Genomic DNA, 72,089 nt, shown 5'->3' on the forward strand with positions numbered 1-72,089 from the left:
CCTTCATTTCACAGAACAAGAATAGACTGACGAGTTTCAGAAGAGACTTCTTTGTTTCTGGCCATTTTGAGCCTGTAATCGAACCCACAAATGCCGATGATCCAGATACTCAACTAGTCTAAAGACGGCCAGTTTGTCACGTTCTGACCTTAGTTATTTTGTTATGTCTTTGTTTTAGTATGGTCGCGAGTTGGGCGCGAGTTGGGTGGGTTGTCTATGTTCGTTTTTCTATGATTTGCTATTTCTGCCAGAGTCTCCCTCCAGTCCGGATCTGCCAGAGTCTCCCTCCAGTCCGGATCTGCCAGAGTCTCCCTCCAGTCCGGATCTGCCAGAGTCTCCCTCCAGTCCGGATCTGCCAGAGTCTCCCTCCAGTCCGGATCTGCCAGAGTCTCCCTCCAGTCCGGATCTGCCAGAGTCTCCCTCCAGTCCGGATCTGCCAGAGTCTCCCTCCAGTCCAGATCTGCCAGAGTCTCCCTCCAGTCCGGATCTGCCAGAGTCTCCCTCCAGTCCGGATCTGCCAGAGTCTCCCTCCAGTCCTGAGCTGCCAGAGCCGCCCGTCTGTCCTGAGCTGCCAGAGCCGCCCGTCTGTCCTGAGCTGCCAGAGCAGCCCGTCTGTCCTGAGCTGCCAGAGCAGCCCGTCTGTCAGGAGCTGCCAGAGCCGCCCGTCAGTCAGGAGCTGCCAGAACCGTCCGTCAGTCAGGAGCTGCCAGAACCGTCCGTCAGTCAGGAGCTGCCAGAGTCGCCCGTCAGTCAGGAGCTGCCAGAGTCGCCCGTCAGTCAGGAGCTGCCAGAGTCGCCCGTCAGTCAGGAGCTGCCAGAGTCGCCCGTCAGTCAGGAGCTGCCAGAGTCGCCCGTCAGTCAGGAGCTGCCAGAGTCGCCCGTCAGTCAGGAGCTGCCAGAGCCGCCCGTCAGTCAGGAGCTGCCAGAGCCGTCCGTCAGCCAGGAGCTGCCAGAGCCGTCCGTCAGCCAGGAGCTGCCGGAATCGCCCTTCTCTCCGGAGCTGCCGGAGTCTCCCGCCTGTCCGGTGCTGCCGGAGTCTCCCGTCCATTCGGGACCAGTGGCAAGGGTCCCCAGTCCGAGGTCGGCGGCGAGGGTCGCCGCTCTTCAGAGGCCACGGAGCCGGGCTAAGAGGCGGACAAGGACTATGGTGGAGTGGGGTCCACGTCCCGCACCAGAGCCGCCACCGCGGACAGACACCCACCCAGACCCTCCCCTATAGGTTCAGGTTTTACGGCCGGAGTCCGCACCTTTGGGAGGGGGGGGGGGGGGGGGGGGGTACTGTCACGTTCCGACCTTAGTTCTTTTGTTATGTCTTTGTTTTAGCATGGTCAGGGCGTAAGTTGGGAGGGCTGTCTGTTAGTTTTTCTATGATTTGCTATTTCTGGGTTTGGCCTGGTATGGTTCTCAATCAGAGGCAGCTGTTCTCTGTACGCCTATGTAGATATTGCAATAAAAATCTTCTGTTTCCAGGTCTAATAGTCATTTAGAACATTAGCAATGTCTACACTGTATTTCTGATCAATTTTATGTTATTTTAATGTACCAAAAATGTGCTTCTCTTTCAAAATCAAGGACATTTCTAAGTGACCCAACTTTTGATCGGACACTAATCCATCAAATTTTCTCACAAATTTGCTTGTTTACGTCTCTGTCTCCTACCCTGTTCCCGTAAACTCTGCTCCTGTTCTCCAGGACCTAGTGGTTCTGCCCAACACCCAGATGTGGATCCACCAGATGTCCTCCATACCAACCATCTTTTCATTACATCATCTACAGCTACTGTTATTGTCATGTTGTCATTATCTGCTAAGAAACTTCTTGCTCTGTCATACTGGGCACGTAATATGTGAGATACACAAATGAACTAAAAACACTAGCACTGCAAACACTCAGAACAAAGAGAGCAGCAGTGCGTGGACCTTGCAGTCTCCCTCTTCAGGTCCACCTTCTGAGACTGGCTGCCTGTTGAGAACAAATGACAGGTAGAACCTCCCACCCACACAGCAACCACCTCCACAATATTCCACACAACACAATTCAGTATTTTACTCTATGATTGGCATGTGAGTGTACAAAAAAATCTGAAAATATATTAATGACAAAACTCTACCAAAAATATCAAAGTTTATGTATTAAAATTTTAAATATTGCCAGGTTGGTTTTCACAGCTGTTTCACAAGGTGTTCATTATTGTAAGTTGTAAGGTACCCTTTGAATGGTATTTATTTGTTCCACATGATTCATTGTTGTATCCTAGGACCGACAAAAGACACATATATATATTCCACCACAAGGGGGTGCTAATGAATCATAATAGAGGACACGGGAAGGTCAGGTTAAAATGGAAACATGACAGCCAGACAAGCCAGTGTATGAATCAAATGGATTTGCATATGAACGGAGTGGGAATTAGCTGACTTCGTGATCTGTAAGGTAAATCACTTTAATTAATGTGTCAAGCAGATTACACGTTTTCTTTGCCGTTTCCGAAACATAGCAACGTTTAAGACATGGATTTAATGTTGTAATGTTAACAAGGTACCCAAAAGTAGTTTGAAGTCATATTTTTATTTTATTAGCTTAACAAAAATTGTCACGGAAATCAGCCTTGTTTGCATAGCAATTATGAAAATAACGTAATTTAGGCTGTAATGATCTCCAAAATTTGAATCATTAGGTCATCACACTGTTGATATAGCAACGGACGCTAATAGTTTATCGAATCCCATTGTGACACAGAGTGAGACACTTTTTGGCCGGGGGACATAATTTGACAGGCAGGAAGGGTGCAGGTGCCCTGCGTGCCTGTTCGGTAATCCGGCCCTGAGTACAAAACATTGCATGTCCGGTCCCATACCAACACCCTCAGTAGGTACCAGGACTATACTCAACTAAATCACCTATTGGGAATTGAATTATCATGACTGAGCTTTAAAACAATGTTGTTTTATCCACGAAGCCATCAAATCAAACCAAACAAGAAGCTCCAGTCCAGTTAAACTATGCAGATGGACACACACAACTATACCCCATGGCATTTCCACTACACTCATTGGGCCAGGGTGCGTGATGTGCTGGTTGTGTCCCGGCCCTCTAATGGCTGAGGCTGGTTGGCTGCCGTTGTCTCCTCCAGCACATGAAGAGTAACGCAAACCGACAGGCCTGTCTCCACTGTCCACTGTGGTTAACACACACACACACTCCACTCTCTCCGCTGTGCATTGGGCTTGTGTGTGTGATGTATAGTGGAGCAGTGAGTGAGTGTAGAACAAGCAGTGTGGTGGCAGGCTTCTACTGAGGTACTAGGGGAACAACTGTGAGATGTTAACCCCCCCTGGAAGATGTAAATGTGATCATTATATTGTTAGCGCTGTCTTCTCAATATAGGATGCCATCTACCCTCTAAGACAGGTGGGAAACTTTGATTGGGGTTTGGGGCCACAAAAAATCTGAACTCATCATGAGGGGACACAGTGGCTCACCGGTCTGCTTACCCACATCCAGACCTACACATACAGTCAGAGCTGGCCCTAGCCTTTTGGGGCCCTTGCCCCCCCACATTTAAGTTTGAGTTCATTTCTGCAATTCAACACATTTTGTCATGGGGTATAAAGAAAATGTTTAAGTTTTAAAGCAAGGTTTCCGCAGTTCTGCTCATTTTGCCTTGGGACGGAGAGAAAAATGAGCGGTTTCACAGCTAATTTCCTGCAATTCTACATGTTGCCAAAGGGTGTAGAGAAATATTTGCCATTTTAAATATGATTTTGGAGTGAGAGTGACTAACAAAAACCCTAGTCGGTAATTTGACCATGATTACTACAGCTTTAGACAGCTGGCTAACCTTACTTACCAATCTAAAAATCTTAGCTGACTTGGGCTAATTGAGGACTGTCAGTGACTGACATAACAAGAGAAAAAATGCTGATGCACAACCAAATGTCTAAATTGCACCTTGCGTTGTCTACTATTCTAACTCTCAACAGTAAGATGAGATCTCAACTGAGTAATTTTTTGTTGTTAAAGAAATTGATCTGCTGGCCCATCCCTGCTCTGAAACATAAAAAACATATATCGGCATCTTATATAGAGAAAAAGAAAATTATGACATTTTAGAGAGGTCTACGCCCTATGAAACATTATAAAAGTGTTAGCTGTCCTATCATTGCCAATGCATTTCTTAGCTCACTGTTCAGCTCATCCACTGGTAGTTCTATATAAGCAATGTTCTGTGTTGTCAGCTTCATGGCTTCACAAGCGTTGAATGGCTCCTTGGATGGGAGCTCCATCACAACAACACGGGTGCACACACACACACACACACACACACACACACACACACTCAAGGGGGAAATTGTCTGAAGAGATTTGGCACTGAACTGAACAGCCTGGAGACGCGAGAGGAGAAGCTCTCTGAAGTAAGATGGATGTTTGCTTTTGGGGAACCTTACAGGAGACTGGTGCTGTGACTTACAGGTCATTTCCTGCTTGTCAGGGAAAACATGATGTAAAGCATTGCTTTTCTGTTGTCCTTGCCTCCCCGTCTGTGTCTGGCTGGCACGGGCCAAATTGAAAAGAACCTGTGGACTGTAATGAAAAAGGAGAGCATCTCTTGGTGTAACCGTTTCTGCGGGGGACATGTATTGCCTACACACACAGGCACTGGCAGGCATACATACATACAAATGGATGCACGTACACACCCACACACCTACCCATGCATGCATGCACACTTAAACTAATGAGCTAAAAGTGCACTTTAGAAAAGTTGAATAATGGTATGTGCACATATCAATCAAATCATAACCATTACAACCAACACATACTAATCAAGATGACATATGAACACATTTACCCTAACCTTGAGATGAGTACGATACATACTTCAACACTGACAGGCACTCAGACAGGTATGAGAAGAGAGAAGAGAGAGAGAAGAGAGAAGAGAGAGAGAAGAGAGAAGAGAGAAAGAAAGAGAGAGAGAGAGAGAGAGAGAGAGAGAGGAGAGAGAGAAAGAAAGAGAGAGGGTGGGGGTGGTGTGTGAGAGAGAGAGAGAGAGAGAGAGAGAGAGAGAGAGAGAGAGAGAGAGAGAGAGAGAGCAATATGGTTGAAACGGAGAGAGGGAGAGAGTAGGCCTATCTCACAGATGAGGGAGGACGGAAAGCCATAAGGCTTGCTTTTAATGAAATAGTAATTAAAAAGTCTTAATTACAAACATTGTGTTAACATTCCGTACACTTGCTTCTCTGTCACCCAAGGACTTGATAATACGGCTAGCTATATGCGGCTGACTGGGTTTTTTAGATTTCTGCGCTGTGTGCTGTGACCCTCCCTGACATCAAATTGTTAATTGGCATTAATGTAAGCTTCCTGGGCACATCTACACAAAGTGGTAGAGACAGTAAAATAGCACCCCCAGCTGGTCAACACATTATAAAATTGGTCCACTTTTCAATGAGGAAGGATGACATGTATCGCGTTATTAGGAAAAGCAAACATTATATTTTCTAAATTTCCTGTTGAGAGTGAAAATAGGCTATGGTTAAAAAATATTGTAACCAAGGAAGGAAACTCAATGCTTGTGAAACAGAATCGTTTTGAATTGTAATTACATGATCCATGAAGTGAACACTAATGCACACTCTCTTCATTATGGGTTACGTTTTAGAATATTGTCTGTAGACAACAATGGAGGGTGAGACACACTAAGCCTCCTCTAAAGCTGTGGAACTTATTAGAGTGAAAATGAAAAATGGGAGAGTAGGGCTATAAATAAATGATGTGAATCACATTGCTATAAATCAAGCAGTCCATTGAATTATGTATTTCAAATGTAGGTCTTAAACAGTCAAAGTAAAAAGCTTGTTTTATTTTTTTTCAGCTGTGAATTTGAGGTCAGGGGGTCATGGACAAGAGTGTAAGAGCTTTTAAAACAATGTGGCCACTCTCTGCCTGGCAAAGTTATCATTCTAATTCATCCACATGCACAACACTGATTTGCACTGATAAGCCTAACAGCACTTTTCTGTAATCTTCAGTGTTAGAAAGTTATGCTATTTGTGATGCACACTGGAGAGTTCATGACATTTCACTAGGCCTACATTGCATTTCCTCTTTTGGCTACAATTGCAAAATATAATGTTTGCTAATATTGATTTATGTGGCTAGCAATTCCTACAAAATGTCCATATTATTATAAAAGATCACATGCCAGAAGAAATTGTAACATTGTTTTTAAGAGTTTAAAGTTACATTGTATCGCCAACGTGTAGGCGTATTCACCACCGCTGACTTTTAGCGAACTGATGGAGATAGCGCAGTTCGCAAACGATTCGTTCTCTTTGAACAACTCTTTTAACTGACTCGAGAGTCATGATTCGTTTTTCTGAGTGACTCGTTCATTGGACCTGCTGGCCGCAATGAGTCCTACAGCACGATTTATACACGCTTGTCCGGCTCAGTGACTCAGAGACATGCTCCGGCCAACTTTCTGAACTTACAGTACCAGTCGAAAGTTTGGACACACCTACTCTTTTCAACGGTTTTTCTTTATTTTTCACTATTTTTACTATTTTTTATGAAATAACACATATGGAATCAAAAAAGTGTTAAACCAATCAAAATATATTTTATAATTTACATTCTTCAAAGTAGCACCCTTTGCCTTGATGACAGCTTTTCACACTCTTGGCATTTTCTCAACCAGCTTCATGAGGTAGTCACCTGGAATGAATTTCAATTAAAGTTAATTTGTGGAATTTCTTTCCTTCTTAATGCATTTGAGCCAATGCAAATCTCAACATCAACTGTTCAGAGGAGACTGCGTGAATCAGGCCTTCATGGTCGGATTGCTGCGAAGAAGGCACAAATAAAGGACACCGATAATAAGAAGAGACTTGCTTGGGCCAAGAAATACAAGCAATGGACATTAGACCGGTGAAAATCTGTCCTTTGGTCTGATGAGTATTTGTGAGACGCAGAGTAGCTGAACTGATGGTCTCTGTATCTGTAGGTCCCACCATGATGCATGGAGGAGGTGTGATGTGTGGGGGTGCTTTGCTGGTGACACTGTGATTTATTTAGAATTCAAGGCACACTTAACCAGCAATGCTACCACAGCATTCTGCAGCGACATGCCATCCCATCTTGTTTGCGCTTAGTGGGACTATCATTTGTATTTCAACAGGACAATGACCCAACACACCTCCAAGCTGTGTAGGGGCAATTTGACCTAGACGGGCTGTGATGGAGTGCTGCATCAGATGGCCTTGTCTCCACAATCACCTGACCTCAACCCAATTGAGATGGGATATGTGGGAACTCAGTGCTCAGCATATGCGGGAACTCCTTCAAGACTGTTGGAAAAGCATTCCAGGTGAAGCTGGTTGAGAGAATGCCAAGAGTATGCAATGCTGTCATCAAGGCAAGGGTGGCTACTTTGAAGAATCTCAAATATAAAATATATTATAAAATAGATTTTGATTTCTTGAACACTTGTTTTGTTATTACATGATTCCATATGTGTTATTTCATAGTTTTGATGTCTTCACTATTATTCTACAATGTAGAAAATAGTAAAAATAAAGAAAAACCCTTGAATAAGTAAGCGTGTCAAAACTTTTGACTGGTACTGTATATTCGCGCAGGAAAAACGATTATGGTGCAGGCAGCATAGAGGAGGAAGATACATGTTCAGAACTGATAATCGATCGCATGCTGCAATAATTAATTAAATTAATAGATTATTGAATGTTATGATGGACACAGCTTTATAGAACCGCAACATACAAAGTCTCTTCTCAACAAACTCGAACTCTAGAACGAACCGGTTTTGGGGGGCTGCCGTTCGCAAACGATATTGTGCTGATCAACCACATGGCAGTCCAGAAATGCATTCCGCCATGAGCCGTTCCCAATCTACTCCCGTTGCGGCCACAACTTGACCTTGTTTCAATATATCAAGAAATAGTCTTATGTGTATGCCTAGCAATCAACGAAATACATTGTCTAAAGCACACATTTTACAAGTCTTGGTCCAAATCTCCAATCAGCCTCTTATGGTGAACGAAAGGGCTTAAAGAAACACGACTCTTCGAGTTTTCAGTTCGCCGGTAGGGGGTCCTGCGTGCTCTGGGCATTACTGACTCAAATGAACGAAATGACTCGAAGGATTCGTTATTTTGACTGAACAAGTCAGTAACTTCATATCAGTGTACAAATCATTAATTTGAAATTATTTATACTTTACTCTAACTTTTGATACTAATGTATTTTAGAAACCAAATATTTTTTTGCATTTTACTCACATAATATTTCACTGGGTGAGTCACTTTTACTTGTAATTTTCTATTTAAGCAATAAGGCCCGAGGGGTGTGGTATATGGCCAATATAACACAAACCCTCTAGGTGCTTTAATGCTATTAAAAACTGTTTACCAACGGAATTAGAGCAGTAAAAATAAGTGTTTTGTCATACCGGTGGAATACGGTTTGAAATACCGGCAGGCAGCCAATCAGCATTCAGGGCTCAAACCACCCAGTTTATAATAAGGTTTATTTACTTTTACTCAAGTATTACAATTGGGTACTTTTTCCACCACTGAAACCAGTGTTACAATTTCAGAAATGTAATTTATTCTCGCGTGTGACCTTTTATATAATAATGTGGGACATGTTTAGCAGTATGAATGCGCATGAAATCAGCAGCCAAATAAATATCAACATTGGTAAACATTTGCAATCTTTGTTAGGCACCAAATCAGGAAATGCAATGGGTGAGTTCGTTTTGCATGACCCAGTTTTGCATGGCCCGGGATTTTGCACATTTTAGACCATTCCATTGGGCCTTCAGTGCATCTCCACCCACCCAGGCCATGCAAAAGGAACTCGCTCATTATGTCCAAGAAAAGTTCAGCACTTTTTACTGACTCTGATCTTTTCGACTCGTTCAGTCAAAATAACGAATCTTTCGACTCATTTCATTCATTTGAGTCGGTAATGCCCAGGGCATACAAGACCCAATACCAGCGAACGATTCACTGAAAACTCAAGAGTCATTTTCTACAAGCCTCTCATTCAAATGATCTCGTTCACCATAGGGGGTTTATTGGAGCTGTCATTTCCGACTAAGACTTTTAGTGTGCTTTAAACAATGTAGCATAGATTTGTTTATTGCTAGGCATACAAATAAGATTATTTATTGATAATCTACATTTAGGGATGAACGTATATTTTCTTACCGCTACGAGACACCCAAACTCGCTCACACTTAATTTGTAAAGAAAGAAAGAAAAAAAAATGTTATAGCCTAGGCATAATCCAAGAAAAACATATGCCTTATTAATTTCAAATATGATATCTGTGGCCCTAGTAGCCTAGTTCGAGTAAAGATTTGTCATATCACTTTTAACATGCAATACATTTGAACATAGGCGGCGGGTGGGTTTCAAGTTTGGGTCATCTATGTGATTTTCACCATACAAATACACCTTTACAATAAAGCATTCCATGCATCCTTTGCAGATTTATGTAAAATAACCTACTATTTCTAATGTGATTATTAACTTGGATAGTCATAATTTTGCCTGATAATATAAATAAATCACTGCTAGCAAAAAGAGTGCTCTATGCAGAACGTAGTGGTGTAGAGTAGGCATAGGCTATATCAAATACATTTCATCTCCTGCTGGCCTTTTATAAACACATTTCATGCAATTCTACTATGCATTATATGACTGGATTTTTTTTTCTTCTGCGATTGTATTTTTAAATATTGCGATTTGCCTGGCTGGGTCTCTGCTTTTCACTGACAGTCGCAACTCAACAATCTTCCATTTGGTGTTTGCCTTGCTCGCTGCCCCAACGGCGGACCCTTCCGACTAAAGTCTATGTTATTTAAACAATCCACAGCTTTTTTTTGTTTTTAAGAAGCTAATGATCCTGTAGCCAAATCATGCTTTCTAGTGTAGTATTTTGAATGTTTTTTATTTATGTATGTATTGGCAGGAGTAAACTATTTTAATTTTGGCAATTTAATTATATTTACACATTAGGAAAAGCTTCGCTTCTCCTAGCCTTATGGACACGCCGCCTATGCAATTTAATGTGGCGTAAACACAACCAGTCATGAAGATGTTTTCATCCGATTGTCAAACAATTACGTTAAATAGGCGCTCCTGTATGCCACCCGCCCACGGTTCCTGCACTCACAAAAGAACACATGTTGGGATATATGTTTTGATTTGTAATACATTGTAAGGCTGCATGATAAGACTAATGATGATGAGACACTAATGATTTGAAAAAAGTCGCTTGAAAAGCATGAGCTCTGCTTTTGTTTTTGCGCAGGCTGTACACACTCCAATAGTCTCTCATTCCCAAATTGACAAGCACTTGATAATGCCTCGAATTTCCCGTGGCATCCCCTTTGTGGCCGTAATGCACCCTAAAAAAATCCATGCCTTTTGCGGGCTGCGTTGTGCCCTACTTTCTCCCTGATGTGCTGCGCAATCTGAAGCGTCTCCCACTCGCTCTGCTCTCTGTCACGTGATCCGGTCTTTCTCACAGGCCACAAGTTAAGACAGACATATCCGGGACGCAACTGCAGGTGCCTTATCCAATTCCGAGGTGCATATTACTTTTTGTCAGCCAACAAGATGAGTGGGTCTAACGAACAGCAAAGCACTAGCCTATGTCAATCTACTATCCCCCATAGTACAAAAGTTGACCTATTAGGTTCTGTTGTTGGATGCAATAGATCTCAAATGAACACAACCACTAGCATCAAAAACATTTTTTTTATGCAATGTGGCTGACGCAACAGATCAGAACATTTAGTTTAAAATGTTGATAAACTATTTGCTATTTCTTCACATAAGTGCAGCAATGCGCACATGGTAGTAGGCTATAAACCCGAATGTTCCATTAAGAAAACACAATTATCAAAAGTAACTGCAAATGCATTATGCATGTAATGCTTTTATTATAAAAGTGCATTTCTATGGAGAAAATTATCCTCCCCAAACTTGAAACTCACTGGCTTCTTATAGAGCCAGTTAGGCTCTACACCCCTTGTAATGGATTAATGTGCTTCATTTTAAGAAGTTATTTGGCCACTTTAGTTTTGATTACAACCCTGATCAAAACATGTAGGCTAGGCTACATGAGGTGTGGGCTAGGCTACATGAGGTGTGGGCTAGGCTACATAAGGTGTGCAACTATGATTTGAACAAGTCGCAAAATTATTATTTCTTAAAATGGGCATCATTCACAAATTATAATATATAATTCACAAGTGATAGGCTAATACTGTCACCCATCAGACTATTCTTGATTTAATCTTGTCTTTACATATACTACATTGGTTTTGAGTCATGCCCCTGAATCGAAACGAAAATACGAAAATCGAAATCGAAAATATGACTGGTGTCAGTAAAAGTAGACAAAAAAAGTAATTGTTAGTCAAGAACGCTCTAGTTAACATGTAAATTGCCTAACCAGCTCTGCTACGGCTAGCAAAATGATCAGAGTGAGGTATTCTCTTTTTGTGTCTGGAAATAACTAGCTTGCAAGCAAGCTAACTTTAGTCAGTTAGCTTGGGTGCTTGGTTGGGACAAGCATGCAGGCTACAATTCCCCATCGTGGAGGCTGCAATTCCCCTTCTCTCCCCGTAGATTTTTTGGTGACGTTGTGTCCCCATAAGTGACATAACACTAAGCCAATCACAGCGCAACTAGAGATCCTTAGCAAGCTCTACGCTACATATTTTCCGCTGGCTGCCCCACCACCACAGACAGCACTGAGTTAGGCTGAAAAACCTGCATGTTGGAGCTGCCTTACTCAAGAAAGCAAAAAATACGACTTTATTAACTCCAATATTTTATTATTGTACATTGTTTGACAACGGATATGTATTAATGCCAAAATAACATTCAAAACAGCCAACAAAAACATGGTGGGATCAAAACAGGTGGGGATCTGCCCTACCTGTCCTGAATGACGGGTTGCCACTGCACTACACAGATGAAAGGGAAAACCTTTAACATTTGGTTGCACTTCAGAGTTAAGAAATCTATCCCAGACACTGAAACTGTAACACAGCGGGCGCCATTTTGGCTCAGGAAACAACTGCAGGAGGATGTGCTCTCACTAACGAGTCCCTACCGCACGCAGTTTCCTTCATCTTTCACGTCATTCGTCGGCTTGTGATACACAGCAATGGCCACTTCTTTGGTTGTGCAGAGGTTAGCAGGAGTGTCGGGGGCGCTCGCTGTCGCAGCGGGGGCATACGGAGCGCATGGTAAGAATCCACATTTGATCATTGCGCGCTGCATGACAAACAGATTGCATGTTTGTGTTGTTAATGTTAAAAGCAGTCTGCTGTTTTGTAAACGCTGCAGGATAGGCTATCGCTGCTTCATGTCACTCATTTGGCCATGGGGATGGGATAGTCCTGTCCAGACAGCATGGTGTAGAAATGCATAATAACAATGTATCTGCTTTCCGGCTGTAGTTTACTACTGTAAATGAAACCGAGCCTAATAAAAACTGCGCTCTGAAGGATATGTAGGCTGTAGGCTAAACACTTTATGATCAAGTGACACACACATAGGATACAATACACTGTATTTTATGTGGCCCTACCCTTACTGTTCAGCTGCCATGACCCATTACACTACCTCCTATTTGTTTTATTCAGGTTTCAAAAACAAAGATCCAGAAGACTACTCGAGACTGGTAAGTGTTATTGTTTTCGTATGGTATGACTAGAGTATTGGCCCAAAGTTGGAGAGTGGGCTGGTATTTCATTTGTTAATAAGTGCATTATTTATATTATAAATTGCGCCCACTACCAATACACTAATACACTGTTTTGATACAATTTAATTAATATATGGGACAGTTATACCACCTCCTTCCTTCTTGTCAACTTCAAAATCAAATCAAATACAACTTTATTAGTCACATGCGCCATATATGACAGGTGAAATGCTTACTTACGAGCCCCCTAACCAACAATGCAGTTAAAAAAAATATGAAAAAGAATAAGAGATAAAGAGTAACAAGTAATTAAAGAGCAGCAGCAGTCCAGATGGCCATTTGATTAATTTAGTTTTTCAGCAGTCTTATGGCTTGGGGGTAGAAGCTGTTTAGATGCCTCTTGGACCTAGACTTGGCCCTCCTGTACCGCTTGCCGTGCAGTAGCAGAGAGAACAGTCTATGACTAGGGTGGCTGGAGTCTTTGACAATTTTTAGGGCCTTCCTCTGACACCGCCTGGTATAGAGGTCCTGGATGGCAGGAAGCTTGGCCCCAGTGATGTACCTGGCCGTACGCACTACCCTCTGCAGTGCCTTGCGATCAGTGGCTGAGCAGTTGCCATACCAGGCAGTGATGCAACCAGTCAGGATGCTCTCAATGGTGCAGCTGTTAAACCTTTTGAGGATCTGAGGACCCATGCCAAATCTTTTCAGTCTCCTGAGGGGGAATAGGTTTTGTCGTGCCCTCTTCACAACTGCCTTGGTGTGCTTGGACCATGTTAGTTTGTTGGTGATGTGGACACCAAGGAACTTGAAGCTCTCAACCTGCTCCACTACAGCTCCTTCGATGAGAATGGGAGCATGCTCGGTCCTCTTTTTCCTGTAGTCCACAATCATCTCCTTTGTCTTGATCACGTTGAGGGAGAGGTTGTTGTCTTGGCACAACACAGCCAGGCCTATGACATCCTCCTTATAGGCTGTCTTGTTGTTGTCGGTGATCAGGCCAACCAATGTTGTGTCATCTGCAAACTTAATGATAGTGTTGGAGTCGTGCCTGGCCATGCAGCCATGAGTAAATAGGGAGTATAGGAGGGTACTGAGCATGCACCCCTGAGGGACCTCTGTCTTGAGGATTAGCGGATGTGTTGTTATCTACCCTTACCACCTGTGGGGCGGCTCGTCAGGAAGTCCAGGATCCAGTTGCAGAGGGAGGTGTTTAGTCCCAGGGTCCAAAGCTTGATGAGCATCGAGGGCACTATGGTGTTGAACGCTGAGCTGTAGTCAATGAACAGCATTCTCACTTAGATTTTCCTTTTGTCCAGGTGGGAAAGGGCAGTGTGGAGTGCAGTAGAGATTGCATCATCTGTGGATCTGTTAGGGTGGTTTTGGAGTGGGTCTAGGGTTTCTGGGATAATGGTGTTGATGTGAGCCATGACCAGCCTTTCAAAGCACTTCATGACTTCAGTCATGAGTGTTTCGTGTCGGTAATCATTTAGGCAGGTTACCTTAGTGTTCTTGGGCACAGGGACTATGGTGGTCTGCTTAAAACACGTTGGTATTACAGACTCGGACAGGAGAGGTTGAAAATGTAAATGAAGACACTTGCCAGTTGGTCAGCGCATGCTCGCAGTACACGTCCTGGTTTTGCCGGTGTAGGCCGTCATTGTAAATAAGAATTTGTTCTTAACTGACTTACCTAGTTAAATAAAGGTTAAAAAAAAAATCTGTCTGGCCCTGCGGCCTTGTGAATGTTGACCTGTTTAAAGGTCTTACACATATCGGCGGCGGAGAGCGTGATCACACTGTCTTCTGGAACAGCTGGTACTCTCATGCTTGATGGTTCGTCGGAGTGCATAGTGGGATTTCTTATAAGCTTCTGGGTTAGAGTCCCGCTCCTTGAAAACGGCAACTCTACCCTTAAGCTCAGTGAGGATGTTGGCTGTAATCCATGGCTTCTGGTTGGGGTATGTACGTATGTATGGTCACTGTGGGGACGCACTTATTGATGAAGCCAATGACTGATGTGGTATAATCCTCAATGCCATCAGAGGAATCCCGGAACATATTTCAGTCTGTGCTAGCAAACCAGTCCAGTAGCTTAGCATCAGCTTCATCTGACCACTTTTTTATTGATTGAGACACTTGTGCTTCCTGCTTTAATTTTTGCTTGTAAGGAGGAATCAGGAGGATAGAATTATGGTCAACATTTGCCAAATGGAGGGCGAGGGAGAGCTTTGTATGCGTCTCTGTGTGTGGAGTAAAGGTGGTCCAGAGTTTTTTCCCTCTGGTTGCACCTATAACATGCTGATAAAAATTAGCTAGATTTAAGTTTCCCTGCATTAAAGTCCCCAGCCACTAGGGGCGCCGCCTCTGGGTGAGCGTTGTCCTGTTTTCTTATGGCGGAATACAGCTCATTGAGTGTGGTCTTAGTGCCAGCATCAGTCTGTGGTGGTATGTAGACAGCTAGGAAAAATACAGATGAAAACGCTCTAGGTAGTTTGTGTGGTTTACAGATTATCATGAGATACTCTCAGCGAGCAAAACCTTGAGACTTCCTTAGATATCGTGCACCAGCTGTTATTTACAAAAATACGTAGTCCACCGCCCCTTGTCTTACCAGACGCCGCTGTTCTGTCCTGCCGATACAGCGTATAACCAGCCAGCTGTATGTTGATAATGTCGTCGTTCAGCCACGACTCCGTGAAGCAGTTTTGAATGTCCCGTTGGTTGTTTTAATCTTCCACGTAGGTCATCGATTTTATTTTACAAAGATTGCACGTTTGCAGGCAGAATGGAAGGTAGTGGGAGTTTATTCAATCGCCTATGAATTCTCAGAAGGCAGCCCGCCCTCCGGCCCTTTTTCTCCCCTTTCTCTTCACACATATGACGGAGATCTGGGCTCCAAGAAAGCAATATGTCATTCACGTCGGGCTCGTTAGACTCGTTAAAGGGGAAAAAAAGGATTCTGCCAGTTTGTGGTGAGTAATCGCAGTTCTGATGTCCAGAAAATATTTTTGGTCACAAGATACGGTAGCAGAAACATTATTTACAAAATAAGTGAAACAATTATTTCCAAACAACACAAAGATACGCACAAAAAAACCACAATCGGTTAGGTACACGTGAAACGTCAGCCTTCTTCTCCAGGGCGCTATCTTCACTAACAATGCTGATCTCTAATGTAACATGTTTCTCTCTATCCTGATTCGCGTGATGTATTGTTATCTCTACCTTCTTGCCCTTTGTGCTGTTGTCTGTTCCCAATAATGTTTGGACCATGTTTTGTGCTGCTGCCATGTGGTGATGCTACCATGCTGTGTTGGCATGTGTTGCTGCCATGCTATGATGTTGTCTTAGGTATCTCTTTATGTAGTGTTGTGGTGTCTCTCTGGTCGTGATGTGTGTTTTGCCCTATATTTTTATTTCATTTTTTACTTTAATCCCAGCCCCCGTCCCCGCAGGAGGCCTTTCTGCCTTTTGGTAGGGTGTCATTGTAAGTAAGAATTTGTTCTTAACTGACTTGCCTAGTTACACTATCCTCCCCAGCTTTATGAGACGGCCAACAAGTACCACTTCTACCACAGCATAGCTCTGCTGGGTGCCTCTCGCTGTAGGAAACCTGCTGTGGTATGTACTGTATGCTTCCCTCCCATCATTATAATAATATAATTAAATAGAACACTATATTGTTGTAATAGACAATTCATCTCTATGGTTTATTCTAATCCTCCAGCTGCATGTATTCTCTGTTTTGTTTTGTATTCGTGATTTGTGGACCAAGTACATGTCTTTTCAGATGCTGTATGACACTATTTGAATGGTGTTTGTGCCAAAAACTGTACATATTGGTCTTGACAATAAGCAGAGAAGCACACACTCTTTTCCCCTGTCTTCTCTCTGCAGGCGGGCACCCTCCTTGTATTGGGCACAGGGGCGTTCTGTGGGTCCTTGTACCACCAGGCCCTGACGGAGGATCCTGTGCTGAGGAAATTGGCTCCTTATGGGGGCATGTTCCTGATCGCTGGCTGGCTGGCGATAGCTATCTGACCTGACCATTAACCTCGGGCCCTTGAACCTTTGACCCCTACTGGTGCAGGATGACCTTGCTATGGGACACACACTGACTGTTAAGTTCAGAGGCCAGAGAAGTGGAAATGTCATGATAGGTGGATGGAGGGCTGGATGGAGGGAAGGGGCGTTGGTAAAATGTCACTTATCTAAACCCTCCTATTTTTCTGTGGGTGTTAAAGGGAAGATAAGGTTGTGAGGGAACAGTTTTTAATCTTCCGTCATCACAGGCTGCGACGTACCCTGTGACTTAAATTTGTGTGTGTTTGTGTGCTTGAGTTTGTGTCGACCCAAAATACGAATGCACATTTATCCTTTATCACAAATAAACATGTTGAAAAGAGTTGATGACCACTTTTTCATCCCTCCCTTCTGAAGCTTTCTGAAACCACTCACTCACTCACTCACTCACTCACTCACTCACTCACTCACTCACTCACAGTGGGGTAGGAATTGCTGCTCATTCTCTAGTTCACCGGACCCACAGTGCTTACACAGTCTTGGTCTGTAGTCACTGAGTCTGTACATTGTTAATGTCTTCCTTTGTTTGATTTCTTTGATTTTGACAAGGTGTGGTGCTACATTGATATGTCTATTTATCATTTGGTAACATTGAAGTTACCAAATTGCAGTCCTCTCTTCTGAGGGACCTGAGTTCCTATCAATTTGGGCCTAGTAAGAGGTGTGTGGCAATACTAAACTATGTGGTCTGTAAGCAGCCAGCATGTGAAAATGTATGTGTGGGCCTATAGAAAAAAATGGAAAAATATGCACATTCACCATGTCAGGTGCAGGACAGAAGAATGTATCAAAGAGAAAGGGAATGTACACAACTCTGGTACGCTCCCATGGTGATTTGATCGGACGCACAATGAACACAACGATTCGATCCTCAGTTTGAGTTTGATCTTCATCAGGTCGTACATACCCCACTGTGAAACATACATACTTAAGTAACCTCTAGAGGCATATACATCCGGTCAGTTGAATACAGTGTACAGTACATTCTACAGTACATTCGGGAAAGTATTCAGACCCCTTTACCTTTTCCACATGTTGTTACGCTATATTCTAAAATGTATTCAATCGTTCAATCTACACACACAATACGCCATAATGACAGAGCAAAAACAGGCTTTTAGAGTTTTTTGCAAATGTATTTAAGATCACATTTTACTTAAGTAATACATTTTTCTTCAGTGAAGTAGCTATCAGTAAAGTCAGTGCTAGTAGGGGGGGGGGGAGTTGAGCGAGTGTTTGTTTTTTGGGGGTGGGGTGCTGTGGGGTTATTTAAGATACTCTTTAAAGAGGTTGGGTTTCAGATGTTTTTGGAAGATGGGCAGGGACTCTGCTGTCTTAGCATCAGGAGGAATCTGGTTCCATCATTAAGGTGCCAGGATACAGAAGAGCTTTGACGGGGCTGAGCGGGAGCTGCCCTCCCGTAGGGGTGGGAGAGCCAATAGACCAGAGGTGGCAGAACTAGGTACTTGTGTTGGGGTCTAGGGTTTGAGAATAGCCTGAAGGTAGGGAGTAGCAGTTATTCTTGCTGCTCTGTAGGTAAATATCATGGTCTTGTAGTGAATGCGATCTTTGACTGGAATCCGGTGGAGTGTGCGGAGGAGCCGGGTGACGTGGGAGAACTTGGGAAGGTTGAACACCAGGCGTGCTGCATTGTGGGTAAGTTGTAGGGTTTTGATGGAAAAGCGGGGAGCCCAGCCAACAGCCAGTTGTCCAAACGGGAGATGAGAAGTGCCTGGATTAGGAACTGTGCTGCTTCCTGTGTGAGGCAGGGTCACACTCAAAAGATGTTGTAGAGCATCAACCTGCAGGAGCGAGTCACTGCTTTGATGTTTACAGAGAATGACAGGGTCTTGTCCAAGGTCACGACAAGGTTCTATGCACTTTGGGAAGGGGCCATCATGGAGTTGTCAACCGTGATGGCGATGTCTTGGAACGGGCAGGTCTTCCCCGGAAGAAAGAGCAGCTCCGTTTTGTCGAGCTTGAAGTGGGCCGACATCTAAGCTGAGATGTCTGCCAGGCACGCAGAGAATTCAGTTCATTATTCGCTGTTAGGGGGGGTCCTGCGTGCCCTGGGCATTACTGAATCAAATCTAATCAAATCTGAATCACACTAGTCGAAAGATTTGTTCGTTTTACTGAACGAGTTGAAAAGATCAGTCAGTAAAAAAAGCAGAACTGCCCATCTCTAATATAAAATTCCCAGAACTGGGTATTCAGAACACATGCCCATTGATTTTGGTATAATGTTTGAGCAGAGGATCACAGAGCTAGCCATGGCAAAATGCATAAAATTGCAGTAAATTTGCTTCAAAACGAGAAAATTGTCTTTCAGCTCAATGAAAGAATTTGTAGAATTGCAGAAAATGCGCTTTACAACAGCAACATTTTCTTTACATTGCCAAGATGACTTTAGCTACCTTCTAGCTAGCTAATAGACCATGTTAGAGTTTACACTTCCTCTTCCAATGAAGTAAGGGGAGGTCAAAACAATGTCTACCAAATCTATTCATTTTAAAATGTTGATTACTTCATTCTTGCCATTATCATTCACTTGATAAGACAAGACATGACTTAGATGTTTTGCTAATATATGGTCGCCGGCTTGCCTGGACAGGGGTCCCTGGGCAATAAAAGTTTGAAAACACCTGACCCAGAGCTCAGGCTCTCGCAGCATCTCCAACGGCCGAGTCTCCGAGCGGGAGGAGAGAAAAAGGTCTGTGCTATCATTGGATCCTTCGGACCTCCCTACCCCATTGAAGTTGAAATGTAAAATGGTTAAGGGTTTAGGTTTAGGCTAGGAACTTCCCAAGGATCCCAGATAGCACTGACGAGAGAAAAGGCAGAGGTCTTCTTATACCAGTTGAACCAGAAGCAAATCCAACACCGTCCTAATGGTGGTCGGGGATGCAACAATGTAACTAAATTATTCTGTGCAAGAATGAGCTAAAAGTAACCTGGGGGTTACATACACTTCACACCAAATAGACTTGGTGTTCCGACAAGTCCCAACATCTTTGACCTCAAAAGCATGCAATACATGAATACATACACAGCAGCGTCAATGTGTCATAGCTTGTTTTGACATCATAAAAGTACATACACGTCTTTCTCTCTCTTCCTCTCTCTCGCTTTAGCTGGGGCTATGTTCGTTGCAACCAAAAGAGCATTCTGGAAAGTAATTCAGACCCCTTCCCCTTTTCCACATTTTGTTACGTGACAGCCTTATTCTAAAATGGATTTTATTTCACCTTTATTTAACCAGGCAGGCAAGTTGAGAACAAGTTGTCATTTACAACTGCGACCTGGCCAAGATAAAGCAAAGCAGTTCGACACATACAACGACACAGAGTTACACATGGAGTAAAACAAAACATACAGTCAATAATACAGTAGAAACAAGTCTATATACGATGTGAGCAAATGAGGTGAGATAAGGGAGGTAAAGGCAAAATAAAAGGCCATGGTGGCAAAGTAAATACAATATAGCAAGTAAAACACTGGAATGGTAGATTTGCAGTGGAAGAATGTGCAAAGTAGAAATAAAAATAGTGGGGTGCAAAGGAGCAAAATAAAAATGGATTAAATAAAATCAATCTACACACAATACCCCATAATGACAAAGTGAAAACAGGTTTTTAGAACATTTTGCACAATTATTAAAAATAAAAAGCATTCAGACCCTTTGCTGTGAGACTCAAAATTGAGTGCAGGTGCATCCTGTTTCCATTGATCATCCTTGAGATGTTTCTACAACTTGATTGGAGTTCACCTGTGGTAAATTCAATTGATTGGACATGATTTGGAAAGGCACACACCTTTCCATATAGGTCCCACAGGTGACAGTGCACGTCAGAGCAAAAAACAAGCCATGAGGACGAAGTAATTGTCCAAAGAGCTCCAAGTCAGGATTGTGTCGAGGCACAGATCTGGGGAAGGGAATCAAAACATTTTCTGCAGCATTGAAGGTCCCCAAGAACACAGTGGCCAGACGGAAGCCACTCCTCAGTAAAAGGCACATAACAGCCCGCTTAGAGTTTGCCAAAAGGCACCTAAAGGACTCTCAGACCATGAGAAACAAGATTATTTGGTTTGATGAAACCAAGATTGAACTCTTTGGCCTGAATGCCAAGCATCCCTACGGTGAATTATGGTGGTGGCAGCATCCTGCTGTGGGGATATTTTTCAGCAGCAGGGCGTGGGAGACTAGTCAGGATTGAGGGAAAGATTAAAGGAGCAAAGCACAGAGATTCTTGATGAAAACCTGATCCATAGTGCTCAGGATCTCAGACTGGGGTGAAGGTTCACCTTCCAACAGGAAAACAACCCTAAGCACACAGCCAAGACAACACAGGAGTGGCTTTGGGACAGGTCTCTGAATGTCCATGAATGGCCCAGTCAGAGCCCGATCAAACATCTCTGGAGAGACCTGAAAATAACTGTGCAGCGACGCTCCCCATCCAACCTGACAGAGCTTGAGAGGATCTGCAGAGAAGAATGGGAGAAACTACCCAAATACAGCTGTCCCAACCTTGTATCGTCATACCCAAGAAGACTTAAGGCTGTAATCGCTGCCAAGGTGCTTCAACAAAGTTCTGAGTAAAGGGTCTGAATACTTTTGTAAATGTGGTATTAAAATTTGCCCCCAAAAATCTCAACTTGTTTTTTCTTTGTCATTATGGGGTATTTTGTGTAGATTGAGGAGTAAAAAATACAATTGAATCAATCTTAAAATAAGGCTGTAATGTAACAAAATGTGGAAAAGGTCTGAATATTTTTTACAAATGCACTCCATCTGTATTCAAAGTGAAAGTGAAAGTGAAAGTGCTAATGCCTTCTGGTGTCCTGACTGTAGGCTAGGGTTTGTGTGTGTTTGTGTGTCTAGGCCGTCTGCGCAGGGACCTTTGAAAATTGCTTACAATCTCCAAGTCAATTTGCAGGGGCGGCTCGAGCATGTAAACCAGCCGACTGACTCTGACTGCATTGAAATCAGCAGGAATCTTATTGACTAAAGCATGTCCCAATTAACTCTGATCACAACTCATAAAACGCTCATTAGAAGGCCCATTAATGGGCAATGGGCAAGTCGGGGTCAGGCTATCAGACTGTGATTTGTAATCTCTGGAATGGAAACTTGGTGGCTACATGAGTTGCTGAATTTGGGCTCCTGAGACTATTTAAGGAGAGGAGTGAGGAAATATATGTGGTGTTTTGGTGTGGGAGACAGACTTGAGGCACATAAAAGCACCATCCTGCTGCAAATTGAAGTGAAATATGCTGACAGAAGAGAGAAATCTGCAGATTCATGATGTATTCAGTTGTTAGACACCCCACCCAACGGCGTGCAGTGTTGGGACTCCCCTCCCCGACACACACACACAACCACACGCTGGGACTCTCCTCCCAGACAGTCAGTCATTAGTGAAAGCAGCGCAGCATACCCTCGTTTAGAATCCATAGACCTGATCACAACATTCTGCTCCACCAGGCTGTGTTAAAAGTATCTCTCTCTCGTTCTCTCTCTGACTGTCCCTCTCTTTCTCTCTCGGGGGCTGTTCTTCACTCGTGTTCTCTCATCTCTTTCTCTATCCCCCATCTTTGTTTTTGCAGGCCAAAAGAATAAATGGATAATGATGATTCACTTTGTGAGCTTACTTCCCCTCAGCATTGAGTTTGTCTGCCATTATTTCTGTGTGTCCTTGCTTCGGGTTGTATTATCCTAAGTTGTGTGAGTCCCAGGTGCAGACTGTAAAGCAGGTTATCTCAAGAGAGTTTTGCATCACAAGTCTCTACATGTCTTCTTTTTTTCATTCTGTGTATTTTTTTTGACAGTAGAAATTCCTTTCCGTCCTCCTCTCTCTCACCACCAGACTGGGTGGTTAGATAATTACCGCAGTACAAGGCTGTGTCCCAAATTGCACCATATTCCTTAACATAGTGCGCTACTTTCCACCAGGTCACAAATGGCTCTGGTCAAAAGTAGTGCACTATTTAGGGAATAGGGTGACATTTGGGATGGAAGCCAAGCTTGTTTTGGGAGCGCTCTGCAGCCAATTGATTTCTTGGTTGTGGTCAGGATGAGTGTGAAGCTTGGCTGGTGAAAGGCAATCACTCACACAAATACAGTCTGTCTGAAGTCTGGATGGTGGTAGGACTGGGAGGAGAGAGGACTAGCTGACTGACTGGGTGGGAGGATGTGCTTCTCACAATATTTTCCTCGGAATAAAAGCATGAAATAAATCTCTACGCCTATGAAACCTGACATGATTACCCAAAGCCTCTCTGTCTCTCGCTCTCTCTCTGTCTCTCGCTCTCTCTCTCTCTCTCTCTCTCTAATACATTGAACACACACTCACACACTAGCTCTCTCTCTCTTATACTATTGAGAGAGCACAGCAGCAACAAATCCTCTCTCTGAAGCATCAATCAGCAGACCAGCCGCCCACACATTGAAGCGGAATTAAATGTAATGTATTTTCCAGAGCTCTCACACCGCCTGCTCCCTCCTGACATTCAACCCTTATAGGATGGTCAGCACTATCCCACTTCAGGTAGATCATCATCCCGTCACTTCAATGGGCAGTGGAGCCTCCGCTGTTAACACAGTGCACTAATGTTGTCCAGAGCCCTATGGTAATTCACTTTATGGGGTGTAGCATGCTATTTGGGACGCAGTTTACTACCCCTTCCTCTATTTCCCTCTGTTTCACTGCAAATGGGGCTTTGATTCCACACAGAGAAGGAACGGTGCATGCATTAGTCAGGCCAAGGTTAGGATATAAAAATTCATAAGAAAAGTTACCCAGCAACCACCCAGTAATTGCTACCTCTGAGGGAATCATTGAGGTTGGAGAGTAATGTTGACACAAAAAAAATAAGCCACATTCACACAGAAATGTGTCATATACATAAACTGTGTGCTTTAATACCTATAAGTGGTGTCTTCTTGCTCTTCTCTCTCTCTCTCTCTCTCTCTGTATCTCTCGCTCTCTATCTCTGTCTCTCTCTCTCGCTCTCTACCTCCTTCCACCACTTATCTCACTTTGTCTTTGATAAATTTGCTGATGGATAGAAGAATTGAAGAAGTGGTTCAACAGATTCCAACTCCTGGCTGGCTCTCTGTACTAGGTCCTCTCTCTCGGGTCTCCCTATCATTACCTCCACCGGGCCAATTACCTGCACTGTCAGCTCATCTCTGATATGGCTTCAAAGGGGGAGGTATTTCAAGGTGACACCAGTGAAGAGGGGCTGATATGGCGGGGGGGGGGGGGGGGGCTGGAAATGGTATGAAGATCTTTTGATCACGTCGCCAATTGCTCCCATCCTGAAGAAAAAGGGCAGGGGAGGAAAGGATAGAGGTGTCAGAGGCAGAGCAGCTCGTTCTGCAGTGGAGCCTGTGTTGTCACTTTGTCTACTAAAAGCAGAGGGCTGGCTCAGGCTCCATCTCGCCCCCTTGTTCTGCAGAGGAGCCTGTGTTGTCACTTTGTCTACTAAAAGCAGAGGGCTGGCTCAGGCTCCATCTCGCCCCCTTGTTCTGCAGAGGAGCCTGTGTTGTCACTTTGTCCACTAAAAGCAGAGGTCTGGCTCAGGCTCCATCTCGCCCCCTTGTTCTGCAGAGGAGCCTGTGTTGTCACTTTGTCTACTAAAAGCAGAGGGCTGGCTCAGGCTCCATCTCGCCCCCTTGTTCTGCAGTGGAGCCTGTGTTGTCACTTTGTCTACTAAAAGCAGAGGGCTGGCTCAGGCTCCATCTCGCCCCCTTGTTCTGCAGTGGAGCCTGTGTTGTCACTTTGTCTACTAAAAGCAGAGGACTGGCTCAGGCTCCATCTCGCCCCCTTGTTCTGCAGAGGAGCCTGTGTTGTCACTTTGTCCACTAAAAGCAGAGGGCTGGCTCAGGCTCCATCTCGCCCCCTTGTTCTGCAGAGGAGCCTGTGTTGTCATTTTGTCTACTAAAAGCAGAGGGCTGGCTCAGGCTCCATCTCGCCCCCTTGTTCTGCAGAGGAGCCTGTGTTGTCACTTTGTCTACTAAAAGCAGAGGGCAGGCTCAGGCTCCATCTCACCCCCTTGTTCTGCAGAGGAGCCTGTGTTGTCACTTTGTCTACTAAAAGCAGAGGGCTGGCTCAGGCTCCATCTCGTCCCCTTGTTCTGCAGAGGAGCCTGTGTTGTCACTTTGTCTACTAAAAGCAGAGGGCTGGCTCAGGCTCCATCTCACCCCCTTGTTCTGCAGAGGAGCCTGTGTTGTCACTTTGTCCACTAAAAGCAGAGGTCTGGCTCAGGCTCCATCTCGCCTCCTTGTTCTGCAGAGGAGCCTGTGTTGTCACTTTGTCTACTAAAAGCAGAGGGCTGGCTCAGGCTCCATCTCGCCCCCTTGTTCTGCAGTGGAGCCTGTGTTGTCACTTTGTCTACTAAAAGCAGAGGACTGGCTCAGGCTCCATCTCGCCCCCTTGTTCTGCAGAGGAGCCTGTGTTGTCACTTTGTCCACTAAAAGCAGAGGGCTGGCTCAGGCTCCATCTCGCCCCCTTGTTCTGCAGAGGAGCCTGTGTTGTCATTTTGTCTACTAAAAGCAGAGGGCTGGCTCAGGCTCCATCTCGCCCCCTTGTTCTGCAGAGGAGCCTGTGTTGTCACTTTGTCTACTAAAAGCAGAGGTCTGGCTCAGGCTCCATCTCACCCCCTTGTTCTGCAGAGGAGCCTGTGTTGTCACTTTGTCTACTAAAAGCAGAGGGCTGGCTCAGGCTCCATCTCGCCCCCTTGTTCTGCAGAGGAGCCTGTGTTGTCACTTTGTCTACTGAAAGCAGAGGTCTGGCTCAGGCTCCATCTCGCCCCCTTGTTCTGCAGAGGAGCCTGTGTTGTCACTTTGTCTACTAAAAGCAGAGGGCTGGCTCAGGCTCCATCTCGCCCCCTTGTTCTGCAGAGGAGCCTGTGTTGTCACTTTGTCTACTAAAAGCAGAGGGCTGGCTCAGGCTCCATCTCGCCCCCTTGTTCTGCAGTGGAGCCTGTGTTGTCACTTTGTCTACTAAAAGCAGAGGACTGGCTCAGGCTCCATCTCGCCCCCTTGTTCTGCAGAGGAGCCTGTGTTGTCACTTTGTCCACTAAAAGCAGAGGGCTGGCTCAGGCTCCATCTCGCCCCCTTGTTCTGCAGAGGAGCCTGTGTTGTCATTTTGTCTACTAAAAGCAGAGGGCTGGCTCAGGCTCCATCTCGCCCCCTTGTTCTGCAGAGGAGCCTGTGTTGTCACTTTGTCTACTAAAAGCAGAGGTCTGGCTCAGGCTCCATCTCACCCCCTTGTTCTGCAGAGGAGCCTGTGTTGTCACTTTGTCTACTAAAAGCAGAGGGCTGGCTCAGGCTCCATCTCGCCCCCTTGTTCTGCAGAGGAGCCTGTGTTGTCACTTTGTCTACTGAAAGCAGAGGTCTGGCTCAGGCTCCATCTCGCCCCCTTGTTCTGCAGAGGAGCCTGTGTTGTCACTTTGTCTACTAAAAGCAGAGGGCTGGCTCAGGCTCCATCTCGCCCCCTTGTTCTGCAGAGGAGCCTGTGTTGTCACTTTGTCTACTAAAAGCAGAGGGCAGGCTCAGGCTCCATCTCACCCCCTTGTTCTGCAGAGGAGCCTGTGTTGTCACTTTGTCTACTAAAAGCAGAGGGCTGGCTCAGGCTCCATCTCACCCCCTTGTTCTGCAGAGGAGTTTAGAGGATGCAAGCAAAAGCTTCACAATCATGATTGTCCCAATGTTCTATTGGGGAAAAAACATTAAATTGTAGGCTAATAGTAGGCCTAATTCAGGGATGGACAACTGGAAACTTCCTTTTGAAGGCCTTCGGATCGGAGTCTCAACTTACTGTTGCGAGTTTAGAATAGTGGAATACATGAGGTGCAATTTCGAAATGTGGTTGTGCCTCAGCAGTTTTCCTCTTGTTATGTCAGTCACTGATAGTCAATCAATTAGCCTATGTCAGCTAAAAACTTTTAGACTGCTAAGTTCATTTAGTGGCCAGCTATCTAAGTTTGTTATCATGGTCAAATTACTGGCCGGGGGCCATTGATTTTGTTAGTCAGTTTCACTCAATTATCATATTAAACACTGCAAACATTTCTCTCCACCCTATGGCAAAATGTGTAAAATTGCAGTAAATCAGCTAATTAACAGCTAATTTTCTTCTCCGTGCCATAGAAAAATTTGTAGAATGTCATGAAATTTGTTCTAAAATTGCTAAATAGCAATATGTGTAGAATCGCAGAAAACTTGCTTTAAAACTGCAGTATTTTCTCTACACCCCATGGCAAAATGTGTAGAATTGCAGGAAATTAACTCTAAAACTTTGTTTACTGAACCTTTATGTTGACAGGGAAGTCATACTGAGACTAGGGTATATTTAAAGATAAGCCCTGCATAAATATACAAAATTCAAAACATATTAAGAAAAACAGACAAGTTTATCAACATGGAGGTCTCCGATCATTACTCTGAACTAACCAAAGGGGGACCAGAACATCTCATTTCAGAGAGCTCTGCAAGGTTGCTCCTCATAAAAGGCACAAAAAAAAGAATAGTTTGGTAAATTTGTAAGTGTAAATTGAATTAATGATGATAGATACATAGGATGTTTCTGCATGACTGCTTTGTAGAGTTATATACAAAGAGGCCCAACCCACTTTTTGATACAAAACACATTGGTGGGTTCTATAACCATCACCAGTATTAAACCTAAAGACAAAGTGTAGATGCTGCTACATTCACATAGATTATACCCCCCATAATCTAAAATATACATAAAAGTGGTCTGGACAATTTCCTTCCTATTAAAAGGATTGGACCTTTTTTTTTTCAAATTTTTGCCTAAAATGACATACCCAAATCTAAATGCCTGTAGCTCAGGACCTGAAACAAGGATATGCATATTCTTGGTACCATTTGAAAGGAAACAGTTCGAAGGTTGTGTAAATGTGAAATAAATGTAGAAGAATATGACACATTACATCTGGTAAAAGATAACACAAAGAAAAAAAACATGCGTCACAAATCAGAGCAAGATTACTGAATGTAAGGTACATTATTTTCCTTCAGAGGTGAATGTATCAAACCAGTTGCCGTGATAAAAGTTTTTTTGTTATTGTGCGCTAGAGCCACTTTGTACTGTCCTGTGAAGGGAGTAGTACACAGCGTTGTATGAGATCTTCAATTTCTTGGCAATTTCTCACATGGAATAGCCTTCATTTCTCAGAAGAAGAATAGACTGATGAGTTTCAGAAGAGAGTTCTTTGTTTCTGGCCATTTTGAGCCTGTAATCGAACCCACAAATGCTGATGCTCCAGGTACTAAACTAGTTGAAAGAAGGCCAGTTTTATTGCTTCTTTAATCAACAGTTTTCAGCTGTGCTAACATAATTGCAAAATAGTTTTCTAACGATCAATTAGCCTTTTAAAATGATAAACTTGGATAGGCTAACACAATGTGCCATTGGAACACAGGAGTGATGGTTGCTGATAATGGGCCTCAGTGCGCCTATGTAGATATTTCATAAAAAATCTGCCGTTTCCAGCTACAATTTCCAACATTAACCATGTCTACACTGTATTTCTGATCAATTTGTCTACACTGTATTTCTGATCAATTTGTCTACACTGTATTTCTGATCAATTTGATGTTATTTTAATGGACAAAAAAATGAGCTTTTCTTTCAAAACAAGGACATTTCTAAGTGACCCCACCCCAGTGGCCTGCATACTTAAGCAAATATGGGTCCAAATTGTCAGCCCCTAATGACTTCTTAGGTGTCGATAGCTAATAAGGCAGCAGGAACTTCAGTGTCTATGAGCTGCCGAAAAGAAAAAACCCTGACTACTTAAAAAATGTATTTTGCAATGTGTGTTGGACTTGGATGAGGGTATGAAGACCCGCGAGCAGCTGCGGACCCTCATGATGAGTTCCGATTTTTTGTGGCCCCCATCTCCATCAAAGTTTCCCATCCCTGGCCTAACTGCTGCGACCGATTAGATTAGATTTAAAAATCATAGCAACCTATCCAATCTCTGACCAGGGCTGGGCCCCACTGTCCTTATCTCAACTGATGTACTTATAGCAGGCCACAGTGGGTCACAGATGTAATCATAGAGAACAAATCTGCTTTGTAGTTTTTAGGAGAGCTATATTACCGGTACACACTACTAATCCCAAGATCCTCAGTGGAGGGCGTGATTTCCGAGGTCTGTGTTGCTAGGGGAAGGGAAGGTGGTGCTGGGGACCTGTTGGAAATGACGGGAGAAGAAATCCGATTTCAATATAAAGACCAAAACAGTACGCCTGGAATATAGCAAAGAAACGTCACCAGACCTGCGTGCTAAGGGTGTGTGCTAGTTCAAATGTATATTCATGCATTCAAACAATGCATCGTTGCGGTGTGTGAAAGATTCGCTGTCCAGCTTGCTAGCTAACTCAGTTGTGTTGGTGCACTTATCCCCACCTCTCCGGCTAGCAAGCACGCCAGCTGGCTAACTAACTAACTAACTAGTTAGTTCATCGAAAATCGATTCTAGTGTCTTCACCAAATAATCAGAGCTAGTTAGCAAGTCTACATTTTTATGGATATAACAATGACTGCTTGTTCTGTTGTAGCAAGCAAATTTGCTAACAGTTGGCTAACTGGCTAGACTCAAATTAGCCAGCTAACGTTAATTAGCATGCTCGATAGCTAGGTAATTGATCTTGTTTTGAGGACAGCACCCATGCTGTCACTGACTAAGTAGCTTGCATTTCAAAAACACCAGGTGGCTTTCAGATTAATGTGAACTTTGTTATTCATTTGAGTATATCTGTATCTGCGTTTACTGTGGATTAACAATTTAAAACATGAACATAGCTAGTTAGGGGATATGCCATTCAATGCGTGTGATTTATAATCCTGCAAATCCCTGGTATCACGCCCTATTTGATACTAAATTCATAGTCAGTGCTAGGACTGAGAGTACAATAACAAAGTTTACAATTCACTTTGATTGCCAATTACACACAAGGTATGCAAACTAGTATGCAATGAGTCTTCTCCCCTTTATAAAAATGATTGACAAGACCTGTATACCCAACCATAGGGTGTGAATAACCATGGAGACCTTGATAAGTGCGGTGGCCCCTCGGTCTCCAGCGCCGGTGAAGAAAGCCTCGGAGGTGGATTTCCGGTCGGGGGTCATGCTGGAGCAGCTGTCGTCTCAGGTGTCTGAGCTGGTCACCCTGGAGCAGGGGGACTTCGGGGACCAACTGGCCCTGGAGGTCCACACGGCCAAAGACTTTATCTTCAACATGCTGGGTAAAGCTCATAGTAACAGAGAATGTGTTGTGACACAGTGAGGTTAACATTCTGAAATCATTAGATGGTAAAATATGTATGGTAAACATTTATGATTCACATTTATTTTATATATTGTGTGTTTGGTGAACACTTTTAAGTTATGTGATTGTAGTGTGTAGCAGTGGAGGCTTCTGAGGGGAGGAAGTCTCATAATAAGGGCCGAATGGTATCAAACAAATGATGTTTGATTCCAGCCATTACCCTCCATTTCAGCCATTATTATTACCTGTCCTCCCCTCAGCAGCCTCCACTGGTGTATAGCCTATTCATGAGAAGGACAGATAGAAGAAAGGTGTTGGCTGTGTTGATGTTGTGTGTCATACCCCTGATATACAGTACTTTTCAGCCAGGTGAAGTGTGGTTGTTTGTCCAATAGGTGGCACTCTTCCCTCTCTTCACTGCCACTGCCCGCCCCTTAGCTCTCTCCTTTTCTCTCCTCTCTCCCTGCCTGTCCCAGTGCAACTGGAACCAAGCCTCTTTGGCCTGTATCCCTCCCTGCATGTCCCTCACTTTGCTCTTTCTTTCCTTCTCTCTCTCGCGGCTTGTTTGTGGATCATGTGCAGCTTGAGAGGGAAGCACAATGCAAACAGTCTAACTGGCTGTAAGTCCACTCTCCCCGTCCATCTCTAAATCCACTCTCCCCGTCCATCTCTAAATCCACTCTCCCTGTTCATCCCCATGTAACAATAGCTGTGAATAGGAGCCACTATTGGCACGGGTGTATTGTTTGCCCAAAAATATCATAGCTGACAGCCAACCCTCCTCCTGTGTCTCTCTGTATCTTTTGCTAATCAAGTCAGATATTGGATAAGCTCTCTGCTTCTCCTACTTTGGTTCTGTGCTTGCTAGTCTAGCATCCTCTTTTCTCTCTCTCGCTCTCTTTCTCTCGCTCTTTTTGTCTCTCTTTGTCTCTTGCTCTCTTTCTCAATCTCTTTCTTGGTCTCTCTCTCTCTATCTCTCTCTCTCTCTCTCTCTCTCTCTCTCACAAACACTTAACCCTCTACCCCAATTTAGTGACTCTCCCTGCCCTCACTGTGTAACCAAATCTTTTCCTACCACTGCTCCACATTCTTTCTTAACTCATGTGTCCTCACACCGCCACATTTTTTTTGCTTCATTTCCTGGCTCCTTTTTTTCTTCTTCTCCCACTCGCTGTCTCCATTGACAGTCAGACTGACAGCTAAAAGCTGCTCTTAAACACTTCGCAGTGGGGGGTTTTCCTACAGTCTAGCTCCCTGTATGGCAGCCAAAGGATGCAATCTATTTCTCCCATCACCCCCCCCCCCCCCCCCCTCTCTTTCTCTCTCTCTCTCTATCTGCTGTTTCATTTCCAACTCTGCTAGAGAACAGAGATAATGTGAGTGTCGGTTGTGTGATTGTGTTAATGCACTGTGTTCATTTGCTACGATAGTAGCACTGCCACTTGTAGTCTTTTTAAGGACATTGAAGAGGATGGAGCCTAGGCAGTTAAAAGGGAATATCTGCCCAGCTACTAGGAATGTTAAAATGGGCTATATGGAACACTTGGAGTGTGTGTGTGTGTCTATGCATCTGTGTGTTTGTGCATCTCTATGTGTATAAGTGTTGTCACGATACCTGATTTCTGACTTCGATACCAGGTTTAGGATACCGAAGCAATACTCAATACCGAAACGATACCGTGGCAAAAAAAACTCTGAACAATGTTGATAACTGGTAGAACAGAATATATTCTATATTACATTTCTTCCCAAAATAAAACACCATGTTAAATAACAGAAGAATTACCTCAATTTTCCCTTATGCAAAACCATATGTTTTATAAAGTCGTTTGATACATATCAGGGTTGATTTGCTCATCTATGGCCATAATATTGGGTCAAATTACATTCATTAGACCTGCAATTGTTTCATTACTGCTAAATAATTGAACATATTAAATGAATAGTTTAGTTCCAAAACAACATAATAATAAAAAAACACTGATGCTCATTTCTGAAACTTTTACGTTGAAATAGTCTAGACGCCATAGAAATACAATTGAATTTACCCAGCATACTACGAGTCCCAGGGTGCAATGCTCCGCCCAGGGCTGCTGGCTGGCTCGTGGCTACTGCTAGTAAGCCTAGACAAATGCTAAGTAGTCAAAATATATTGTTGTCAAGTTATGAGTGCATTTCACATTGCACAACCCAAAATTAATCCCATTTATAATACCCAAATGAATGTCATGCTGAATATATGTTCATGTCATTGTCACTCATAAATAATTCAAATTTACTAGAATAACAATGTAACTGCAATAACAACGTAAATGCAAATGTCGTATAAAATAGTTTGCTTTATTTCGTTTTGCTTGGAACTGAACCTCCCTTCCATTGCACTGCTTTGTATCATGTTTTGCTTAATTGCTCATCTGCCCTCTTCTGCTCCGTAATCAAAGTATTCCCATAGTTTGCTTCTGCAGCCAGTTTTGTCGACAAGCTGCAGGCGAGGAGGTACGATGTTTTAGTTTCAAGAAGCCACGCTGTCGATATTGTCTCTCTATAAAGTGTTTTGCACTGTGTCAGCTGCATGGGTAGCCTGGCTAGCTACTGCCCCCTTGAAGATTTAGACAAATTACTAGACAGACTTGGTCCTCTCAATCCATATATGAGGTGAGACACATTTGACAGAAGTACCGAAAGTTAGAAAAATTCTAGTACCGAACCGTTTTTCATGTTCTAGTATTGGAAATACTAGAGTTTCCGAAATACCGTGCAACAGTAGTGTGTGTGTGTCTGTGCATATAATGTGTTTGACATCCTTTCTAGTTGGGTCTGTTTTATAAAGATTTTTCTAGCCTAGTTTAAGCAGCAGGTGGCTCCCCACTGGCCATTAAGAGCTGACAGAGATGGAGAGGGAGAGTAGAGAGATTGCACCACACAGGGAAGCAGCTGCACAGATCCAAGGAAGGAAAAAACACTTTCTTTGCCCAGTAGCTCCTTAGTTAACTGTTTTAGGCTAGCCTGTAGCATGCCTTTGGAAAGAAAATGCCTCCAGTACTCCCACAGGACTATATGTGTCGGTGGGAATACAGAAATGTAGACTAATGACAGACATACAGTGCCATCGGAATGTATTCAGACCCCTGCCCTTTTCCCACATTTTGTTACGTTACAGCCTTATTATCAAATATATGATGTATTTTGTGTACACAATAACCCATAATGACAAAGCGATAACAGGTTTTTATATTTTTTTGCAAATGTATTAAAAATGGAGAAAAAACCCACCATTTACATAAGTATTCAGACCCTTTCAGGTCCCACAGTTGACAGTTCATGTCAGAACAAAAACCAAACCCTGAGATCGAAGGAATTGTCCTTAGAGCTCCGAGACAGGATTGCGTCGGCACAGATCTGGGGAAGGCTACCAAAACAATTCTGCAGTATTGAAGGTCCCCAAGAACACAGTGGCCTCCATCATTCTTAAATGGAAGAAGTTTGGAACCACCAAGACTCTTCCTAGAGCTGGCTGCCCGGCCGAACTGAGCAATCGGGGGAGAAGGGAACCCGATAGTCACTCTGACAGAGCTCTAGAAGGACAACCATCTCTGCAGCACTCCACCAATCAGGCCTTTATGGTATAGTGGCCAGATGGACGCCACTCCTCAGTAAAAAGCACATGACAGCCTGCTTAGAGTTTGTTAAAAGGCACCCAAAGACTCTCAGACCATGAGAAACAAGATTCTCTGGTCTGATGAAACCCAGATTGAACTTTTTGGCCTGAATGCCAAGCGTCACATCTGGAGGAAACCTGGCACTATCCCTAAGGTGAAGCATGGTGGTGGCAGCATCATGCTGTGGGGATGTTTTTCAGCGGCAGGGACTGGGAGACTAGTCAGGATCGAGGGAAAGATGAATGGAGAAAATAGCTGTGCAGTGACGCTCCCCATCCAACCTGACAGAGCTTAAGAGGATCTGCAGAGAAGAATGGGAGAAGCTCCCCAAATTCAGGTGTGCCAAGCTTGTAGCATCATACCCAAGAAGACTAGAGGCTGTAATCTCTGCCAAAGGTGCTTTAATGAAGTTCTGAGTAAAAGGTCTGAGTACTTATGTAAATGTGATATTTCAGTTTATTTTTAGTACATTGCAAAAATCTAAACCTGTTTTTGCTTTGTCGTTATGGGGTATTGTGTGGATTGATGAGGGTGGAAAAAACTATTTCATCCATTTTAGAATAAGCCTGTAACAAAGTGGAAAGAGTCAAGTGGGCTGACTACTTTCCGAATGCACTGTAACAAGTGATTGTTCTTATTTACAGTAAGAAGTGAGATATCGTCTTGTAAGGTTGTAGGTTCAAGTCTGTCAGATAAAATGCTACAAGTCTTTGCTGAACCAGTAAACAACAACTTGATTCTGGTACTTTCTGCTGTGTATACGCTGTGAGTAATCCTCCATGTTTCATTTTTCACTTCCCTTCAAAGACAGAAAAATTGACTTGGAGAAAAAAAAAAGGAGAGGAATGACGCCCACTCCTATCAAACTAAAAACAGAATCCTGTTATCGCCATGGGTTCTCTCCCCATCTTCAGCCCCCACTTCTTAGGCTAGTTTTTTACAAACACACCCTTTTTCATGTGCCTTTGAACACCAGACTACTGGTGACCCCCTTCCCCACAGATCTCATTAAAAAAGTATTTGTTTTATACCGCTCTATAGCCGTTTTAATTCAAACACAAAGAAGGCTAGAGAGGAGAGAGGGGAGAAAAAAGGGGGAGCTCCATTTCAGATTCGGCCGACTCACCGAGGCACAATAACAAAAGAATGAGGCACAAGTCAGGCATTGTCTCGAACACGTCCAGGCGTGCAAAGTCAAGAGGTCGCCTAGAGTTGAGAGACGTAAAGACAAAGCAATAGCGAAACAACCCAAACAAGCTGTTGTTTGGTCTCTTCCCGCCGTGCTTGTTTATTGTTGTCTGCGTGTCGGCTTGCCCCCCCCCCCAACAGTGGGATCACCCCCTGTATGCAACGACCAATCAGAGAAAAGCGTATTCGGAAGGGGACTCTTCTGGACAGATGGGCCCACATGTTGGGCTTCCGTAGGTGGGAAAATATCTCAGTGTTAACCTTCACCTACACTGTCCTATAGGATCAAAATCCACTTACTATTATCTTATTCAAAAGTGACAGATAATGCAAAACGTTTTGGTTTTCAAGGTCATCGCCTATTTTTAAGGACATATTGAATACTATTTTGTATTTTCTGTACCTCACTTAGCCTTCACTAAGATCAAGCTAGATTAATTAAAAGTCTATGTGTGTGTATTTTGGCAGCGATGTCTACACGACTGAATCTGAATGTAAATTGACCGTTGTTTGATTGTGTGGCTGGGCTGTAGCAGCTAAGTTGTTCCGCCTGTGTTCAGGTAATGATCGGTTGTGCAATGGTTGTTGACCGCTTTCAACTCTCCCATAGGGCTTGTGTCCTCAGTGCGTCACACACACGCACTTTTTGACTAATGCCGCCTACGGTCCACTTTAGCTCTCAGGCAGCAGTTTTCTCTCTTCCTCTCTCGCTCATATACACAGTGTACAAAACATTAGGAACACCTGCTCTTTCCATGACAGACTGACCAGGTGAATCCAGGTGAAAGCTATGATTGTGTGTGTGCCTTTCAGAGGGCGAATGGGCAAGACAGTGTCTTTTGAACCTATGCTAGTAGGTGCCAGGCGCACCTGTTTGAGTGTGTCAAGAACTACAACGCTTGTGGGTTTTTCACGCTCAACTGTTTCGTTTGTGTATCAAGAATGGTCGACCCCCCCAAAGGATATCCAGCCAACGACGGGCCAGTAGTCGAAAATGGTTAATTGATTAAAGATTGATTAAAGAGGACAAAGGAGGCTAACACAAATTGTACATACAGTGCCTTGCGAAAGTATTCGGCCCCCTTGAACTTTGCGACCTTTTGCCACATTTCAGGCTTCAAACATAAAGATATAAAACTGTATTTTTTTGTGAAGAATCAACAACAAGTGGGACACAATCATGAAGTGGAACGACATTTATTGGATATTTCAAACTTTTTTAACAAATCAAAAACTGAAAAATTGGGCGTGCAAAATTATTCAGCCCCTTTACTTTCAGTGCAGCAAACTCTCTCCAGAAGTTCAGTGAGGATCTCTGAATGATCCAATGTTGACCTAAATGACTAATGATGCTAAATACAATCCACCTGTGTGTAATCAAGTCTCCGTATAAATGCACCTGCACTGTGATAGTCTCAGAGGTCCGTTAAAAGCGCAGAGAGCATCATGAAGAACAAGGAACACACCAGGCAGGTCCGAGATACTGTTGTGAAGAAGTTTAAAGCCGGATTTGGATACAAAAAGATTTCCCAAGCTTTAAACATCCCAAGGAGCACTGTGCAAGCGATAATATTGAAATGGAAGGAGTATCAGACCACTGCAAATCTACCAAGACCTGGCCGTCCCTCTAAACTTTCAGCTCATACAAGGAGAAGACTGATCAGAGATGCAGCCAAGAGGCCCATGATCACTCTGGATGAACTGCAGAGATCTACAGCTGAGGTGGGAGACTCTGTCCATAGGACAACAATCAGTCGTATATTGCACAAATCTGGGCTTTATGGAAGAGTGGCAAGAAGAAAGCCATTTCTTAAAGATATCCATAAAAAGTGTTGGTTAAAGTTTGCCACAAGCCACCTGGGAGACACACCAAACGTGGAAGAAGGTGCTCTGGTCAGATGAAACCAAAATTGAACTTTTTGGCAACAATGCAAAATGTTATGTTTGGCGTAAAAGCAACACACCATCCCCACTGTCAAACATGGTGGTGGCAGCATCATGGTTTGGGCCTGCTTTTCTTCAGCAGGGACAGGGAAGATGGTTAAAATTGATGGGAAGATGGATGGAGCCAAATACAGGACCATTCTGGAAGAAAACCTGATGGAGTCTGCAAAAGACCTGAGACTGGGACTGAGATTTGTCTTCCAACAAGACAATGATCCAAAACATAAAGCAAAATCTACAATGGAATGGTTCAAAAATAAACATATCCAGGTGTTAGAATGGCCAAGTCAAAGTCCAGACCTGAATCCAATCGAGAATCTGTGGAAAGAACTGAAAACTGCTGTTCACAAATGCTCTCCAGCCAACCTCACTGAGCTCGAGCTGTTTTGCAAGGAGGAATGGGAAAATATTTCAGTCTCTCGATGTGCAAAACTGATAGAGACATACCCCAAGCGACTTACAGCTGTAATCGCAGCAAAAGGTGGCGCTACAAAGTATTAACTTAAGGGGGCTGAATAATTTTGCACGCCCAATTTTTCAGTTTTTGATTTGTTAAAAAAGTTTGAAATATCCAATAAATGTTGTTCCACTTCATGCTTGTGTCCCACTTGTTGTTGATTCTTCACAAAAAAGTACAGTTTTATATCTTTATGTTTGAAGCCTGAAATGTGGCAAAAGGTTGCAAAGTTCAAGGGGGCCGAATACTTTCGCAAGGCACTGTATCAACAGATGGACTATAGTTCGTCAACTGACAGTCCAGTACGAAAGGTTGCTGGATTGAATGCCCGAGCTGACATGGTCAAAATCGGTCTTCTGCCGCTGAGCAAGGCAGTTATCCCACTGTTCCCCAGGCACCGATGATGTCGGTATTGTCCGCTTTAGGTCAGTCAATCCGGAAAATTTCAAGAACTATGAAAGTTTCTTCAAGTGCAGTCGCAAAAACCATCAAGCGCTATGATGAAACTGGCTGTCATGAGGACCGCCACAGGAAAGGAAGACCCAGAGTTAGCTCTGCTGCAGAAGATAAGTTTGAGTTACCAGCCTCAGAAATCTTCAATTAACTGGGCCTCAGATTGCAGCCCAAATAAATGCTTCACAGAGTTCAAGTAACAGACACATCTCAACATCAACTGTTCAGAGGAGACTGCGTGAATCAGGCTTTCACGGTCAAATTGCTGAAAAGAAACCACTTCTAAAGGACACCAATAATAAGAAGAGACTTGCTTGGGCCAAGAAACACAAGCAATGGACATTAGACCGGTGGAAATTTGTCCTTTGTTCTGATGAGTCCAAATGTGAGATATTTGGTTAGTAGGTGAGCTGATGATCTCTGCAGGTGTGGTTCCCACAGTGAAGCATGGAGGAGGAGGTGGTGTAGGGGTGCTTTCCTGGTGACACTGTCAGTGATTTATTTATAAATCAAGGCACACTTAACCAGCATGACTACCACAGTATTCTGCAGCAAAACGACATCCCATCTGGTTTGTGCTTAGTCCCACTATCATTTGTTTTTCAACCGGACAATGACCCAACGCACCTCCAAGGCTCTAAGGGTTATTTGACCAAAAAGGAGAGTGATGGAGTGCTGCAGCAGAGGATCTTGCCTCCACAATCACCCGACCTCAACCCGATTTGAGATTGTTTGGGATGATTTTGACTGCAGAGTGAAGGAAAAGCAGCCAACAAGTGCTCAGCATATGTGGGAACTCTCTCAAGACTGTTGGAAAAGCATTCCAGGTGAAGCTGGTTGAGAGAATGCTGTGCAAAGCTGTCATCAAGGCAAAGTAGCCAACTATTTTTGGATTTGTCTTTTTTGGTTACTACATGATTCCATGTGTTATTTCATAGTTTTTATTCACTATTATTCTACAATGTAGAAAATAGTAAAAATAAAGAAAACCGTTGAATGAGTAGGTGTGTCAACTTTTGACTGGTACTGTGTGTATATATACACATACTGATTGTATAAAACATTATAAACAACGTCCTATATTTTTATAGTAGAGTCTCCTTCGACGTCCGATAACACACACCAAGTCTCACGGCGACGAACAGCTCTGCGTGTGTTTGCTGTGCCTCCAGAGTCTGTACGCTCCCCCCTCTAGTGTAGGAGGAGATGGTTTCTTAACAGGCAGCAGGAACATTACAACTCATTAACTACAGACTGATAATTAACCAGGCGAGTGCTGTTGTATGAACTACTACAGGGAAGAGATCTCTCTCTCTCTCTCTCTCTTTGGGCTCTGTGTCGCTCGCTCTCTCTCTCTCTCTCACTCCCTCCATTTACTGAATCACTTTTAATGTACATTACATAAAAAGCTATTTGACATTTACTTCATGTGAAAACCCAAACGGATGTATCATAGTCATAACACAATGCGTGTAGTGTTTTTTTGTTAAGCATACATCGATCCCCAGACAGTCCATCGCTCCATTAAACTCTGTACTACAGCATTTGAACACAAACACATTTGAATGTTTCGATCACCTTCGTTTTGCGGCCTGGTGTTTGATAGATAGCCCCTGACCCTTCAAAAGAAGGTTTCTCGCATCCACACCCAATTGGATTAGATGAGAACAAAGTCTCCCTCTGTTTAATTTTGAGAATGAGCGAGGCCTATTTTAAGATCTGGAAATGAAAGCTAGGCTAATCTCCGGGCTTGATGTGAACGCATAAACACCGTTGGAGGGGGGGTAGCAGGACACACTGACTCTTTTGTGTGTGTTAATCCGTCTCTCTTGAGTCTCAGAGTATGAAAGCTCTATTTTAAAAGGAGCAAGGGCTGGATTTAGAGGCTAATCGTTTACGTTTTAAAAGACTCCGGGTTTGAAGCCGAGCGAGAGTGTTCAATGGCAATTGAATGGCTAAAACGGTCTCTGCTGGAAGGATCTGTTTTACGATTCATTGGATGGTTTGGCCCTACGTCTTTGTTATAGAGAAGGCCTCCTGTCTGACATCCCAACCTTTCCCATTGTGAGTGGACGTGTTTACACAGCTACTCTTACCCTGTCTCTCTCTTACGGTACATCCCTTCTCTCATCTTTTCACTTTTTTTGGCGCCTGTATTTACATTGTAGTCATTTATCCAGAGCGACTTAGAGTTAGTGCTTTTAATCGTAATATAGCTAGGTTGGACAACCACATATCACAGGCACAAAAAGGGGGGAAAAAAGATATCATTATTATTTTTAATATTTGTTTTATCTCTTTGTGTAGTACTGGCATCCACACCACAAACATTCCTCTTATACGTTTGTGTGTGTGTGTGTCACGGTTCCCAGAGTGGCTCTATGGAAATGAGATCTGCTATGCTTGACCTCCCAGAGACCTACTGGTGGATGCATAACACTGTGGCTGTTTTGAATGGGAAATAGATGAGTTAATTGAGTGAGTTCAGTCCCGGTTTCAAAACGTTCAAGTTCATGCACTTTAGTTTTTCTCAGCCCGGCTTCAAGGCTTTATTGGAGCCTCACCTAAGCTAAGCTGGTGTCCACGACCTAGACTTTGCGTCTAGTCACGACCCCCCCCCCCCCCCCCCCCCCGCTCTCTCTCACGTTCCTCTGCATGCTATAGTATGTTCTTCTGCTTCCCATTTGACCCAATTGATCAACTCTAGAGATAGACCCAAAACAAATCAGAGGAAGTTTCTGCTTGCCGACTCTGCCCTTTGTCTGTCTGCCTGGAAGATATTTTCTCTCCCTCAGCTCTTCTCAGCTTCTCTCAATGTTTTGGAAGAACTGACAGATTTTGATTTCTATATCTGATTATTTCTCTGCTTTCCTTTTACTGTCAGTATAACACACACTGTAGATAGACACTGTCTTTGAAATAGCTCTCTCTCTCACACACACACAAAAACACACACACACACACACACACATCGACACAGGGCCTGTAATTGGATGAGAGAAATCGCGTTAGGAGCTTTAGGCTCCAGGCTGCAGTCTCAGTGTCTGCAGTTGGCAGTCGCACCACCCTCAACCCCCCCCCCCCACCGACCCCCCCCACCCCACCACTGCCTTCATATCGACCTCAGAGCCTCCGAGGGGATGGGTATATGGGTGTACTTCAGGTCAAAGTTGACAGCCTGGAAGGCATCACTGGGTCTTAGCCCTGTGTGTGTGTGCGTGCGTACATGCACACTTGAGTGTGTGTGTGTGTGTGCGCACGGTGAAGATGCATGGTATCATGTGTTGAGAGTGACCTTTTAAGCCTGTCCGGCTCTAATCTTGCTTGACTGGAACACCATAGTTGAGAACACAATAAAGGGATTTGATTGGGTTCAGTATTTTTCATCAACTCTTTGGCAAAGAGGAGAGTTTTGGTTTGGGCTGGGTGGGGAAGTTGTTTGCCAGAAGCTAGATTGATAGGATGTTATGACTATTCGAAAGCTGTTAGTTTAGACTTTTCTTTCTTTTTTCTCTCACGCACTCTCACAATCTCTTTTCCTTCCTCTCCCTCTCTTACTCATTCCCTCTCACACTATCCCTTCCTCCTCTCTCACTCTCTCCCCCCGGTTTCCCCTCTGTCGGAGTTATTGCAGTTTGCCCAGTCATTTTGGCTGTGTTCAGTAAAGACTCCCCCTAGGAGGATAAAGCCAGGGTTGGTTGAGGACGAGCAGCTAGCGTGGAGAATAACATAAAACCACGCACTGCGCTCACAGAGGGAGCTGTGTAGACCTCATATATTTTTATGTCAGTATCGCCACTGCTGTATTTCATGAATGTATGCTTTGCCTTCAGAAGAAATGGAACGGCTCAAGTATTGTATTTGTTTTTAATGTCATATTACACTCATCCTTTGTGTGTGTGTGTGTGTGTGTGTGTGTGTTCTTCCTCTAGGTCTAGTACAGAAGGTGGACCAGCGTCTCCCAGTGGCCAATGAGTACCTGCTCCTGTCTGGGGGGGCCAGGGAGGGGGTCCTGGACCTCAACCCAGAGGAGCTGGGGGACTACGCCAAGGGGGCCGACTTCGACCTGGACTTCACCCTCCTGGTGCCGGCGCTCAAGCTCCACGACCGCAACCAGGTTGGTGCAGCAGAGACAGGGATGTGAAACGTACTGCTTGAATGTGTCTACGTTTATTGATGAGAAGTTGTGATGTGTCTTATGGGATGTTTTTACTGTATACTTTCTGATATGGTGTTTTTGATGCCAGACTAATCACGAGTATTGCCTCAGGAAAACAAGTATAGCTTAATGCAGCGTCATCTCATGTCAACCAGCCCGTCACCCTAGACATGCGGCAATCGGCCCCCTGCCACTCCTGGCTGTCCCTGCGTCTGTGTGACCCCAACACTCTGGCCAGGTGGAGCATCTGCTGCCAGGAGGAGAATGGATTACCCCCCGATGAGGAGGAGGAGGATGAAGAGGACAGGGGAATGGGTCACCAAGTCTCTGGTGCTGTTCCCCCCTCCCTCCACGTAATGCGTTTTCTAACTTCTCTTATTATTCATTTTTTTTAAATTATTGCTTATAGTTTTATGAAAGTTAATCAAATGTGTGTTGCTTTTAGCTTAGTCTTTTATTGTGTTTTACTGTAAAGTGTGATGAAATTATTTTAAACGGATAGTTCAGGTATTGGCAATGCAGGGGTTTTATGTACTTCCTTGGAGTCAGATGAACTTGTGGATACCATCTTTATGTCTTTGCGTCCAGTACGAGGTAGTTCTGCGAGCCAATGCTAACTATCTTAGCGCGAAGATTGGAAGTCTTTGCACTAAGCTAATGCCAAAATTACCCTTTAATTGCACTTGAACTAAAGTTGGGTCATGATTTGATCCCAGTCCCCCCACCAGTCTCTGGATGGGTGCTACTTCTCTCCCGCGCTGGTGGCTGACTGGTTCTGGGGGGTGGTGGGCGAGGCGGTGGACGAGCTGAGACGTTCACCACAGAGAGGCATCCCCATCCCGGAGAGGCTGGAGCGCAACGGGCCCCTGACCACCCTCATTCTTCAGGTAGGGAGTTAGTGTACGTCCCAAATGCCACCCTATATAGTGCTAATAGTAGTGTGTCTATATAGGGAATAGGAGGCCATAGTTGGCGTCTGTATCAATTCCAGAATCCGATTAATTGGCACTAGCAACCATCTCAGCTAGTCGATTCTGGAAAAACTTGTGTTGAACAAATGTATTTACGAAGCCTATGTTTATCCGGATAAGTAATTCAGAACATCTCTTTTTAAATAATTGTGTTTTACCATAACTCGTTCCTACCTCCAGGCGGGGTCCAGCCGAGTGCTCTATGACCTCCTGCCTGTGGTGTCCTTCCGGGGCTGGCCCGCCGTGGCCCAGAGCTGGCTGACGGCCAACCACTTCTGGGACGGGAAGATCACGGAGGAGGAGGCCATCTCTGGGTTCTACCTGCTGCCCTGCCCGGCCCCGCTGGGGGGGAGGCCTGACCGGGAGTGGAGGCTGGCCTTCTCACGCAGCGAGGTGGGTAGTTGGTTAAGTTAGCTCTTCTTTTTGAGTAATTAGCGAGTTCAATAGATTGGGCCTCCTTCCTTCCTTACTTGGCCAGAATGGTTATCTAGCTAGAGGTGTTCAATTGCGACTCAGTGATATGACATTGTCACAAGCAGCAGGATGAACCGCAGATATTGCAGGCAAGACGATGCACTCACACAGAGTATATGGCCATGTGCACGGGTACGCTTCATGCTGCTGCAACGTGATAGCTGCGGGACCAAAACAGCAGAGAAGGTTAGCCTTCTACTTCATACTCTTAGTTGTTTCGGAAGTCTGCCCGATACTGCTGGGCAATTCCACGGTAACAAAATTACAGTTTGATGTTTGTGCTGTCATTCTGTTACCAAACTTTACACCTGCACTGTTTTTCAAGTAAATATTTTTTTGTCAAAATGTTCAGTGGAAATTGTTAAAAGTTGTCCTTGTGCATAGAGTTGTATGGTTTGCCTTTGCAATCATTAGTTTTTGTTTGACATGCATGCATTTTAACGTCTCAACATCATTCTGTTGCTTTGGAATTGCCCTGCTATTTATTTTGTGCATTGCCAATTCTACCTTGTAAATGTTAGCTGAAGCTAAAGCACATGACACGATCAAAAGTATGTGGACAACCTGACTGTCAAACATCTCATTCCAAAATGATGGGCATTAATATGGAGTTGGATCCATCTTTGCTGCTATAACAGCCTCCACTTTTCTGGGAAGTCTTTCCACTTGATATTGGAACATTGCTGCAGGGACTTTCTTCCATTCAGACACGAGCATTAGTGAGGTCAGGCACTGATGTCGGGCGATTAGGCCTGGCTCGCAGTCGGCGTTCCAATTCATCCTCAAAGGTGTTCGATGGGGTTGAGGTCAGGGCTCTGTGCAGGCCAGTCAAGTTCTTTCACACCGACAATTTCTGTATGTAATTTCTGTCCATTTCTGTATGGACCTCGCTTTGTGCACGGGGGCATTGTCATGCTGAAACAGGAAAGGGCCTTCCCCAAAATGTAGCACAGAATCGTCTAGAATGTCATATGCTGTAGCGTTAAGATTTCCCTTCACTGGAACTAAGGGGCAAAGCCCGAACCATGAAAAACAGCCCCAGACCATTATTCTTCCTCCAATAATCTTTACAGTTGGCACTATGCATTCTGGCAGGTATCGTTCTCCTGGCATCTGCCAAACCCAGCTGGTGAATCGTGATTTATCACTCCAAAGAATGCGCTTCCACTGCTCCAGGGTCCAATGGCGTGTGGCTTTACACCACTCCAGCCGACGATCTTATGCTTGTGGGCGGCTACTCGGCCATGGGAACCCATTTCATGAAGCTCTCGACGAACAGTTCTTGTGCTGACGTTGCTTCCAGGGTGATTTTGGAACTCGGTACTGAGTGTTGCAACCGAGGACAGGCATTTCAACTTTTTTTTATTTTTTACACACTTCACTCCCGTTCTGTGAGCTTGTGTGGCCTACCACTTTGCAGCTTTGCCGTTGTTGCTCTTAGATGTTTCCACTTCACAATAACAGCACTTACAGTTGACCGGGGCAGCTCTAGCAGGGCAGAAATTTGACAAACTAGCCTGTTGAAAAGGTGTCATGTTGAAAGTCACTGAGTTCTTCAGTACGGGCCATTCGACTGCCAATGTTTGTCTATTGAGATTGCATGGCTGTCTGTTCTATATTATATACCTGTCAGCAACGGGTGGGACTGAAATAGCAGAATCCATTAATTTGAAGGGGTGTCCACATACGTGTGTGTATATATAGTGGAAGTACAAGTTCAACTTTAAATATGTTAAATATGTTCAGGTTGAACTTTGAATATGTCTTCTAAATACAGTTGAAAATACATCAACTGTAACAATTAGCTTCAGTATAACATCCATCAGGACTGTCTCTGGTGCTGGTGACATCCAATTTCCCCTTGTTGGTTGAATAAAGTTTATTTTAATTCAATTCAATCTGAACCACTGACTGCCATATCATTGTCTGTCTCCAGGTTCAGCTGAAGAAGTGCATCCCGTTCCCCATGGCCCAGGCCTTCCAGGCAGCCAAGGCTGTCCTCTCCCGCCTCCTGGCTCGCCCCCGCACTGGCCTCAGCCCCTACCACCTCCGCACCATCCTCTTCTGGGCCTGTGACCGCCTGCCCCCCTCCTACCTGTCTTCGCCTGACTCCGACACTCCCGCCCGTCTCCTCCTGGGCCTCCTGGATGACCTGGCCCACTGCATCTTGGGTAAGAACTGTCCCAACTACTTCCTGCCCCAGTGCAACATGCTGGAGCACCTGTCGGACAGCCAAGCCCTGCTGGTGGCCCGGAAGGTGGCTCACGTCCGCTCAGACCCCACCGAGCACCTCCGGGCGGCCCTGGACCAGGCACAGCAGGCAGGCCAGCTCAAGAGGAAGGCGGCGGGCGCCACCAACGGGCATGGCGGGTCACCTGGCCACAGGTACCCGGCCAGTGGCATCATCTCACCCTCGGACGACAAGCTGGCCGCCAGGCTGCAGCAGCTGGTGACAGAAAACCCAGGGAAGTCGATTTCTGTGTTTCTCAACCCTGATGATGTCACGCGGCCACACTTCCGCATCGATGACAAATTCTATTGACCCGAGGGCCTAGTCTAGTGTTGTGGTAGCCACACACACACACTCTCACACACAAGTTAAATAGCGGGCCAAATGTTGGCGAGTCAACCAGGATGGCTCGAGGCGTGAAACACTGCCGATCGCTGCTCCCTATACTGCCCCCTCTTGGCGGCGAATGATAACGACGCTAACTAATAAGCGTTAACTCTGACTCTGTTGTAACTAATAAGACGCTGTACCAAAAAAATCCATACTGCACGCTCCCAAGAAGATGCTAGCTCTAGAGAAACCAACACACTTCTATCGATTTAGCGACACCGTGACAGAAAAAGGCTTGTCAAGTGGTTGCCACGGAGACCACTGCTCTTTATGAAGCTTGCCCTAGCGAGATGTTTTTTTTTTATTAGCTGGTGCTACAAAGAAAAGAGAGAATCGTTTTAGAATAAAGAAAGGAGCTGCTGCTTACAAAAGGGTACACCGTTTCATTCTCTTAAGGGTTTATGCTCTTCTCGTCTCTGCACACTGCTGAGAATACTGTATTCCCCCATTTTTCTGCCCAATCAGAGTGGATGATAGCTGAATAAGAAAAGGGGTATCAAGGAACTATGATGTAACTGAATGTAATTTGGTGTGGGGAAATGTCTTTGAACAGAGTGTTTACTTTCTTCCCTCTTTCTATATTTCTTTTTATCCCTCGTTCTCTCGACCCTCTGCCCCACTCTCTTTAACTCCCTATCTCGCTCGTTCGCTATCTCTCAGGTATTTTGAATGTTTGTTTTCTATGTGACTCCAGACTCCCTCTGGTAGGGTTATGGTCCCCCATATCTACCTGAATGGTATAACCCAGGGCGGTCCTTCCATTTCAACTCTCATTATGTGGCGGAAGGCACCAAAGAGCCACGCTGCAGGGGTGTTTTTCGAGGAGCCTTTGGCTCCACCCCATAACAAAAGGTATCTGTATTCACTGACCCAGAGTCAGTCTGTACTGTTAACGCTCATATTCCCCACCTTTACAATCCTGACCAACATGCAGATGAGAGATCACCTTATCAATTTGCCTTTTATCCCCTGAAAGCTTGAAGAAGTTTAATCAAATAAGGGTCATATCATAGGGGCTATCAACTTAATTCAGTTCCTTTTTATTACAGTCCCCTTTGAAAGTATCTTAAACGGTGAGATGTGGTCATTTAAACGTTGTATGATATAGACCGACTACCTATAAGGAGACCGGTTGGGGAGGAGAGGTGAGGCAGGGTTGGCCGGCTGCTTGATTGTATTCTAATCTCTACGTTACAGCATTACAGTACAGCCATGGCATGGCTAGCCACATCATGTAATCCCCCTGAGGCTGGTGTAAGGGCTATTTGCTTTGTTCTACTTTTTTATTTATTCCGTCTAGTGTTTGTGTGTGTGTTAAGATGGGGAGGTTAAGGTTTTTGTTTGAATCCCCCCAGAAAAGTATTTTGTATTGTGTTCTCAGCTGTTTAATTGTGAGAGACTTGACTGGTTTTTGTGATGGTCCCCCCTCCTGCCTAGCAGGCCTGTTTTAATAAGGTGTGTGTGTGATCATTGGACGACTGATCGAGGTCTTTAAATGTGCTGATGTAATGAGGGATGGAACGGGAACAAATGCGCAGCAGGACTCAAGCACGCAAATGTCCTAGCTACCCATCTACCTTCATCTCTTTCTGTGTGTGGGGGTCTTGGGGGCCCTATCTTGTCCACCCAGATGTGTGCTGTTATCAGGGGGATGGATGGGGAGACAGGCCAGCCCCTGGCCCTTTGTAGAGATGAGCCCTAAAGGAAGTTGCCCCTGGGACCTGGGACAGCTGCTTGTCTCTCTCTCTCTCTCTCTTCATCCCGCTCTCCGTACTGCTCCTATCTCTCTATATAATGTATGTTTCTCTCTCTCTCTCTCTCTTCATCCCCCTCTCCCCTCTCCGTACTGCTCCTATCTCTCTATATAATGTATATGTTTCTCTCTCTCTCTCTCTCTCTCTTCATCCCCCTCTCCGTACTGCTCCTATCTCTATATAATGAATATGTTTCTCTCTCTCTCTCTCTCTCTCTCTCTTCATCCCCCTCTCTGCTTTCTGTACTGCTCCTATCTCTATATAATGTATGTTTCTCTCTCTCTCTCTTCATCCCCCTCTCCCCTCTCCATACTGCTCCTATCTCTATATAATGTATATGTTTCTCTCTCTCTCTCACTGGTTGAACACCGTTAATGAAATATCATTGTGGACATGAATGTTCATTCCATACTGTATTGGTACTACTTGTATACATTGGTATTGCTATTTGAACAGCATCAGTTAGTGGAGCGATTTAGGAGCTACTAGTGAATTGTGTTGTCACTTCTGTTCTGTATAGCCTTGGTACAGGTGAGTGTGAATATGGACACCTTGACAAACCAAAGCATGTAGTGACGGTTACTATACAGAAGAATGTAGACCCAGACGATAGTTAAGTGTGGGTATGTAAACTGCCAAGAATCAGGTGTGTGTGGTCCTAGCACTTTCATGGTGGGGGGGGGGGGTCTTCGACACACCACAGCCCGATGTTGTAAGAATGTTTGTGAACGTTGCAAGAAAACGTATCAACGTTGTCAGGACGTTTTTGAGTCGTCCTTTAGAGATTTTTCTCCTTCCTGAAATGCTCCCCTACGTTTTAAAACACACCAACAGTCCAACGTTGTGGTGAGGTTGTTTGAACATGGTGAAAGCTGTTTGACAGTTCCTCTAAAGTTTTAAATCCAGTGTTGTTTGAAGTTTGAAATATGCACTGTCAAGAGTGTCTCTCACGATATACCTTAATCTGCCTAGTTTGTGGGCATAGAAAGTAGTATGAAGCTTGAATCAATATTTAGCCTCTTTCTGTGAAAAATGTAAACACACTTTGATCCTGGTGCAGAATATCAATATAAAAAGTTAATGGCAGCAGTTCTATGCAATTCTGTACCCAATCTCACTTGGACTGTCTGCCGTAGATTGAGCTGTTGTGCCCTTTTCATCTACAGGGATGATCATGTTTAGTCTACGTCGAAATCAATTAGTTCTGCCCGGGGTTTCTATACCTCTTGAATACGAAATGTGTGTTCGATGATATGACATTATCAAACATTCAGACATCCTTCTCTCATTTGCTTTCCTGTTTGAAATCTGATATCACGTAACAGTCGGAGGCAACTAAGTCATGCATTGATAACGTCGAGGCAATGTGAGGTCACTGTACTTCTTAAACTACTAAACGTTCTATTATTTGGTGCTTAAACTACTAAACGTTCTATTATTTTGGTGCTTAAACTACTGCTAATTGTTTTTGATTGAAAATAAACCATGATTGTAACACTTTTTTCCACTGGAATCACTCAATCAATTCAAAATACAGTTCATCAAAGCTATCCCGACCTAATTACGGTATACAAGAGCTGCAGTATCAACGACTCCACTCCATGTCTGGAACTATTTGCACTTTTAAAACTTTCCTCTTCCTCTATAAAGTGCAAATGAAGTTGATTGTCTCTTATCATGTGACTGTTACTGCGGTGTTATTTCATTTGGGATGCTTTGAATGATGATCTTGAATGGTACTGCCGTAGCATGAAATAAATCTCGACATCTCCATCCTCACATTTTGACTGTATAACTTCTTTGTGGAATAATGTTAGCCTGGCCCCAGATCTAGTTGTGCTGTAGAAGTCAACTCCTAAGGTGAGTCATGGGTAACTACCTCAACATGGCTGCCGGTGTTACAACACTGGTGTGTCAACATAAACGGCCTTATCAACACAAGTGGCTGGATGGAAAGCGAACTGGGCAGATTTGTCGCCGCTTAAGTCTGTTTTGTATGGCTGCATCTCTGAGCATTTAGCTAACCCTTTTCCTGACCGTAACCTCATTCTTCTAACCTGCAACGTTAATTATCCTAACCTGCTACGTTAATTATCCTAAGCTGCTACTTTAATTATCCTAAGCTGCTACTTTAATTATCCTAACCTGCTACTTTAATTATCCTAACCTGCTACTTTAATTATCCTAACCTGCTACTTTAATTATCCTAACCTGCTACTTTAATTATCCTAACCTGCTACTTTAATTATCCTAACCTCTACTTTAATTATCCTAACCTGCTACTTTAATTATCCTAACCTCTACTTTAATTATCCTAACCTGCTACGTTAATTATCCTAACCTGCTACTTTAATGATCCTAACCTCTACTTTAATGATCCTAATCTTCTACTTTAATGATCCTAACCTCTACTTTAATTATCCTAACCTGCTACTTTATTTATCCTAACCTGCTACTTTAATGATCCTAACCTGCTATTTTAATTATCCTAACCTTGTACTTTAATTATCCTAACCTGCTACTTTATTTATCCTAACCTGCTACTTTAATTATCCTAACCTGCTACTTTATTTATCCTAACCTGCTACTTTAATTATCCTAACCTGCTACTTTATTTATCCTAACCTGCTACTTTAATTATCCTAACCTGCTACGTAAACAAAGCATCAGTAATACCACACAGGAACTGACCAATGAAAATCTGTTAAGAAACAGAAAACACAACTCAAATCAAAACCATCCAACAAATGAAACAGCGCTGATGTTACTTACACCCATCACTGATGATCCACCCACTTATTTCGCCACGCCCACTTTCAGACACACTTCGCGTCTGCAGTTATCCGTACTTGCTTAAGGTTGGCATGAACAGATCTGGGACCAGGCTAGAAGAACGTTAACAAGGTCTGTTGGCACAGTTGGTTCAAGCAACATCAGGGTTTGTTGTTTTGTTCCCTACATGGGCTACACATATCGTTGGTGTGCTGGGGGAAATCTGGCATCAACTGAAAGTACTCAACATGGAGGGGGGGTGAGTGTTTTATGACTAGTAGTACTGTAATACAACTAAGTCATTCAAAACGCCTTGTGAACGTCCATTAATACATGGCTGCGGATCTGAAGATAAATTAAAGTAAACATTTTTTGCGAACCATGTTTTTTTTTTTTCGGGACTCAACAATTTGCTGTATAATAATGCGTTCATTTGAAGTAACTTGTGATAAACGGGGCAGATTATTTGATCTAATTAGGACATTAAGTATCAGTTTGGAATCGAGTTTCCTTCCTTTCGGTCTGGGGAGCAATACAGTGCAGTTCCAACAGAGGGTGCTAGGAGACAGCACTTCTGCCTAAATATAGCACCATGTACTGTCTGTCCAGCTCTGCTCCTCTCAGATAGTCACACTGGGATAAGAACATCAGCAGAGGTTCCAGAGGGGAGAGAAATGGCATGTGTCTGTGGCCCCGGTACACACTCGCAAACCCACACTAATCTGGACAATTTGCCCTGGTCTAAAGTGACTCCGAACCATACACTCGCAGAGTTGCTTATACACACTGACACACCACACTCACCCTGACGACCACAGTAGCAATCTGCTGGTCTATTAAGAAGATTACAAGGCCAGGGTCTTTCAGGATTGTGTGACTGGCCTGGCACAGCAATGACCTCACTACCAGTTATATCACCCTAGATCAGCCCTCCAGGCCTGGCTGTTGCCAGATTGGCTGGTCCATGGCTGGGGAGGAGACAGCAGGGGTCTTCCTGGGTCACTGAAGCACAGAGGAGCTGAGGGAAGGATGGAGAGGATGCAGGCAATCCTAGATCCCTTAGGTGTATAGTGGTAGAGGGAGAGAGAACACTCTTTTCCGTTCTCCCTCTGTCAGTGTGCTGGGCTGCTGCTGTATAAGACCCACTAGTGACTGAACGCTCAGGATATTCACCCCAGTCTGGGTATAATTACCTATACATTTTCTTCATTAGCACAACACAGCTACCAGTATATCTGCAGAGACTGCACTGCGGGGATTCATACACTTTTTTGGCCTGTGACCAATTTTGATTTCAAAACTTTTCCCAGATCCCACCATGTTAAAAAAAAAAAAAGTGATGAAATCAGTGGCCAATGTTTAGAGTTGCACCCGCTTTTGCCCTCAACAGCCTCAATTCGTCGGGCAAGGTGTCGAAAGCATTGCACAGGGATGCTGGCCCATGTTGACTCCAATGCTTCCCACAGTTGTGTCAAGTTGGCTGGATGTGGGCGGTGGACCATTCTTGATACACGCGGGAAACTTTTGAGTGTGGAAAAACCCAGCAGCGTTGCAGTTCTTGACACAAACCCAGTGCGCCTGGCACCTACTACCATACCCCGTTCAAAGGCACTTCACATCTTTATTCTTGCCCATTCACCCTCTGAATGGCACACACACAATCCATGTCTGTTGTCTTAAGACTTAAAAATCCTTCTTTAACCTGTTTCCTCCCCTTCATCTACACTGATTAAAGTTGACATCAATAAGGGATCATAGTATTCACCTGGTCAGTCTGTCATGGAAAAAGCAGGTTTTCCTGATATTTTGTACACTCAGTGTACGTGTTCCTGAGAGTATTATCCTTCAGTGATGGGGTCATAATATTTTGTAGTTTAAACCATTCTTAAGATAGAGTCACATTTGTGGGAAGAAAACTGAAACCGCTCTATTTACTACAACCGCATCTAGTGGCTACTAGAGGTTACTGACGTAACCCCGGTACTATGAACCAAGCGCGATTTACAGTTTCTCTCGCGACCCCACTTTCAGACCCCTAGTTTGGGAAAAGCTGCTGTAATGTGTTTTAACTTGTATCTGTTCTATAATTTGATATAGACTTATATTTTGAGTTGTTTGGTTAATGTGCACAAACTTGCTGTATCTATTTGCATGTTTGTCCTTGAATGGTGTCACTAGTCTAGTCTCCCCTGTCCTGTGTACAGGTAAAGTGGGCCATTGTAACCTCACGGTTAGGATGCTAGTGAATGAGGCCAGGTGGGAACCCTATCTAACTCCAGACAGACATGTAAAGTAGATCTGGACAGTAGGACACTAGATCACTCAATAAACATTGGTCATAGTCCTAGTGTGAGATGTAACAGTCTCTAGAGGTCAAACCGGATCTGATGGTAAATGGTCTCGAGGTCAAACATGATCTGATGGTAAATGGTCTCGAGGTCAAACCGGATCTGATGGTAAATGGTCTCGAGGTCAAACATGATCTGATGGTAAATGGTCTCGAGGTCAAACCGGATCTGATGGTAAATGGTCTCGAGGTCAAACCGGATCTGGTGGTAAATGGTCTCGAGGTCAAACCGGATCTGATGGTAAATGGTCTCGAGGTCAAACCGGATCTGATGGTAAATGGTCTCGAGGTCAAACATGATCTGATGGTAAATGGTCTCAAGGTCAAACCGGATCTGATGGTAAATGGTCTCGAGGTCAAACCGGATCTGATGGTAAATGGTCTCGAGGTCAAACCGGATCTGATGGTAAATGGTCTCGAGGTCAAACATGATCTGATGGTAATGGTCTCGAGGTCAAACATGATCTGATGGTAAATGGTCTCGAGGTCAAACCGGATCTGGTGGTAAATGGTCTCGAGGTCAAACCGGATCTGGTGGTAAATGGTCTTCTAGGTCAAACCGGATCTGGTGGTAAATGGTCTCGAGGTCAAACCGGATCTGGTGGTAAATGGTCTTCAAGGTCAAACCGGATCTGGTGGTAAATGGTCTCGAGGTCAAACTGGATCTGGTGGTAAATGGTCTCGAGGTCAAACCGGATCTGGTGGTAAATGGTCTTCAAGGTCAAACCGGATCTGGTGGTAAATGGTCTCGAGGTCAAACTGGATCTGGTGGTAAATGGTCTCGAGGTCAAACTGGATCTGGTGGTAAATGGTCTCGAGGTCAAACTGGATCTGGTGGTAAATGGTCTCGAGGTCAAACTGGATCTGGTGGTAAATGGTCTCGAGGTCAAACTGGATCTGGTGGTAAATGGTCTCGAGGTCAAACTGGATCTGGTGGTAAATGGTCTCGAGGTCAAACTGGATCTGGTGGTAAATGGTCTCGAGGTCAAACATGATCTGATGGTAAATGGTCTCGAGGTCAAACTGGATCTGGTGGTAAATGGTCTCGAGGTCAAACATGATCTGATGGTAAATGGTCTTCTAGGTCAAACCGGATCTGGTGGTAAATGGTCTCGAGGTCAAACTGGATCTGGTGGTAAATGGTCTCGAGGTCAAACATGATCTGATGGTAAATGGTCTTCAAGGTCAAACATGATCTGATGGTAAATGGTCTCGAGGTCAAACATGATCTGATGGTAAATGGTCTCGAGATCAAACATGATCTGATGGTAAATGGTCTTCAAGGTCAAACCGGATCTGGTGGTAAATGGTCTCGAGGTCAAACTGGATCTGGTGGTAAATGGTCTCTGTTCTGCCTAGTGAGCATGTGAAGCTCACCATTACTATTTCAAACATACACTATAGGGAATGGACACAGGCCTACTGTACAACACTACCTAAAGCCTGGAGAGGGGATATGGAATGAACACAGGCATAGACATCCCTAATCAGTCATGATGTAGACTACTACCACCCACTGTTTGTGTGTACTGCACTTTAGTAGCTCTTCTTTAGGAAGGAAATGTTAGAGAAACAATTTCACTTCGGAATATTTGAAGGCATGACCATATTCCTGCTCGACTCTCCGATTCCCTCACGAAAGTGTAATTACTGGGAGATTTAATTCATATGGGGCGAGGAGAGCAGAAATATTTGATCTGTCCCTGTATTCAGAGATGCTGCAACAGAAAGGGAGGAATAGAGAGGAAGAAGAGAAGTTGTTTGTGATCAAACGGGCTTCAACTTACTACTGTATTATCAATCTCTCTGTATCTCTCTCTCTCTCTGTGGAAACAGGAGGGAGAAGGCAGAAGACAACTTCTCAACCTGCGTCAGCACGCCCACCCCATCCAGAGCATAACACAATTTAGGGATAATTCATCACTGAGGAACGGAGTAATGAGGGAAGGGGGATGGAAGGGGATGTTCATTGGTTAGGGAAGTGGACAGAGAAATTGCTTGCAAGTGGTTCCAATGTTAGGTGGGACAGTACAACAGTGGCTGAGATACTCCATACTGAGCAGCAGCATAGTCAACATTTAAATGTCAAGCCATATAATAAGGTAGAGGTTGATACTTAATATTGAAAGAAGCTGTGAAAAACCATACCAAACAGTGGAAAAGGTGCTGGTGTCAAGCAGGCACAGAGTCATATTCATTAGACACCAAACAGAAGAAAACACAAACAGGGAGGGACTTCCTGAAATAGTGGTGGTTTTCACTTCCTGTTGCAAAAACATTTCGCTACGGTGTGCACTAAGGAATGGGACCCTGAGGTCACCTCCAGTATTATGAGGTTAGACCAGAGGAAACCGAGGGGAAAATAAATAAGACCAAAGGTGGGAAGACACCCAAGCCTAGCTTGGTGCCAGATCTGTTTGTACTGTATTTCCAACTCCTTCCCAGTCGTTGCCATGGCAAGACAGCCCAAACGGATCTGGGACCAGGCTAACCCAGCTCTGATGTGAGGCGTGCCTATGGAATGTCGCAGTAGTAGCAGCAATCTGCTCTGTCTCGCCCAAGAAACTCTTAATACATAGGATCCTATAATGGAGATGAATGTATACTGGCAAAGGAACAGGTTCTCACTGTACGATGGAGGGAGGGAGAGAGAAAGGAGGGAGAGTGAGCGAAAAGGAGGGAGGGGGATATTTGAAGGAGAAAGGGGGACAAGGAGAAGCATGGATAAAATTAGGGAAAGGAGAAATGGAGAAATGAAAGGAGTGTTCACCCTCCGGTGAAGAAACAGATGTAAATAAACAACAATAAATAACAAAAACAGAGCGATTATGGAACTGCTGGTGTCTCTAGAATGACTCTCTAGTATGACTCTAGAACTACCCTGCAGTACTGAGTGGTGACAATCTCAACACAGACAAAATACACACTCAAACACCACCAGTAATACATTTAATTCAATCAAAAACACAAAATGAAACAAGCAGTTGTGCTTTTCAATGAAAAGCATGGAAAATTAAGATGAGTAATGAAATAAACCTAAAATTATAAATCTGTGCCAAACATAAGCTCAGAGCCCTATGTAAGGATTAGCCCCTTTTTTTCAATTTTTGCCTAAAATGACATACCCAAATCTAACTTCCTGTAGCTCAGGCCCTGAAGCAAGGATCTGCATATTCTTGGTACCATTTGAAAGGAAACACTTTGAAGTTTATGGAAATGTGAATGGAATTTAGTAGAATATAACACAATAGATCTGGTAAAAGATGATAATACAAAGAAAAAAACAACGTTCTTTTGTATTTTTTTTGTATCATCTTTGAAATGCAAGAGAAAGGCCCTTAAAAACTTCTTCAGGATCGGTGTCCCTTCCATGGGACGGTTGAGCTAAAGTAGGCTAATGCGATTAGCATGTAAGTAACAAGAAAATGTTCCAGTACGTGTTAATCTAACTGCACTGTCCCATTTACAGCATCTATTACAGTGAAAAATCATGTGCAAGCGAGCTGATGTTAAACAGGTAAATTGTTGAACCTGGCGTTAGGGCTGGAAAATGCTAGTTTTTGCAAGACGAAATTGCAAACTAACATGTGTTTGACACTTGCATATAAATCTTGGTGTGGCAACACTACACAACACTAAATTAATTGCACTATAATGGTGACAAACGGAGCCCACAGACGGCCTACATAAAGCGTCCCAACACCTTACCACTGCTACACCTGGCTATCAGCGGAGCCTTGTCTGGCAGCAAAACAGTTCATTCAGCTTCATTTATTGCTTAAAAAAAAAACCTAGCTATGGCTGACTTGCTTAAACAGATGTGGTTTCTAATGACAATTGAGATGTAGAAACTATGGCATAAGGGCAAATCTAACTATGGCAAATCTAACAATTTTTTCAGAATGGCACAAATTCCCCGATATCAGGGTACTCATGTCAACATGTTTGCTTTCAGAGCATATTTGATCCCAAATTATAAGGGGGTACAAGCTGATAAGAGGTCATCCGTAATTTCGATAAAGACATTAATGAGCGAGCTAGGACGGATGTAGTCAATATAACTATTTGTTTAGCACTTTTGAAATGTACAGAGACAGAATTCAGAACATGGACAATTCTTAGTGTTCTCCCTGTACACCAAGTCCGAACCATAGGATAAATACAGGGGGCATATAAGCAGACAATGAATGCTCTTACAGTATTCAATGATTACATTTCTTTAAAACAGCTAATATAGGCAACATGTGCACCACCAAGTCAGAACAGTAGGCAAAATTAAGAGGATTAAATAGACCAAATTATTAGGGTGATGCACATCGGCTACTAACGTCTTACTACAAAGCATACACTTAGTATTACTTTCTTAGCTATAGTATACATATCTCCTTGGCATATTACATCATGCAGCAACATACAATACATTTTAGGACTTACCTTGTTGTGCTGTGCTCACTTGAACAGGAAGGTTGTGTGGTGGTCCTTCGTAGGCAAATTTTGTCATCGAACTCTGGCATTCTCTGGATATATGGTGCTTCAAGACAACTGGGAACTCGGACAAAAACAAGGTCGGATCATGATGACATCATTGCTCTTCAGGTCGTAGCTCTAGAAAGAGGCTGGATTTACAATTCCGAGTTGGATGATTGTTCAAAACGTATTTTCCTAGTCGGAGCTTGTTTATTCCCGACTTCCCAGTTGTCTTGAACTCACTAAAGTCAAGTTTTTGTAGTTCTGTGTAACAGTTATTTGGAGCACTGCACAAATCATGCTTCATTGACAGCATGGCCAATGTTGAATGTTTATAATTTTAAACTTGAAAAAGAGCTCCTTAATCCTAGATTTGGTACCACACAGCCACTCCAATGAATAGCAGGCTAGTGATTTCTTTGCAATGCTTGCAGTTAGCCACTGTCGCTGATTCCTTCCAAACCACTCATTGTTGAATGTGCGATTTCCAACTTGTAGTGTAATGTTTATGTCCAATGGCCGATGAGCACCGATACATTTTATCTATAATTTCTCTTCATATAACAAGGATTAAAGTGGATTTGCCAGTAGATTGTCGACTTGATTCATGATGATGACTGCAAGCTAAGATTTTGAAATGAAGTTGACATGATCAGTCCAATCAAAGCTACTGTACATATAACGTGAATTTATGTAATTTTATCTGTGTCCAATGACCTTGAGCCTTCTTGGATGGGCACTTCTAATGTAACTCTATGGCAGCACCCAAGGGGCTAGAATTTTCAAGCTCTACCCTTACACTTGGCGGTGACGTAGTGTCCCCATGAGTGACAGAACACTGAGCCAATCACGGCTCAACGCTCCATATTTTCTGCTGGCTTGCCCCACCACAACAAAAAGCACTGAGCTGAGGCTGAATGAGGCTGAAACACCTGCATTTTGGAACTGCCTTCCTCAAGAAAACAAAAAAGAGCATGTTTGTATGCAGCTTTATTAACTCATTGATATATCTTGTTTTACATTGTTTGCAAACTGATATGTGACACGTATTAATGCCAAAATAACATGCAAAAAAGTCCAGACCCCCCCCCTGTTAAAATGTATTATTCCAGCCCAGGTGCAATTTAGATTTTGCCCACTAGATGGCATCCGTGTATGTGCAGAGTTTCACACTGATCCAATGAACCATTTAATTTCTGTTCAAAGTTTTGTATCAAGACTGCCCAAATGTGCCTAATTTGTTTATTAATACATTTTCATGTTCAAAACAATAGCATGGTATTATTTCACGGGAGGGGTGTCAATATTTGAGGTGTGTCCTTAAAAAAGTCACAATTTCATGCAGCGCTAATGGGAAGTTTTAAGACCCACAAAAAGCAGGTCTTAAAGGTAACAGTTGATGATAATGGCATGCTTTTGACAGAGGAAGCCCAGCCCAGCCATAACGCACAGTGCCGGTGAATCTCGTATTTAGAAACATTAAAAAAACATTTGTTTTCCCCCTATTTCGTTTAATTTGATAAGAAACACAATAAATTATGAAAATAATGTCTTAAGACATTGGGCTTTATTTTCAGCTGGCGCTAAGTGGGTGCAATTTCATCATGTAAAAACTCACGTACAGGCATTTTCCAGCCTTCGCCTTAACGCTGGTTTAGCAGCATTGCATAGGTGCATCTTTTTATCCTGGCCATTAGCCAAACGTAGCTTATAAATTAAGGTTTTTTAAAGGGTCTACTGATAATTTTGTTAGATTTTTAGCCCTCCTGCTTTTAAAAAATTCACAATTCACGTACCTGCATTTCGCTTATGCAAATATATCCATCCCCAGGGAAGGGGACGAGAGCAGTAGAGGGAAATAGAGAGAGCAAGGAGGAAGGGGGTTGGATTTGGAGGGGAAATGGGGACAAGGATGAAGGATGGATAGATTAGGGAAAGGAGAAATTAAAGGAACGTTGACCCGAAGGTGAAGAAACACAGATGTAAATAAACAATAACAGCTGGTGTCCCCATATGACTCAAGTCCTACCCTGCAGCACTGAATGATGACAATCAACACTCACACCACCAGTAAGACATTTCAATCAATCAAATTGAAATAAAAACGCCCAATGAAACAACCAGTTGTGTTTTCAATGATAAATGAAAACAAGTCTCTCTTGTCCACAGCCATTGCTTAGGTCAGTTTGAATCCTTTTCAGACAGGAAAATGACCTTTCAGCTCATATACTTGTAACAGGGATGGTGATCATCAGTTTCAGGAGCTTGCATACCTCGGGTAAATTGGTGGTCAGGTCATTTTTCACGAGCGATTGCAGCAGCTCACCTGGTGGTTTGTGGAAGGAGGCATCAGCATAGATTAGATGCAGCTCTTTTTTTCAATCTCTGGTTGTCAAAGAAAGGGTACTTCTGGAACGGCTGTGTGAGTACTCTCAGGAAACCCCTCTTCCTTTGAGTACTCAGGAAATGGCCCATGATCAAGTACAAGGAAGGAGTCGAGGCTCTTCATGTCAGCAAACCTCTGGGTCATGTGTAGGTTAATTCCATTGAGAATTTGGAAGTACAGTCGTCAGTGTCTGTCCAGGGAGCTTGGGTCATTGTCAGAGTCGTCCCAGTGGTTGACTCCCTGCTCACATTGGTGCAAGCCACGACAGCATCTTTTGCGTCTTTCATCTTCCATTCCAACCATCTGGACAGAGTTGTCATATATCCCTTTAAACTTTGCATCACTTCCGATGGCTTTCAATGTACTCCGTGTACTATCATCCCGTACATACACAAGAATGTCTTCCGTCAAGATATTTGCTTTGCAGGCCCTGAAACAGTGAGTTCTGTGAGCAAAAATGGCCTTTAAAACAACAAGTAAAAAAATGTACATGTTTCTGTTTCAGAGCACTGCTCTGGGCAATTTAATCTTTATCCCAGCCAAGCTAAAAAAAAAAACTAACACGAATCTCTTCCACATAACACCCTTATCATTGACATAGCGTGCTATGATTGTCAACTGACATTTGCAGGATATGTCTGTGGTGTCATCCACCTGGACTGCTATGAAAGGTGCTGAACTGATCTAACTATAAATGTCACTTTGTAACATGTCTGCAACGCGATAAAATAGGTTGCATCTCTGGACGTACTAGTTATGCTGGGTGAGGTCAACACGTGTGGGAAGTGGGACGAAGGACGTATCTGAGGCATGTTGGACTAGGCGCTCTAAAATGATGATAAACTAAAATAATGATAACTATATATACAGTTGAAATCGGAAGTTTACATACACCTTAGCCAAATACATTTAAACTCAGTTTTTCCCAATTCCTAACATTTAATCTAAGTAAAAATTCCCTGTCGTACGTCAGTTAGGATCACCACTTTATTTTAAGAATGTGAAAAGTCAGAATAATAGTAGAGAGAATTATTTATTTCAGCTTTTATTTCTTTCACCACATTCCCAGTGGGTCAGAAGTTTACACACAATTAGTATTTGGTAGCATTAACTTTAAATTGTTTAACTTGGGTCAAACGTTTCGGGTAGCCTTCCACAAGCTGATAAGTTGATTGAATTTTGGCCCATTCCTCCTGACAGAGCTGGCGTAACTGAATCAGGTTTGTAGGCCTCCTTGCTCGCACACGCTTTTTCAGTCCTACCCATACATTTTCTATTGGTTTGAGGTCAGGGCTTTGTGTTGGCCACTCCAGTACCTTGACTTTGTTGTCCTTATGGCCAAACAGCTCTATTTTTGTTTCATCAGACCAGACCATTTCTCCAAAAAGTACGATCTTTGTCCCCATGTGCAGTTGCAAACCGCAGTCTGGCTTTTTTATGGTGGTTTTGGAGCAGTGGCTTCTTCCTTGCAGAGCGGCCTTTCAGGTTTTGTCAATATAGGACTCGTTTTACTGTGGATATAGATGCTTTTGTACCTGTTTCCTCCGGCATCTTCACAAGGTCCTTTGCTGTTGTTCTGGGATTGATCTGCACTTTTCGCACCAAAGTAAGTTCATCTCAAGGAGACTGAACGAGTCTTCTTCCTGAGTGGTATGACGGCTGCGTGGTCCCATGTTGTTTATACTTGCGTACTATTGTTTGTACAGATAAATGTGGTACCTTCAGGAAATTTCCAGACTTGTGCAGGTCTACAATTTGTTTTCTGATGTCGTGGCTGATTTCTTTTGATTTTCCCATGATGTCAAGCAAAGGGGAACTGAGTTTGAAGGTACACAGGTGCACCTCCAATTGACTGAAATTATGTCAACCAGACTATCAGAAGCTTCTAAAGCCATAACATAATTTTCTGGAATTTTCCAAGCTGTTTAAAGGCACAGTCAACTTAGTGTATGTAAACTTCTGACCCACTGGAATTGTGATAAAGTGAAATAATCTGTCTGTAAAAAATTGTTGGAAAAATTACTTGTGTCATGCACGAAGTAGATGTCCTAACTGACTTTACAAACTATAGTTTGTAAACAAGAAATTTGTGGAGTGGTTGAAAAACGAGTTTTAATAAGTCCAGCCTAAGTGTATGTAAACTTCCGACTTCAACTGTACAGTACCAGTCAAAAGTTGGACACACCTACTCTACATTGTAGAATAATAGTGAAGACATCAAAACTATGAAAAAACACATATGGAATCATGTAGTAACCAAAAAAGTGTTTATATTTGAGATTCTTCAATGTGGCTGCTTTTCCTTCACTCCACAGTCCAACTAATTTCAAACCACCTCAATTGGATTGAGGTCGGGTGATTGTGGAGGCCAAGTCATCTGATCCAGCACTCCATCAGGGTAGCCTAGTGGTTAGAGCGTTGGACTAGTAACCGGAAGGTTGCAAGTTCAAACCCCCGAGCTGACAAGGTACAAATCTGTCGTTCTGCCCCCGAACAGGCAGTTATTAACCCACTGTTCCTAGGCCGTCATTGAAAATAAGAATGTGTTGCCTTGCCTAGTTAAATCAAGGTAAAATTAAAAAATGTTAAAAAAAACTCTCCTTCTTGGTCAAATAGTCCTTACACAGCCTGGAGGTGTGTTGAGTCATTATCCTGTTGAAAAACAAATGATAGTTCCACTAAGCTCAAAACAGATGGATTTGCATATCGCTGCAGAATGCTGTGGCAGCCATGCTGGTTAAGTGTGCCTTGATTTCTAAATAAATCACTGACAGTGTCACCAGCAAAGCACCCCCACACCATCACACCTCCTTCTCCATGCTTCACGGTGGGAACCACACATGCGGTGAAGATCTGTTCACCTACTCTGCATCTCACAAAGACACAGCGGTTGGAACCAAAAATCGCACGTTTGGACTCATCAGAACAAAGGACACATTTCCACCGGTCTAATGTCCATCGCTCGTGTTTCTTGACCCAAACAAGTCTCTTCTTATTATTGGTGTCCTTTTAGTAGTGGTTTCTTTGCAGCCATTTCAACCATGATAGGTTGTTATTCTGGCACCACAAGGCCAGGTCTCTGACCTCCCTATAGGCTGTCTCGTCGTTGTCGGTGATCAGGTCTACCACTGTTTTGTTGTCTGCAAACTTAATGATGGTGTTGTAGTCGTGCCTGGCCATGCAGTCGTAGGTGAACAGGGAGTACAGGAGGGGACTGAGCACTCACCCATGGGGAGCTCCTGTGTTGAGGATCAGCGTGGCAGATGTGTTGCTACCTACCCTCACCACCTGGCGCGGCCCGTCAGGAAGTCCAGGATCCAGTTGCAGAGGGAGGTGCTTAGTCCCAGAATCCTTAGTTTAGTGATGAGCTTTGCTGGTACTATGGTGTTGAACGCTGAGCTGTAGTAAATTAATAGCATTCTCACATAAGTGTTCCTTTTGGCCAGGTGGGAAAGGGCAGTGTGGAGTGCATTTGAGATTGCATCATCTGTGGATCTGTTTGGGCGGTATGCAAATTGGAGTTGGTCTAGGGTTTCTGGGATAATGGTGTTGATGTGAGCCATTACCAACCTTTCAAAGCACTTCATGGCTACGGACGTGAGTGTTACGGGTCTGTTTAGGGAGGTTGCATTTATGTTCTTGGGCACAGGGACTATGGTGGTCTGCTTGAAACATGTTGGTATTACAGACTCAATCAGGGACATGTTGAAAATATCAGTGAAGCCACCTGCCAGTAGCACATGCCCAGCACATAACCTTGACCAGCATGTTAAATGTGCAACCAGAGGGAAGAAAACTCTAGACCACCTTTACCCCACACACAGAGACGCGTACAAAGCTCTACCTTGCCCTCCATTTGGCAAATCTGACCATAATCCTATCCTCCTGATTCCTGCTTACAATAAAAAAATTAAAGCAGCAAGCAATACAGGTGTGCAAAGCTTGTAGCATCACACCCAAGAAGACTCGAGGCCATAATCACTGCCAAAAGTGCTTCAACAAAGTGCTGGGTCTGAATACTTATGTAAATGTGATATTTCAGTTTTTAGGGGGGAAAACAATTGCAACATTTTCAATATGGGGTATTGTGTGTAGATTGAGGGAAAAAACTATTTAATCAATTTTAGAATTGTATTTATTTATCCATTATTTTAGCAGGTAAGTTGACTGAGAACATGTTCTCATTTGCAGCAATGACCTGGGGAATAGTTACAGGGGAGAGGAATGAATGAGCCAATTGTAAACTGGGGATTATTAGGTGAGCAAGGACACCGGGGTTAACACCCCTACGATAAGTGCCATGGGATCTTTAATGACCTCAGAGAGTCAGGACACCCGTTTAACATCCCATCCGAAAGACGGTACCTTACACAGTAGGGAATTGGGATATTTTTTTAGACCAGAGGAAAGAGTGCCTCCTACTGGCCCTCCAACACCACTTCCAGCAGCATCTGGTCTCCCATCCAGGAACTGACCAGGACCAACCCTGCTTAGCTTCAGAAGCAAGTCAGCAGTGGTATGCAGGGTGGTATGCTGCTGGCGAATAAGGCTGTAACGTAACAAAAAGGTTGAATACTGAATACCTTCCGTATGTACTGTATATACTTGAGCTTGCCTGCTTAATTGACCAATAGAACAGTCCCAAAATGGGAAACCCCATCCATCTTGCAATTCAGGCAGACTAGAGCTTAAGCTATTTGAAAGACTTCAAATCGTATCTGAACCCAGGTCTGGCAGGAATACACATCAATACAGTATGACTGGGGTAATAAAATGCAGTATAATTTATGGGTTATTGTTACGCCTCGGATATTAGCCTCTTAGAGGGCAGTGATTACCCTACGACCTGTTATTGATCCCTCTGTTGTGGTGATTATTTACCAGTTATTACCGTGGCCATTACAGCAGATGCTCACATCGATTCTCCTGTTAGAGGAGCAGCAATTCTACAAGAGGGGGCCCGATTGGCTTTGAACTTGAACCCTCCACACGCAGACACATGCATGCATTCAGATACACGTAGAAAAAAAAGTATGCTGAACAGATTTTCCACCCCTTATCTTTTTATCCCTCTCTCTCTCTCTCTCTCTTTCTCCCCCCTTCATCCCTCTCTTCCTCCTGATGAGTAGGTCCAGTCTGGGTAATGCTGAATAATTCGGAAGCAGACCTGTATTTATTATAGCACTTAGCTTAATAGGATCAGCTTTATAAAAGGGAGTGAAGACTGTGTGTGTGTGTGTGTGTGTGTTCGTGCGTGCGTGCGTGTGTGTGTGGAGCTTCAGTCGCCAGACGGCCACAGTTGGGAGATGATGGGATATCACTTATCCCCTCCTCCATCCCTCGTTCGCCCACCGAAAGCACTCTCCCAGTCTACTAGAATAATTGATTCTAAGAATGCCAACTCATTGAAAGCGATACAAATGCAAACCACGACCTGCCTACGTAAGCACACACACACACACACACACACACACACACACACACACACACACACACACACGTGCGCACAAATGCATGGACGCATACACACGTAGGAACATAGAGCTGCTGAGGGAAATTACAATGAGGTGCGTGTCGATGGAAAATTGAATTCCTAATGGGACGTCCAATCCGCCTGTATATTCTGTGTGCGTGTCACCACCACAGACTATGCATTGACATTGAGGGACAGAGGGAGGGAGGGAGGGAGGGAGGGGGTGGCAGTATTGGCTCCTGTACTGATGAGGCTAAAATGACAGAAACATCATTTTACTAGCCACTCCTCCAACCCTCCCCACTCTCACACCTCCAATCCACAGACCCTCCCACACCCCTTCTCCAACTGATTAGTCCCTGTTCTGGGCCTCAGCTACCTGCCCTCATAAATCACAATGTAGGGACATTTATTCTGCTTGTCTGACTATTGTTAACTTCTTTTTTTTCTGTCATTTTCCGCCTAGATATCTGAACACTGGAGAGGAGAGATTTCCACTGGCCCCACATTCGACTGGGAGGGTGGTCAAATTGTCAGTAATATACAGGGAATAAATGCAGGCATTAACGCGCACACACACACACAAACACGCAAAAAAACACACACGTCCACTCGACTCACACGACACATACCTCCAACACTATCATCTATTATCCTGGCTGCTTTTCGACCCGTAACAATAAGTGACTGAAAAGCTCATGTAAATAAATCTTGGGGAAAAAGTGTAATCCAATTGTGCTGTTTTCTTCTGGGATTGCAGGAAAGGTAGAACAGACAGTGGATTGGAGCGGAAGAGGGGAACGGGAAATGTAGAGGCATGTGGGCACGCTATGTTTCTGATATTGCTGTTGTGTCAGGGAACTGGTGTGGATATACTAGTACAACAGCAACCCAGAAATAGGTGTGTTTGTGTGTGTTGGTCTTCATGCCTCTTGCATGTGTTTGCCGGAAGAGAAAAACAAGCTTATCGTGGGAATACATTAAATAAATACAGAGAGAAGACTGGACATGCAAGGACTCAAGGGTGGCTTAAGTGCAGAATAATGTTCTCACAAGGGTTCTGTATGTTCGGAGTACACACGCACGCTTGTGCGTGCGTACTCCGAACACATAGAACCCTTGTGAGAACATGGTTCTGCACTTAAGCCACCCTTGAGTCCTTGCGCGCACATACACACTCTCTCTCTCTCTCACACACACACACACACACACACACACACACACACACACACACACACACACACACACACACACACACACACACACACACACACACACACACACACACACACACACACACACACACACACACACACACGTTAGTAAGAACTCTCGACAGGAGTATAACCCTGCACCACGCAAACACAGTCAAACACACACATACCCGTAACCAGGAACCATGCATATTGTTCACATACTGCAAGGAATCATATTCATGGCTACATGCTGTGTCGGTGAATGTTTCTGACACCAGATGTACATCCATATTCCAGTCTCTATTGGAAAAGGAGATGTGTGGCTCAGAGCACCACGGATAGACAGAGGGATGGATAGCGAGGGCTGGAGTGAAGACTGGGGAAGGACACAGGAAGAGAGGGAGGGAGAGAGAGAGTGGTGCCGCCGGGCAGAGCCCCTGGCTGGTGTGTCTTGGGAGGGGTGGAGCGAGGGAGGGATGGCAGAATGGAGGGCGGGGTGCCGGGCAGAGCGGCCGGCTGGTGTTTCTTGTCTTTCACACGGCAGGATGAGTCATCTCAACCCTCCCTGTCTCCCTGTGTCCTTCTCCAGTCTTCATTCCAGCCCTCGCTATCCATCCCTCTGTCTATCCGTGGTGCTCTGAGCCACACATCTCCTTTTCCAATAGAGACTGATGAACACTGACATGCAGTATGGATGTACTGACACAAGGAGATGGAGACAGGAAGGAAGGGGGGGGGGGGACCAGGGAGAATCAAGAGGTAGAATGAAAGAGAGTAGGCCTATTCCACTCTACTGTAACAGACTATAGCTCTCAAACATAATATGAGGTCACCTATTACAACACAGACTGAGTTACAGAGACAAGCTGTAATGTGGGCATGTATTTCTGTGACTGAGTGAGAGAGAGAACACATGACACAGTCTATGAAACCAGTCCTGTATTACAGCATGTCTCTGTTGTAATGGTAGACCTCTGTTATGTCTCCTCCATCCTTCCATCTCTATACTCCATGTGACAGTGGAGGCGTAGCTGGAAGACTGTCCGAGCCAGCAGGGGGGCAGGAGGTGAATGGTGCCTGTCACTCTCCATTCCCTCAGACATACATCTCCCCCTCTCTCCCCCGTCCCCCCTCCACACACTCACACACACACACACACACACACACACACACACACACACACACACACACACACACACACACACACACACACACACACACACACACACACACACACACACACACGGCCACAGTCCTCAGATACATTGTTCCACTATACCCCCGGGAGCTGGCCTTTTGCTTTCAGATCACAGGCTGATGGGGACTACTGTAGCGTATTGAGAAGCTCGTCTTTAAATATAACTTGATACACTAGTGCACTCGTTACACTATATTGTTGTAGATCCAGTTACTGTAAATGAGAATGTGTTGTCAGTCAACTAACCTGGTAAAATAATCCAGGTTAAAAGAACAAGGGGAGGAGGGAATCACTCATGTTCAGACAGTTTGGATAGGGACAGATTGTTGGCCCATATCTCGTATCGTCTGGCCAAATAAAAGGTCAAATCTCCAATAACCTCCATTCACTAGAGCATTAGAGTTCCATGTCCAAAGACGAGGATTTGGACTTGGTGTGTAACACACTTGTATGCCAGAGGTCAATTAACTAGTCAATCAGTCCATCAATTAATCCCAAAGTCAATTGTCACAGTCTGTAGTCCTTCAGCACCTGTGTCACAACGGACTTCTGCATAAAACACATTTTGTGTAAAAAAACAACATTATTATTGATTCGTGACACATTGTTATAGGGTAAATCCATATGAGTTCACTCACTTTTTGACAGCATCCATTTTGATTGAAACAACACTTTCCGTACATGTTTGCCCATGGAAGAAGTGGTCAGAAAGGGACCTTTTGGACCTGAATGCCAAAACGTTCCAGAGATAAATGTGCTCAAAGTTGACCAATTTTGCATAACCCAACCATACAATTAGACATCCATATCTTCATCACTGGTGAAGATTAACGGTTTGGTTTGAAAACTTACAAACAGGGCTGTTAAAATATGTCATCATTTCTTGAACAAAACAAAAACTCTAAAAAATGTAATATTTGCATATGTTGTTGCTTAGACCCGACTTTACACCATCTGAGGTTCTTGTGTTGCGACCGCCATCAGTTGAGACACAACATTCCCTGGAATACAGGGTGGGTATCATTTGAGTCATAGAAATAGAATTCATAGATTGGACCTATCCCTTCAGACCACTGTAATTTGGCTGATACACCATTGAAATGTAAATAGAATTGAAATTGAAATGTATAATTACTACCACAAAAATGGCCGCCGGTCCACCCACCGTCTTAAGTGGTCATGTCCATTCTACTATCTGTATTTTCTAGGATTTCAACAGGTTTCCTATGGAGGATTGACAGTCTAATTTAAAACAACAGATATTCCCATTCAAGTCAACATTCTCTGATGTGTAGACCTCCAAACATCTTTGTGGTACCATTTGAAAGTCGAAATTTGTATTTTATTCCCATAGTACATTTATCAGCCAAAACATGACACCCACCCTGCATTCAATAGAATGTTGTGTCTCAACCTATGGCAGGCACAACACAAAAATATACAAAATAGTGTCTAACCTGCAAGGTATATGAGTGTTTTCTGACAATTGACTTTAAAGCAAAAAAATGACTTAATTTGTATGAAAACAGTTTGACAACCCTGTTTGTAGTAAGCTTAAAGGGGCGGCAGGGTAGCCTAGTGGTTAGAGCGTTGGACTAGTAACCGGAAGGTTGCGAGTTCAAACCCCCGAGCTGACGAGGTACAAATCTGTTGTTCTGCCCCTGAACAAGCAGTTAACCCACTGTTCCCAGGCCGTCATTGAAAATAAGAATTTGTTCTTAACTGACTTGCCTGGTTAAATAAAGGTAAAAAAAAGATTATATACATCTCAACCATTTATCTTTTACAGTGGTGAATGCCTCGTGGTATGGTGGGGTATGCCTCGTGGTATGCCTCGTGGTATGGTAGGGTATGCCTCGTGGTATGGTGGGGTATGCAAAAGGGGTCCACTTTTAACTCTTGAACATTTTGGCATTCAGTTCCAAAAAATATCTGAGCACTTCTACAATGGGCAAATACATATGGAAGGCTTCTTTCACATGAAAAGGTGTCTATCAAAAGTTATTGAATTCAAATGGATTTAGCCTATAGCCGAACATCAATTTCAGCATCTGCTCGGAGAGACAAAGATGAAAGATGAAACAAAACAGAACAGAACAGGGACAAGTGTACTGTAGTATTGAGTAGCTTTGGTGTAATAGTTGTAGTAGTTTGGTCCCCTAGGGGCCAATGTATTATGTGACCCCTGGTCTCTCTAATCACTGTTGGCCTGGTAATCTAATCTTGGTGAATCCTCTACGCCCTCAGGAGCTGGCACCACTATATTACTCCGAGTGGCTCTGTAGCTGATCGTGGGCGGTGTTCTGTGTCCACACGCAAATACACAGGCATAATTGAGTCATTTATCAGTTTGTTTTTTTCTGTTCAGATCCTCAGGTGGGCTGGTAGTACTGATGGAGATTTAGGAGCTCTACCCAGGTGTGTGTGTGTGTGTGTGTGTGTGTGTGTGTGTGTGTGTGTGTGTGTGTGTGTGTGTGTGTGTGTGTGTGTGTGTGTGTGTGTGTGTGTGTGTGTGTGTGTGTGTGTGTGAGAGAGAGAGAGAAACGTGCTCACTGGTGTAATGGATGCTCACACTGCGGTGGCAGATGTCACACTCACAACTTATGAAGTTATCTTCTATCATACAGCCAGGGTGACCTTGGGGACGGCTGTCGGATGTATACGTGTATATACGGGTATATACGGGTATATACGTATGTGTGTGTGTTGACGGTATTGGAAGCGTTATTTATGTGCATGTGTCCATCATAAAGCCACACACTCAATGGAAGTGTCAGGACTAGATTAGTATGATTGGGTAAGAATTACATCACAGGGAGAAGTTTTTTTTGTTGTAATCTGGAGATATAACTCATGAGTACTCTTCACAAGAGAAAGAGGGGGGACTCCATGGATAAGTGCGTGTGTGTGTTTGTATTTGAAAGTGCGTGTGCGAACATATACGTGTTAATTTTACTTTCGTGACATACAATTGCTAGTTAAAGTCTTGTCCCATCGCTGCAACTCCCCGATGGACTCGGGAGAGGCAAAAGTCGAGAGTCATGCATCCTCCGAAACACGACCCTGCCAAGATGCACTGCTTCTTGACACACTGCTCGCTTAACCTGGAAGCCAGCCGCACCAATGTGTTGGAGGAAACACTATCCAGCTGGCGACCGAAGTCAGCTTGCAGGCGTCTGGCCCACCACAAGGAGTCACTAGAGCGTGAAGGGACAACGAAATCACGGCTTGTCAAACCCTCCCCTAACCTGGACGATGCTGGGCCCGTGTGAACATACTTTGTCTTGCCACTGTATGTGAACCCTTTGGAAATACCTGGATTTCTGCATAAATTGGTCATACAATTTGATCTGATCTTCATCTAGGTCACAACAATAGACAAACGCAGTCTGTTTAAACTAATAACACACAAACAATTCTACGTTTTCATGTCTTTTTTTGAACACCGTATAAACTTTCACAGTGCAGGGTGGGAAAAGTATGTGAACCCTTGGATTGAATAACAGGTTCACCCTCCTTTGGCAGCAATAACCTCACCTGTGGATCAGACCTGCACACACCGGACAGGAGGAATTTTGGACCATTCCTCTTTACAAAACTGTTTCAGTTCAGCAATATTCTTGTGATGTCTGGTGTGATCTGCTCTATTGAGGTCATGCCACAGCATCTCAATCAGGTTGAGGTCAGAACTCTGACTGGGCCACTCCAGAAGGCATATTTTCTTCTGTTGAAGCCATTCTGTTGTTGATTTACTTCTGTGTTTTGGGTCGTTGTCCTGTTGCATCACCCAACTTCTCTTGAACTTCAATTGGTGGACAGTTGGCCTAACATTCTCCCACAAAATGTCTTGATAAACTTGGGAATTCATTTTTCCGTTGATGATAGCAAGTTGTCCAGGCCCTGAGGCAGCAAAGCAGCCCCAAACCATGATGCTCCCCCCACCATACTTTACAGTTGGGATGAGGTTTTGATGTTGGTGTGCTGTGCGTTTTTTCTCCACTCATAGTGTTGTGTGTTCCTTCTAAACAACTCAACTGTAGTTTCATCTGTCCACAGAATATTTTGCCAGTAGCGCTGTGGAACATCCGGGTGCACTTTTGCAAACTTCAGACGTGCAGCAATGTTTTTTGGGGACATCAGTAGCTTCTTCCGTGGTGTCCTCACAAGTTAAAACAGGATTTTTATATATATATATATATATATATATATATATATATATATTTATATATACACACACATTCACACACTACCGTTCAAAAGTTTGGGATAATTTAGAAATGTCCTTGTTTTTTTTGTCCGTAGACATTGTTAAAGTTGTAAATGTCTACTATAGCTGTAAACAACAGATGATTTCATGGCATATCTACATAGGCGTACAGCGTTCTATTATCAGCAACCATTGTGTTAACTAATCCAAGTT

General features: G+C 43.8%; 2 protein-coding genes and 1 pseudogene across 3 annotated transcripts; 2 read left to right on the top strand and 1 right to left on the bottom strand.

Annotated features, from left to right (window-relative positions):
* Nucleotides 1-11,740: 11,740 nt before the first annotated feature.
* On the top strand, nucleotides 11,741-17,164 carry tmem256 (transmembrane protein 256). The gene is made up of 4 exons (XM_021577935.3): nucleotides 11,741-12,295; nucleotides 12,695-12,732; nucleotides 16,300-16,380; nucleotides 16,657-17,164. Exons 1-4 carry the CDS (start codon nucleotides 12,214-12,216, stop codon nucleotides 16,798-16,800), a joined length of 345 nt encoding a protein of 114 aa, XP_021433610.1. The 5' UTR covers nucleotides 11,741-12,213; the 3' UTR covers nucleotides 16,801-17,164.
* A 943-nt stretch (nucleotides 17,165-18,107) lies between these two features.
* Nucleotides 18,108-18,868, bottom strand: LOC110500853 (uncharacterized; annotated as a pseudogene).
* Nucleotides 18,869-28,987: 10,119 nt separating this feature from the next.
* On the top strand, nucleotides 28,988-49,609 carry LOC110500529 (nucleotidyltransferase MB21D2). Of its 2 annotated transcripts, none has more exons than XM_021577936.3 (7): nucleotides 28,988-29,171; nucleotides 29,914-30,128; nucleotides 41,785-41,969; nucleotides 42,167-42,364; nucleotides 42,728-42,898; nucleotides 43,163-43,375; nucleotides 45,393-49,609. In XM_021577936.3, the coding sequence occupies exons 2-7, from the start codon at nucleotides 29,927-29,929 to the stop codon at nucleotides 45,996-45,998; spliced, it is 1,575 nt and encodes a 524-aa protein (XP_021433611.1). In that variant the 5' UTR covers nucleotides 28,988-29,171; nucleotides 29,914-29,926; the 3' UTR covers nucleotides 45,999-49,609. The 2 variants fall into 2 exon arrangements, with proteins under 2 accessions (XP_021433611.1, XP_036813835.1); XM_036957940.2 differs by having other exon boundaries at nucleotides 28,989-29,171; nucleotides 42,740-42,898.
* Nucleotides 49,610-72,089: the final 22,480 nt, after the last annotated feature.

Source organism: Oncorhynchus mykiss, chromosome 21, assembly GCF_057628025.1.
Source record: "Oncorhynchus mykiss isolate SJ-2025 chromosome 21, ASM5762802v1, whole genome shotgun sequence".
NCBI lineage: Eukaryota > Metazoa > Chordata > Actinopteri > Salmoniformes > Salmonidae > Oncorhynchus > Oncorhynchus mykiss.

Coding starts and splice junctions, on each gene's coding strand:
- tmem256 (XM_021577935.3), top strand. CDS start 12,214: ATGGCCACTTCTTTGGTTGTGCAGAGGTTAGCAGGAGTGTCGGGGGCG. Junction 12,733..16,299: donor CAGAAGACTACTCGAGACTG/GTAAGTGTTATT, acceptor TATCCTCCCCAG/CTTTATGAGACGGCCAACAA. Junction 16,381..16,656: donor GCTGTAGGAAACCTGCTGTG/GTATGTACTGTA, acceptor TTCTCTCTGCAG/GCGGGCACCCTCCTTGTATT.
- LOC110500529 (XM_021577936.3), top strand. CDS start 29,927: ATGGAGACCTTGATAAGTGCGGTGGCCCCTCGGTCTCCAGCGCCGGTG. Junction 42,365..42,727: donor CTGTTCCCCCCTCCCTCCAC/GTAATGCGTTTT, acceptor ATTTGATCCCAG/TCCCCCCACCAGTCTCTGGA. Junction 43,376..45,392: donor TGGCCTTCTCACGCAGCGAG/GTGGGTAGTTGG, acceptor GTCTGTCTCCAG/GTTCAGCTGAAGAAGTGCAT.